Raw genomic sequence first — 72,089 nt, 5'->3', positions numbered from 1 at the left:
AATTTGATATACATTGTGATAGCAAACCACAAGCCAATTAAGTGAATTTCAGTATCAACTTTTGATTTTCCTATCATTATGAACAATTTAAAATCCTTAACAAATGAAGCCAAGACATTACTGTTTTATTTTATTTTCATTTATCTTTTAGTAGTATTATAACCTATGAACCAATAACCCCAAATAAATATTAGGACTCCTACAAAATCCCGCATTCAAATGCATGTTCTATTCATTCTATCTCCTTGCTTTTCTTTTTTATGGACTACTTTATATCTATGTGTAATTCTGAAAAATATGTTAGATTTAAGAGTAAATATTATTACGTTTATAAAACAATCTTTTGGATAGTATTTTTTTTAATTTCAGCATATTGTGGGGATACAAATGTTTAGGTTATGTCTGTTGCCTTCCCCCCTGGAGTCAGAGCTTCAAGCTTGTCCATCCCCCAGACAGTGTGCACCACACCCATAAGATGTGAATATACCCATCCCCTCCTCCCCACTCCCATCTGCCCAATGCCCGACAAATGTTATTCCCATATGTACTCTTAGGTGTTGATCAGGGAAACCAATTTGCTGGTGAGAACGTGTGGTGCTTATTTTTCCATTCTTGGGATACTTTACTTAGTAGAATGAGTTCCAGCTCTATCCAGGAAAATACAAACTACCATCGTTTCTTATAGCTGACTAGTACTCCATGGTATACATGCAACCTCTGTGGAAAGCAATATGGAGATACCTTAAAAAAGGGGTCCTCAAACTTTTTAAACAGGGGGCCAGTTCACTGTCCCTCAGACCGTTGGAGCACCAAACTATAGTTTAAAAAAATCTATGAACAAATTCCTATGCACACTGCACATATCTTATTTTGAAGTAAAAAAACAAACAGGGCAAAAACACCCGCATGTAGCCTGCAGGCCGTAGTTTGAGGATGCCCGCCTTAAAGAGATACAAGTAGATCTACCATTTGATTCAGCAATCCCATTACTGGGCATCTACCCAAAAGAACAAAAGACATTCTATAAAAAAGATATCTACACTCAAATGTTTGTAGCAGCACAATTCACAATTGCAAAGATGTGGAAACAACCCAAGTGCCCATCCATACACGAGTGGATTAATGGAGACTTATTTTTAAATTTAATCTTACATGATAAAGCTTCCTTCCTCCATGTTGTTGTATGCCACTATAGTTATTTTCTTTGTCTGTTTAAAACATCCTATTGTGTGAATGTGCCACAGTGTACATACCCACTCTCTTTGACTATACGCTTCTCTAGTTTTTTTCTATTGTGAATAATACTGCCGTGTAGAGCCTTTTACATGTCTCCTATTGAACATGTGCAAGAGTTTTCCTTATACATATTCCTAGAAACTGAAGTGCTTGGTCATAAGGTAAATGAATGATCAACTTTAGCAGTTAATGCCAAACAGTTTCCCAAAATGATTGTGCCAATTTGCATTCCCATATACCTGTGAATCCACATCCTTTTCAATGCTCATTATTATCATATTTCATTTTTATTTTACAGGATTTTGTTACAATTAAATGAGTATAAAATTAAACCTCAGATTAATCTTATAAAACATTTTCCTAATCACCAAGGTTGAATATCTAGCTTCATATGTTTATTGGGAATATATATTTCCTCATCTTTGAAGATCTATCCACAATTTCTAACATAGGACAGGTGCCTCTGAATTTATGTTTTCTACATAGATTAACCATCAAGTTTGTATTGATTTTTTTCCAGTCAAATTTATTTCAGCCTAAGTGTCACAATGCCATATGAAATTTTGTGGAATACATAACATATACATTTACAATACTTACATCACTAGAATAGTCATTTTAAAAGAACTGAATATTTTATCTAGTAAATGACATAATATTCAGTGTTATATAGATAATTCTCAATGTTTGAATAATGCATATAAAACTTTGTGTACCTCCAGACCTCACTGTGATATGAGTTTATTTACCTCATTAATATATGTAGCTAACAATCATACTTTAGAATAACATATCTGTTCAGTATTTATAAAACTAAGGACCAATTTTTTATATTTATTTTAGTATTAGAGTGATACAAAATAGAATTCTCAAATATTTACTCCATTACCATTTATTTTAGATTATAAATAACATATAAATCCAGATTAGTGAAGCAATTAGAAAAGTGGATTTATAAACATTCATATGTAATTTCTCTGTTATATAACAGCCCATTGCATATGTGTACCACAGTGCACATATCCACCATTCTGTGACTGTACATTTGCACTTATACATACAATTATGTTATTTCTATATATGTTTCTTACCATGATTAAGCAACTTGAGCTCTCGATGTTATAGTTTGGGGGGTGTTTGCTGTATTATGAAATGAATACCGTGATACCTAGAATTGATCACAGTATTTTTTTACCATGCATACCCCATTGATAAATACAAGTATCTATTTTATACTACACTTAATTTATTTTACATTATATTTAATATATTTGTTCATTTATCTGTTAGAGACATGTATTTATATATCACCAAACTAATATTCATCTATATGTTAAGGGCTGAAATATTCGGATAGGAAACAATTTCACAATGTTCTCAGTGCTTACAGTGTAATGAGTAAAATTTTTCAAATATAATTTTTAAAGGGCACAATTTTTACCCTTTATTTTTAATATAATAAAGGATAAAATGTTTAGATTATGACTCCTATATAAATATAACAGGAATACAGTTTATAAAATTCATTTCATGTAGAACATAGAGCTTAAAACCAACTCAAAAATCATTTCAGAAGCTTGGGGATTTATAGGAGTATCAGATTTCTGAGTAAGCAGCAACATTAATTACTATAAAACAGGGTAAGAAAACATAAATCCCTGGGATTTTCTATTTTACTCAGCCTAGATTATTTGTTTTTATACTAGTCAATAATCTATAAATTATGTATCCTACAAAGTTGTAAAATAGCCTAGCTAAGAGAAGGTCAAGTCTAGGCTTACACTGACTACACATGCAGTAATGTTTTTTGCCTATATTAAAATTTCAGATAAATTTTCCAATAGTATTCATAAGTGAAAAGGTAATTATAGGCAAGAACAACACAATTAATGTGACTATGAGTACAGGCTACATTTATTAGGATCTCTTAAATCATAAAAGTCACAGTTACTGCTAGGACTAAGCTAGTGATTGGTTATTAAATGACAAAGTGTTGTACAATAGGATTGAGAATCCTGGCATTAGGAGTAGATGGAAGGAAAAGTCTTGTGTCAGGGAAGGCAACAAAGGGAGGTGATAACTAATTACTTCCATGAGAGAAACTATATGAGTCATAATAATAATAATGCAAAAACGCCTCAGTAGATCTCTCTACTTTATTAGGTACAGAAATAAAGTTAAATGATATTGTTTACATGGGCCCCAGTGGTCATCTTAGGATTCAATGCCCCTGGATTTCTCTTTTCTTATTCTGAAAACATCATCTATTTACCTATCAAATTTAATAGGCACTATGAAAATGTACCTGTTTTATGTGATACAATGTTCTATCCCTTTCCTGAGATTACCTTAAGGTAGAGAGGCCATCTGTAAATTAAGCACTGCTGACTGAATCAACAGATATGTATCAATAAAATTTTGAACTGTGATATTTAATTCCAGTAACTTCATAAATGCCATTCAAAGACTCCTCGCAGAGTGCATGAGGATTTGTTTCATGTCCAGCAAAAGAGTAATGAGTTAGAAAATTTTGAGGTCATTGATGTCCATGAGCAAAAGGCCTCAATGGCTTTGCATCCAATCACCAGTGCCTATTGTTTTTCTGCTTAAATATTCCTTGAAACAATTGTCTTCATTCCTAAGATTTTATAAAACTATGATCATCTTTGGACTGCACTTCTCCCTCAGTGTAGGTCTTAGAACTCCGGCTTGCGGTCTGATCATCTTCAAATCTCAAACCCTCCTACGTGCCACCACTAGACTCTTGTCATAGAAATAAGAGTCTGACACACACACAGACACAGAGAAACAGAGAGAGAGGATCAGTGAACCAGAGAGATTAGGCAGTTAACATGTTTGAGGTATTTAGCCTTACTCAAAAGGTTAGCTGTTCTATAGAAGATGGGGCAAAACACCTTTACTACTGTGAAAGGAAGAACAGAGATTGATATAAATGTGTACAATATTAATATGAATGATATAAACCAGTTAATGGCATCACAACTGAAGATTTTACTTTTGAGCTGAAAATTTTACTGCTTATTTCAAATATTAATTTCTCCTTTACATCATTATTTGTGTAGTCGTTTTAAGTATTGGTATTTCTAGCAAAACACGTGGCAAGAAACACATTAAGAAAATAGTAGATCTCTGTCTGGAATATAACATTGCATGAATATTTTCTGTTAAAAACTTCTGAAAGTGAAATGTTGACTAATATCCTAAGTTTTCTAGGCTTGCTATAGACTTCTGGGTATTGGAAACATCTGGCTCTTTAATGCCATTTGAAATAAAATACAGATGGATGAAAAAATTGTTACCTAGAAGTTGTGAAATTTTCCTAAAACAAAAGGGCAAATACAAGTGCCTCCTGATAAGCTCACCTGCCTCCATTCAAGGCGTTTCCTTAACTGTTCTATTGTTATCTAACTCTGGCATTTGTCCAGCCTGTTACAGCTGTATTTGCAAAATCACCTCTGGGTGTGCAGACTGGCTTCTTTCCAAGACCTCGTAATCGATTATCCTTTCTATTTAATGTTAAGTATGGCTTGTAGGTACCACTGATGGAACTATTCAAAAAGTCAGATGTGACTTTGGTAACAGATTAAACATTATCTTTAATTAATGAATCTGTGAATAGAAAAGAAAATTCAAAGCTACAAGATCCTCATATCCTAGACACAGGCACCTTGACATTTGCATTCAAATTCTTTCATTTTGTCTTTTACAGATTAATGCCTTCCTTTTATCTTTTAAATTAAGCAATGTATAATGTTCATTAAAAAAATCATATCACTGTGAAAGACATGTTTAAAACTATACTGTAGAATTTTGTGTAGACATTGACATTTATTGAAGTGGACCCAAACCAGTTCACATAATCTATATGTTTTGGGTCCTCATTTAAAGCTCTCGACAACTTGTAATACTTTATTTAATTTTCTTCATATTTATGTAAGTTATAATTACCACTGGGAATTCCTCTTCAAGACACACTGTTTTAAAATTTCAAAATATTATGGAGTCACTAATGTTTTGGTTACATGGATTGCTTTTGTACTGCTTGAGTTTTAAAAGTGTGCCCATCACCCAGATAGTGTACATTGTACCAGTGAGGTGTGATTCACTCATCCCCTCCCTCCTGCTTGATTTCTGTTGAGTTTTATTTCCATCTGTTTTTATTTCCATTTGAGTTTTATTTACATTCAGCACTAAATGCTGACTGGTTATTTCCGATTTAATAGTGAGTACATGTGGTTTGTTTTACCATTTTTGTGATACTTAAGAGAATGATCTCCAGTTCCATCCAGATTGTTACAAAACGTTTTCATTAATTTTTTTATGGCTGAGCATTATATCACATTTTATTAATCTACTCATGAATTGATGGGCAAATAAGGCACACATGTGTTTTAACTTTTTTCCAAATTTATAGGCTTTGGTTTTTTGATTGCTGATAACTCAAAGCATTTCAGCTGATATACTCCTACGTTAAATAGATCTTTATTTCATGATTAACTAATGTATAGATTAACATGTATGAAAATATATATTTGTATATATAACATTACTATTTTGTTTAAATTATGCACCTATCTATATATACATATAACTAAATATACACATATTTATATTTATGTAAAATATATGACATTTTTATTTCCTTAAAAAATAACCATCCTCACATAAATTTAATACATACCAAAATATTTTATATTATATTATTTATAAGGATAATATTTCCAGGATATAAATATTTCAAATTGGCTATATACATAATTTGTTTTTACTTATAATCTTTAACTCTAATACATAATTTGATAGTATATTCTTGACAGGGCAATTAATCTTTTTAATTACTTACCTAATTTGCTGTTTTAACCTGTTGCAAATGTTCACAGCGTATAGTTTTCAGAATAACTGGAAAAATAAATGTGAAAGTAACTAGATAAAATCATCATTAATGATAGGAAAGAAGCCTGAAAGACGAGTAGGCTAATACTCACTTTAAAGTTAACTCTTCTACCTTAAAGTAGTGATGATGCAGAGGGTGCAGCTGCATGGGGTAGGACAAGTCATATCCAATTCATATTTTGTATGTCTGGTTAATGATATTCTTTGTATGTAAAATATTGCTCTCCTCTGCCATTAACATTAATTGGATAATAATATAGGAATTAACTCAGAAAATGCAAATACCCCAAATCATTATTTTTATTTTAAATAGTAAATACATTTTTGAACTTCCTTTACATATTAAATATTGTGTTTAGTGATATATATATATTTATACATATATGAGCAATAGTCATTCATAAAAATTAGAAAATGTAGAAAAATATTAAAAAGTAAAGGAATATAATTTTGACAGGCACAGTAGCCCCATTATCAATAATACTTAGGAGAGTCTTGCACAGTAGATATTTTGTATTATTCCTGTATAACATGAAATGACAAAGGCTCCAGATTCGAGGTTAAGTAAATTGCCCACATCATAGAATGATGATGTAGTGTAAGTTCAGATTGACTTTAGATTTTTTATTTGCATTATAAAAGTTCTTTCTAAACTTAGAAATTTCAAAGAGCATTCTTGTTTTATTATTATCATCATTATTTTTTTTAAAAGCATAACTTATTTGTAAGAGGTAGGATTGTGTAGTAGACAAGAACACATTCTCTCAAGGCCCAAATTTGAATCTTGGCCCTTTGTTGTTCTTGCTTACTTTAAACAAGTTAGTTAACTTGTGTCTCCATTTTTGATCATCTTTAACAGTACCTACCTCACAGCATTCTTTGAAAAGTAAAGTGTGAAGACTTCTGAAGTGTTCAGAACACGGTCTAGCATACACATAATCAATCAGAGTTAGCTACCAGCATGGTCGCTGCCATGAAATCATCGCCACAGTATTATTATCACTATGACACGGGCACGAAGTAACAGCATTCAAATAAGAAAAAGAAAAAGTATCTGCAAAATTATTAGCTTTTATCATTATAGACAATAAATATTAAAGCCAAAGAAAACAAAATTACTGTGAGAAAAAAAGATTATTTCTTCCCATTAGAAGACTATTGAAAGCTGTATAGTGATACACTCTCATTTTCTAAGTAGCTATTGATTTTTTGAAATGTAGAAAGATTACAAAATAGTATAACTTTATGCTACAATATTGTGTTTGTTTTCTTGGAGATGTACATTTTACAATGTACACTCTTCTGGGGCTGCATCTTCAAAGACTTTTTTTGTTAAATATATAATTTTAATCTTTCTGAAAAAAAGCTTCAGGTGTGTGTATTTGCACGTATTGTACTGTTCTGTTCTGCTTTTGGTAGAAAAAGGGCGGGAGGAACCCCAGACAAGTTTTTTTCTTTGATAGTAATGTTTATATAGTATTCCAGTTTAATATCATTAAGTGAAGAGAAACAGCAACACAGTTGTTTTTGAAATGTGTCTTTAAAAAAATACAAATATATACATTATTCCCATCTTTGCATTCTTAAAGACATTAATGTTTACATTAGCTTTGTAATATATCTAAGAATCCTCTTGCAAATAAGTTAATTTAACTTAGTATCTCCTAACCTTAATTGCAGGCACAGTGGAAACCTTGCCATACGGATTGGTTATACAGGAATGTCTTCTCACCTGTTCCATTTTGGGTCCTCAACGTCTTCATTTCGCTGGCCACCCTCATCTATGACAATGAATGTGCTCTGGCTCTCTTCTAAATCCTACCACAAACAAAATCAGAAGTATAATGAAAGGAGGAAATAGGTGCTTCAAGAAACACAGGGATTCTGTGGTTCATCAAGCGTTCTTTTGTCTAAGAATACAAATTTTTAAAGGATATCTTTATAGACAAGAGAATAGATAACAACACCCAATCCTATCAAAATATAGTTTCCCCTAAACCATTTCCTACCTTCATATTTACTAGAAATGTTTTTTCTCTCTCTCTCCCTCCTCCACCATATATATATATATATATATATATATATATATACACACACACACACATAGGTATAATAGATATATTAATATATAAATATATTACATAGAAATATATTTTATGTTCATAAAGTAATGACTATTTACTCAGTAGGAGAGAGCAAGACATATGTATTTCCCGCTGTTAGTGCTCATAACTGTTACTCCTCATGATTTAGCTCTATTTTGAAGAGAGGTGGTTGTAAAAGTAAAATTTAATTTAAAGTCATTTCCAAACTATGAGTAAATTGAATCACTTTTGTGAACAATGTCAAAGCAAAAGGGCATATATGACAAACTTTTAAATGAATTTATTATTTATAGTATTATTATGTTTCTTACTCAAATTCCTGGGAGGGGATGTAATCTTAAAAGCCTTAAATGATCAGCTTTATTATATGTAAATTATGGAACATAAATAGGGGTATTTAATAACATAAATATAATCACATCATCTATATGAATATGCAATGAACATTTTTTTTATAGACAGAGTCTCATTGTGTTGCCTGGGCTAGAGTGCCATGGCGTCGGCCTAGCTCACAGCAACCTCAAACTCCTGAGCTCCCGCGATCCTCCTGCCTCAGTCACCCGAGTAGCTGGGATTACAGGTAATGCCACTATGCCTGGCTAATTTTTCTATATATTTTTAGTTGGCCAATTAATTTCTTTCTATTTTTAGTAGAGACGGGGTCTTGCTCTTGCTCAGGCTGGTTTTGAACTCCTGACCTTGAGTGATCCGCCCACCTTGGCCTCCCAGACTTCTAGGATTATAGGCATGAGCCACCACGCCCCACCTACAATGAACATTTTAGGTACAGTTTCATTAGTCTCAGTCTTTTTGTTTGAATGAAATAATGCTACTAAGAATTAGCTAGCTACTCAATTCTTTTTATTTACTTGCTGGTATCTAAATCCTTAATTGTCAATAAAATGACTGGACTAGTACTATGTGTCTATACTATTATATTTTAGGTGTTCAAAGTACACAATAATTATTTACATTTACATTGCATCAATTTGAGTTTGGGAGAGATTGTGTTGTACAGAGACTGCAGAACACTAAAAGGTATCATTCCTTATAGTTTTTATGCAACATATTTTATTTAATATTGACTTTGGACCACATAATCTACTAACCTAGCTATGTCAAATAAGGCTGAGGGTTAATATATCTGTTATGAAATAATATAAAGATGTTCTATGGACAATGGCTTGTACCATTGAGGTTATTTATAGTTTATTTGATAGGAAGTCCAAAGTTAATAATTTTGTGCTGGTGGCTCAACAATTTCTCCAATGACCCCAAAAGAAGGAAGAAACCTTCTTTTAGCATACTTGCTTTTGTCCTCCTGAGTAAGTGTCATGTCAGATTTATAAAATGGATGACACATTTCTAAGAATCATGCCTGCTTTCAGGTCAAGAACAGAAAGGAAAAGATAGCAGCAGTAAGCTCTCTTTTTACATCAGTTCTTTTTATTAGAGAAGAAAAAAGTGTGCTATACTTCTAAAGTATAACTCTACTCATGTCTCAGTGGCTACAACTGAGTCACCTGACTGAACCCAGCTATAAGGAAAGATGGTAAAGCGAGTATCTATTGAAAATGAGTAGAATATTTATTTTGGTTAGATATGAGCATGAAAATATGAAATTAAACAAATTTACCCTTAGTAAGAAGATAGGTGTTGGGCTACTGTTGGTTTAAAGATATGTTCTGCTATATTAGCTAATTCTGTCCTAAACCAAAAGTATTTTACATATTTCCTTCATTCATTTGATATCTCGCTAATGAATATGAACTATCTACTTTATCATATATGAATGGTGATGTACTACATGTTGAAAATATAAAGTTGAATTCAGGAGAGTAGATGAGAGTGCCCAGAGAAGTGTACAGAGTAAGGAGAGAAGAGAACTAAATTAGAACACAGAGAACTAACAACATGTAAGAAGCAGAACTAGGAAACTCATTCATCATCCCTGTTGGCTATAAGATTACTAAAATATGGCAGAAAGCATGCTCTTGGGTAATCATACTATCTCTTGTCAGAGTGAAATTGAATGAACAAGATAAATTGACATATTGTGTGACCAAATGACAGTGATTAAGTACTGATCATCCACTGAAAGCCTTAATCCAATTACTTACTGTATGCAGGGTAGAGTAACCTTTTGAATGAGAGTATCTGAAGTAGCATGGCCTACATTTAAAATCTTTCTTTTTGTAGAACTAGACAGAGATGAAGGAAAGGTTTCAATACTTAAAAAAAAATAGAGCATTCTTTCTGTCAGATGTAAAATAAACTGCCATCTAGAGGAGTTAAGATTCCATAATTTTAAAAGTCTTACTCTAAATTAATTACATGTTCTTATTCTGGTCAACCAGAGATCAGTCACTTAAATGTACAGATTATCTGCCTGATCTTTCCTGAGGAAGAAGAAATTATACTTATTTTTGCCATGTCTTCTCTCTTCTTTTAAACTAATATTTATTATTCCAGGCATTGTGCTAGGTCCTGGGGATGACAGATGGATAATTAGTATTCTTGATATTTGTGATTACTACCCAGCTAAAGAGACATAAATGGTGCATAGATAAATTAAAATGCAATGTGGCCAACTTTATAGTACAGATATATAGCCATGTTTTATTGCAAACATAAACTCCTTGAGAGTAGAGATCAATGTATTCACCATTGCAGACTGAGTAATAAACACAATGTCTGTATATGCACTTAATTTAACAAAGTAGTCACCCTCTTCCCATAGATATGGAAGGGTAATATTGACAGGGAGGAATATGTAACAGAAAAAGTGGCTTGAAAAAAAGGCAAACATGTTTTATGTCTCTCTAAAACATCTTGTATCCTTTTGGAGAACTAGAACCTGCATCCCTGCCTCAGACCAGTGGTCCAGAGGGACAGGGGAGTGTCCTTTGTACCACAGAATAAGGTATTAATTCAGGCAGAGGTCATGAGGTTATTTTAGCTAAAGATGGGACTATGGGATTAATTAGAACCTTTAAAATCTCTGTACTTCTGCTCAGAAGTAGGATGCTGGTACTTTGAGATGGAAGTCTACCAGCCTCCTCATTTGTCAGCAAATTAATAAACTTCTTTTTCCTTCTCATCAAACCACTTGTCCTCATTCTTCTGACCCAGCCTTGGAGACAAGTGCCAAAGTTTCAGTAACAGACTTTGGTGTTCCTGGATGGGCTGTGGCATTGGCTTCGGTAACATTAATATTAGCAATACTTTTATATTCCATCTTGTTCAAACAAGTGTTTGATTAAGTTTAGAAAGGTATGTATAGCAATACAGCAGGAAAAAAGTGGGCCAATAAGAGAGTGGAAAAAAAAGATATAAAACGAAGGTAAGAATAAGGCAGCTTTGAGTATTTTGATGATGTTTGACTCCATAAGCAAACACAGTATTATTATATGGGGGATTACCCTACCACTTAGGAAGTAATGGTCGACAAAGCACTTGCAGAAATAATAGATTTTTTTTCAGGTGGAGAAGTCATAAAAGAATTTAAATCAGAAAGAATTTCACTGATGTTTCACCAGGTCTAGATAGGTATAGTGGAATGCATTGTCAAAGGATGAGAATAAGGAGATATATTAGAACCAGATGCTTTAGAAAGGCACCGTACACTTGGTAAAATAATTGGACATTGTCATGAGCCGAATTATGTCTCTCCAAAATTCATATGTTGAATCCTGACCCCCGATAATTCAGAATGTGAATGTAGTTGGAGATAGAAGTTGTCATAAATTTGTTTAATATACTTGCTGCCTCAGCATCCATTTTTAGACCCACCATAAAATATTTGAAACTCAGTTGTCTGCTGTCAACTTTGGCCTTGTTAAAACGTCCCCTCCCTGTTTCATTTCTTGCAATATGTATGGTTTTGTGTTTCTTATCCCACAGACCCCAAACTCAACACACCCCCCAGCTGCAGGCCACAATAAAATATAATGATTAACGCGAGAGTCATGTAAATAAGTTCCTCCTTTAGAAAGTGCGTTCTTTAAACTAGCGAATCCACAGCCCCCATAGGAAAGCCTGAAGGATAATACCCATGGATCTTAATAAAGGCAAAGTCCCACAGGTCCTTTCTCTCTGTCTCTGTCTCTGTCTCTGTCTCTCTCTCTCTCTCTCTCTCAACTTCTCTTTCTCTCCTCACACTCTAATTGAGCTCCCTGATGCCTCCAGACTTCCCATCAGCCCCCTCATGGGCACCTTTCTTCTTTCTGGGATCTGTAAGTAATCCATCTCTTCTGATTAATATTTTTGGTTTTACCTCCTGATTGGGTGTCACCTGACCAATACAATCAAACCTAAATCCCCAGCTTCCCCGTCAGCTCTCTTATAGCCACTACAGACATGAGGCTTATCGACATCTTTTACACAGAGATCACAAGACCAAATTAGAGAAAAATCACAACAGAGATTATTAAGGTAAAATGAGGGCAAATGGATAGACCCTAATCCAAGATGACTGGTGACCTCATAAGAAGAGATTAGAACACAGGGAACACACAGACCCCAGGGTGACCATGGGAGAACACGGTCAGAAGGCAGTCACCTATGGTCCAATGAGAGAAATTTCAGAATAAATAAAGCCTGATAACACTTTATTCTTGTACTTCTAACACTCAGGACTGTGAGAAAATAAATTTCTGGTGTTTGAGCTGTCTAGTATGTGGTATTTTGTTATGCAGTTCTAGCCAATTAATATAATTCCCAAAACAATGGAGCTACTAGCAGACACAATTTTATGAACATAACTACAGAGACAATATGGGATACGAGCTAGAGTAAAGAGAAATTGAGAAGAGTGGCTGGATTCTGAAGTAAAAAGGAAATGCTGTCCCAAACTCACAATGAGAGTGGGAAGGAAATATCCAGTGATATTTGTGAGGTGTAAGTGATTGGCTGGAGAGTTTGGTATAGTGTGGGTTCTGCTAATCCACAGATTCTTCATAGATTCTAAATTGCAAAACTGAATTGAAGGCATTAATGGAGATCAGAAATGATTAGGTTTAAATGCTTTATTTTTTTAATTTAGAAGTAGGTTTACTTTTGAATATGTGCGTGAGAAGTGGTAGGGAATGTGGTAATGAGTTTGGTTTTAGATATATTGAGCTTGTGGAGTCTTTCATAAATTTTCTTGAATTTCTTTAATTGAACATAAAATCAAAGTCTTGACCTTGGAAAATTGTTCTAATTAACACTCTGCTAAAGAAAATGACTCTTGAGATGAAAGATGAATAATCTATTAATATAATTTGGGGGCTAACCCTATATAGTTTATGGAGAAAATTTACAAATCTTTTACTCCTCAAAAATGTCTATCTTCTAGTATTTTCAACTTGAATTTTTCAGTTTGACCTTCTTATTCCATTCTCCAGTAATAATAAAAAATTGGCACAATTATCCCTCCAAAAGTCACTTAAAACACATGGGTCATCTATGAGCAGACTACGAACAGATGGCTAATTCTCTCATAATCAATTGCATGGTCAGTTCTGCTATTTTGAACCTTATTACATAGGAAAGGATCATATAGAGCAATGGTGTTCTCAGGGTTTGTATATAGAAAAAAAATGAAAGAAAGAAAACATTTCCAACAAAACTTTGGCTGGCTTGCACCAACACCACCAAGCAGTGTTTGGCTTGACGTGAAGGAAGAACTCAGAAAAGGCTTTTTAAATTACTGTAGTATCCTGTTGACCTTGAACCCAAAACACTTAGGCAAAAGAATATGGTTGACTCCCTGGACAGACAATTTTCTCAGTCTCTAAGGAAGAGCAAGGCTAGTTTTGTAAACATAATTATTTTATATCCCTGGTAGAAATACAACAGGATCAGAAATGCATTCTTGTTTAATCCCACTTTGAAATATTAGTGGCCTTAATACAAAAGTTATTCCAAGGTCAGTCCCAAAAGAAGACTTTGTGAAGTAAACAGTTTCCAGATCCTCCTTTCCTAACATTTCACAATGTTGGCATTACTCTTAGGAAACAATATCTTAGAAGGAAATTCTGGCACGTCCCTCAAAATAATGCTTTATTGTTTCCTGTGTGCTAAGAGAAAACAATTCATTCATCATAATTTAAAATATATACGGAATGGGAAAAAAAAAGTATTGCAAATCTCATTGGTAAATGTGCAGTGTACAAAGGGAACAAGGTAGTTTTATTTTATAAATCTGGCAGGAGCAAGTGTAATTCAAGAAATGTTCTATGGGAGCTGAGAACAGAGGAAAGATAATTAAATTTGGAGATTCAGTGAGAGGTGATAGAACCTAGGACATAATTAAGAGTTTTAAAATACTTTATTTTTGTTTGATGTTGACTTTTATGTACCTGCAAGCTCTCCTGAAAATTATTTTTAAAATATGGGCCTTTTGTGATAAACATGGCAATATCACAGAAAAAAGGAGTTAAAATGAGGTGAAGTTCTCTTTGTTTTGCTTTGTTTTTTGTCAGTTTTTATTTATCAAAAAAATTTAAGAAATTAGAGTTCAGAAACTGAAGACTATCTAAAGGAATTAACCTCTACGACAAGCTTTTTCATTTATCTCGAGATTTGTAGGAGACGAGCCTAGCGGTTAGGCTAGCCATGAAAAGACACACTGCACCACAAGTGCAGATCCTAAAAGAAAATAAGGGAGCAAGAGCTAATGAGAGCAAAGCAGCAGGCCTAATGAGAAATGCAATATCTTTCCTGAGCACTCCTTTTTGCTCTGGCTTTATTTTAATAGAAAACTGTGGGTAAGTCTAAACCTGTTTATGGGAACCAGACACCTTTGTTTGAAGAGTCTAATGAAATAAAAAACAGGGAAAGAAGATAGAAAAAAAGATCTGAAAGGGGTAGCATTAGAGAATGTATTTGGAAGCACAGAATTTTGGGAGAGTAGTTTAGAAAAATGATTTGCAAAATTGAATCAAAACACTTTAATTACTGCCATATTATGATCTTGACTTAATTTTTCCTGAGTAAATGAACAATTATATGATTTTGCATAGTCTATTTTTCTCACAGAAATGGTAATAAGGCTTCTTTCACATATATTTTTCATTACCAACAGTGCAAAGCCAAGCCAGAGGTATGGCTGAAAAGTATGTATGTGAACAATATTTCTAAATATAGATGGCCCTAATGATACCACCAAGGAATCTTGCTGTCAACGTGTGCTGGGGCTTTAAAAACTGCTGCAAAATACGATGTTTGTATGATAAATTTAAACTGATACCAAAAATATTATCTGTATAAAGTTATAGTAATAACAATTAAAATATAATCTGCATGGTATTATATGAACTGTAACAACTGGTGGAATATTTTGTGTAATTTGATAATAATTTTTCTAAATCCAGGAAGAGAATGCTCTCATTTAGGAAGAAAGGGATGTGAACCACAGTTTACAGCTTACTGTTTCACCATTTAATGTAAAATGTCCAAAAACATTGTGAAAATGTTTCAGAGAGTTCATTCACAATAATTGCCTAGCCATGAATTTAAAATAAAGTTCTAATTTCATAACATAAGATTATACTTATTGTTGGGTCATTTCAGAAACTTACTTAAAATTTTATTCTGCATTATTCAAGAAAAAATATTGAATCTATTGTTAGAATTCTGGGAGACTATCTAGATCAGAATATAAACATAAATTTTCAGATTATTGTAAATTTGGACAGGTTAACAATGTGAAGAAGGCAAAAATAAACAACTGCACCAAAATAAGTTAGAAATGTGGAAAGGTTATAAGAACTCAGAGTCAGCTTGTAAAATTTCAAACCACATAAGCTATCTAGGGAAAAATAACCTGGCACATTCAAGGGGCAGGTAAAACTTGTGTTCAGTGCCAAAAAAGACCCAGGGGTGTTAATAAAAAGCAAATTGTATACAGGCATGAATGCAATGTTGCAACAGAAGCTGTTTTTTGATCCTTAGAAGTGGAATTCATGTTCAGGAACATGGATGTGATAATTTTTCCTTTACTCACAATTAAAAAAATATACCACTCTCAAACATTCACTATATTTTCAGTTTTTCAGTTAAAAGTTATAATAAAACAGTTATAGAATCTAATAGTTAAATTAGAAGTTATTATATGTATTGACAAAACATTTACAAGGGCAATGTAGAAAATCTGATCATATTTGGTTAGGATAGGTTATAGCCATCTTTTGATTTCTGAAGCTCAATTTTGGGAAAATTAAATGTCATACAATAAGGAATAGCTTTACATGTAGCGAATTAAAAGAAACTTGAGCCTACAAAAGAAAATAAAACAGGTACAGCCATGCATCACTTAACAACAAGGATATATTCTGAGAAATGTGTCCTTAGGTGATTCCATCACTGTGCAAACCATAGAGTGTCTTTACACAAACCTACATAGTATAGGCTACTATAATCCAAGGCTATATGTATAGTTTATTTCTGCTAGGCCGCAAACCTGCACAGCATGTTACTGTATTGAATATTCTAGGCATTGTAACACAATAGTATTTATATATAGGAATAGATTTAAACACAGAAAAGATAGAGTAAAAATATTGCATAAACAATAAGATAGTACATTTGTCTATAGATCATTTACTAGGAATGGTGCTTGCAGAACTGGAATTTGTTCTGGGTGTCAGTAAGTGGTAAGTGAACGAGTAAATGTGAAGGCCTATGGGATCACTATACACTATTGTAGACTTTATAAGCACTGTACACTTTGGCTACACTAAAAGCATAAAAAATATATATTTTTCTTTTTTCAGTAAGAAAGGGCATACCTCTAACCCTTCTTAGGGAGAGGAGGCAAAGATATAAAATGTAACCAAAATGTCAAAAAAAAAAAAAAAAGCTTTTATTGGGTGGGGGCAGATGGGAGGGGGGAGGAGGGGATGGGTGTGTACTTACAGGATGTGTGCCATGCACCACCTGCAGGATGGACACGCTTGAAGCTCTGACACGGCGGGGGGAGGGGGGGTGGCAAGGGCAATTATGTAACCTTAACAATACTTGTACCCCCATAATATGATGAAATAAAAAGGTAAAAAAGAAATTAATCTTAACTTTATATAACTGTTCATTACTTAAATTTTAAAATTGACTCTTGTAATAGTACTTAGCTTAAAACACAAACATATTGTAAAGCTTATAAAATTATTTTCTCTTTCCATCATTATTCTGTAAGCTTTTTTCTATTTTTAATTTTTTTTTTTTTTACTTTTTAAATCTTTTTGTTAAAATCTAAGACGCAAGCACATGCATTAGCCTAACCTACACAGGGTCAGGATGATCAATATCACTGTCTTCCACCTCCACATCTTATCCCACTAGAAGATCTTCAGGGGCAATAACAGGAAGCTGTCATCTCCTGTGATAACAATCCCTTCTTCTGGAATTCCTCCTGAAGGACCTGCCTGAGGCTGTTTTACATTTTTTTTAATTAATAGAAGAATTATACTGTAAAATAGCCATAAAAAGTACAGTACAGCAAATACATAAACCAGTAATATAGTCATTTATTGTCATTATCAAGTATTATGTACTGTACATAATTATATGTGCTGTACTTTTACTCAAGTAGTACAATAGGTTTGTTTACACTAGCATCACCATAAATACAGGAGTAATGCATTGTGCTAGGATGTCACTAGGCTGTGGGAATTTTCTAGCTTTATTATAGTCCTATAGGACCACCATTGATTAAATATGCGGTCTGTTATTGATTGAAATATCATTATCCAGGGCATGACTGTAATTAAAATTTGCTGAATTAAAGACCAGGTTCTTAAAGGATGTAGAATAAAACTTTAATATAATTTTACAGAAGATATTTATAGTATTTCTACATTTGCACAGTAGAAAAGTCAAATTTTTCCCCCTAGGTCATTACTAAATGTGATTTCATAGAGTTCTTTTTTCTGAGTTCCATAAGGAAAGCAGAATTTCTAATTATTTTAGAATCATCCAAAAAGTGGTTTTGAAGATTAGGTTTTTTTCTGTTTCTTTAGAAGGTCAGATAGGAAATTTATTCATAGTTCTGTTTTATACTTTAATCTTTGATGGTATGACACACTCCATATTCCTGGAAATTCCCACGAATTTAGTTAGAAGAGGTAGGAGGTATTTTCTACGTGGAATGACAAAATATTCTGGACAAGTTCAGACACTCCACATAAGCTATTAATTCTTTGATGTTCAAAAACCCTAACAATATTCAAACTTCTAGAAAGTATAACACCTAGAGTTTTATTCACTGACACTTTATAAAATAAGGAAAACTAGATAGATGATAAGATGTAAATACATATTTCTCCTGGCTAAGAATATGAAAAGGAGGTAGAATCACATAATAAATTAACATACCAGGATCTTGCTTTCAAGTAAAATTCAGCATCAGAATCAAATATCACTCTGGAGTTATATAAACTTTAGGTAGGCCACAAACCAGATTATAGCCTCGAGGTAAGATTACGTAAAAATTACTGAATCTCTGAGGGCAGAAGCCTGTAAATTACATTAAAATTTAAGATTTCTGAAGTACTTTCTGGGTCACTGCTGTGGCCATTTGGGCTTTGGGTGAAGAAAACATCCGGTTTAGATTTCCTTGAAGTTTATTCACTGAAATAACCTCAAAGCCCATAAATGTCGCAGTTCACAGAACATTGCATGGAACCAAAGACGGAGGCTAAACAACTCCTTTCTGAACCCTTCATCATTCCTTAATCATCATTCATATTTTCTTGATCTATGTACTCTACCATTTTTAAAAGAGATAATTTTTATAAATTAATTTCAATGGCCTTTTCATCACTTTAAACTGCTTTCCAAAAAAAAAAAAAAAAATTACATTGTGTAAGGCACCATGATTTTAGAACTACAAAGTCCTGGCCGGGCGCGGTGGCTCACGCCTATGATCCTAGCACTCTGGGAGGCTGAGGCGGGAGGACTGCTCAAGGTCAGGAATTCAAAACCAGCCTGAGCAAGAGCAAGACCCGGTCTCTACTATAAATAGAAAGAAATTAATTGGCCAACATAAAAAATTAGCCAGGCGTAGTGGCACATGCCTGTAGTCCCAGCTACTTGGGAGGCTGAGGCAGGAGGATCGTTTGAGTCCAGGAGGTTGCTGTGAGCTAGGCTGATGCCACAGCACTCTAGCCCACCCAGGCAACAAAGTGAGACTCTGTCTCAAAAAAAAAATTAGGACTACAAAGTCCTGTGAATACCACTTATCTGATTTGATGGTGTGGACCTCAAGAAAAGATATATATGTCCTTTAAGTTACTATGTATTTTCTTTTTCAGTCAATGACAGGAATTGTTTCAACTAGATATTTTCTAGTTTCAATTTTAATAATAGTATTAGAAAGGTTTTATTTATTATTTCAAAATATTGTGGGGGTATGAACACTTCGGTAACATATATTCCCTTTGCCCCACCCGAGTCAGAGCTGCAAGCATGCCCATCCCCCAGAAAGTGCACACTGCACCCATTAGGTGTGAATTTACCCATCCCCTCCCACCTGCCTGACACCCGATGAATTTTACTGTTACTTCCATATGCACAGAAGTGTTGGTCAATTAGTGCCAATTTAATGGTGAGTACATGTGGTGTTTTTCCATTCTTGTGACACTTCACTTCAAAGAATGGCCTCCAGCTCCATCCAGGATAATATCTGGGACTGGGAAAATTGGAAAATTAGCCACGCGTAGAAGATTGAAACAAGATTTTCACCTCTCACCTCTCACAAAAATCAACTCACTATGCATAACAAACTGAAGCCTAAGGTATAAAACCTTGAGAATTTTAGAAGGAAACATTGGAAAAACTCTTATAGGCAAAGAATTTTTAATAAAGAAGACCCCAAAAGTTTTTCTTTTTCTTTTTGTTCTTATTGCTTATTTGTTTCTGTTTGTTTGTATTGTTTTATGGTAAACTATGTAAACTACTATTGTATATAAACTAACATTGTAGATAATGGGAAAAAAATAGAGTATGTGTATTATAGTAGTAAAGAACCAGGAAAGCTCTTTAGACAGACCTGCACTTTAGCTTCTGGTATCTAGGAAGCTGGCTATTGGAATTAGGGACACAGTCTGAGTAACCAATTAACTATAGGGAAGCATTAGGGCAAAGATCACCCTTACTCCTCCCAATAACTCATTTTGGTAAAAATTATGTTGTGAAGAGCCAATTGTGAGTTCTTTAAGATCAGAGATTAACTTTTATTCACTTTTTAAATCCCTAACCTCAAAAGCCAAATCTAATGCTTGATAGATGGTAGGGACTCAAAATGAATTTAATCAGTTTGGGAAATTGTACTCATTGAAATTTATTAACTATTTTTTTTATTACAGCTTTTAACTACATCTTTTTTTTTTTCAAAATCAGCTACATATCACTGCCAATTTAAATAAAGTCAAATTGATTAAAGAACTATTGTGAATATTGCTTTGGAATACACACATTTATCAAATATGAAATTCTTAACTGACTTGATAGTGAAACTGGTATACACTAACATTCAAAAACCAATTAAGGGATATTTATTTTTTTTTACTTTATTACATGAATGTTTTTCATTAAGAATATTGAACATTGTAGTTACAGAACATCTCACTGGACATTGAAATAATTTACCAAATATGTAGAAACAATGATGTTATATAAGCTAAGGATGGTGAATTTGATCTGTGATATATATTTTTCTGATTTCCTGAAATAGTTTACTGAAATAGATTTGTTTATTTGTATTGTTGGAGGATTTTTAATATTAACAATAACAAATTACTATGTAGTGAAAGTGAACTTCTTTCCTCTTTTACTGCAATCAGACATACCTGGTTTCTTTATTCATGACATTTCAATATTAATTAGCATTGAACATATACCCATGTATAAATGTTGATAAATGAATAAAATTCGTGAATCAGAGAAAAATGTAAGGTTCTGGTGCTAGTACAATTTGTCATGGTCAGTAGTTTTGCAGCTTACTGCCTACCAAAAGTTAGTGATCACACATATCCAGTGTTTTCTCTGTTCTTTTCATTGGGCTCATGTGGAGGTAAATTTTCCCAGAAGAGATGCATTTTCCTAATCCATAAAAGGTATGGATAGGCAGGATTGGGCTTGAGATTCTGGAGACCCCTAGATTTTGTTTTTAAGGAAAAGCCAGTTCTTTATTAAGTGATATCTGCTTCTACCCTATTCTCTTTTCCTCCCCATGTGATTGTTTTTCAGGGAAAGTTTTTATCCCAGTTTGAATTAGGTAATATAGTGAAATTATTTTTTCTCCGCTTCATGTTAAGTTACTTTAAGTGGAGAAATTCTAAGTGCGTTCTGCAAGTATTTGTCTCCGTGATTGTATGCAATATTTGCTTTCGTGAAAATAGGATAACTAAGCATAAACAATTGTTTCTTTCATCACTTTAAAATATATGCCTCCTGAATTTCCATATGTCTCTGTTGAGGATTACATAGCAGTCAAATCAGTAGATGAACAATGCTAATTTTTAATGTTCTCTGTAAAACTCTGAATACCTCAATTAAGTTTTCTCCTTACATTAAGTATTCCTACTGGAGAAAACTTCCCAAGGCACTTAGAGTATTCATTAATTTGTGATTCTTCTCAGGTGTCCTTTCAGTCTCTGCCACATTGTCCATAAATGAAAATTCCTGGTATTGGAATTGGACTTCGAGGCACAGATGAAAATAGATCAGTAATAACCCTGATCTTTTCTTCATTTTCTCTCCATTTCACATTTTGTAGAGAACAAGTTTACTGATTGTGGTTTCTCATTGTTTTTTACGTAAAAAGCCAAAACAATATTGTACTGCATTGCTCTTCATTGAACTTATTTATAGCAACTAAAAAAGACTCCTCTTTAAATAACCTTTGCTGCCAACTGGTACGGAATGAGATGATGTATAAGAACTTCAACATAGGTAACTGAATACTATGAATAATACATTATTCTGAATAATGATTTAGCATGATATGTACAGTTACAGTGGCAAGAAAATGTGCATATTTTGTATAGTAAGTTTACCAAAACATGAAATTGCAATAAGGTTGCTAAAAAGACAGTAAAATAGTTTTTCAATACATAATACAGCATAAATGACTTAATTGGCATAAATTACTACAGACTACAAAATGAAAGTCTTTATTCACACCTATTGAAAGGAGTTTTCTTGTGATTCACATGCTAGAAATACAGTAACAGTTATATACAAGCCATCCTTACTGTGTTCATATAGGCATAGCAACTCAATATCATTTCTACTATAAATACATTTTTTCTTAGAATACCAGCATGTTTTTTCCTGACACTCACATGTACAATTGGTTCTATATAAAAATTTGCTTACAAATGGCACATGATTTATAATGTTGAGAATCAAATATATTCTAGGCAACGTGGTCAGATACTTTCTGCACAGCATCTGTTTCTAAAGAATAAAAGCAATCTAGGTGCAAAGTTTTGTGCCATTCTACATTTTTTACTAATTTGGGATGAGTTTAAGTTCATACTGAAGTATTAGTGTGTCCTTCATTGCTTTCATTGACAGTTAAAGGAACCAAGTGGTCAATTGGATCTAAGGATTGATATTGACCATTGTTATGTTAATCAGGCAGTAGTTAAGTTATAGAGAAATGACTTTTTAAATTTAAAAAAACCTGGCATGGAATTCTTGCTTTATATCTGATGAGCTCTGTCATCCATTAAGAATAAATTAACTTTGGTGAACCTAATTTTCTTGAGATGAATTTTGTTCTAAGCATAAAATGTGGTAATTCAGGAACTTTCTACAGGAATCACAGGCAACTGTGCATGTGAAGCTTTCCATCTAGGAAAGTCTCATTGTTTATTGAGAAACTGGATTAAAAAGCATAAATCAACAGCAATATTTTCTATTTTTTTTAATTCTTCATTTTCCTTTTAATCCAGATCAGTTAAATCATCCTTCCCTGCTTTGATGAATATTTGGGTGGATCCATAGCTCTTTTGGTCACTTCCAAATACTAATATACAGTTTAACACTCCAGATAATTAGTTGTCCATATATACTACTTATTTATACAACATATAAAATAAATATGCTACTTTCTTTTATAATTTAAAGAAACTGGCTCAGGCCCTACCCTCATCCCCAACCATAAAAGTCAAAAATTCCTACTGTCGTTGTTCTCTCTAGGAATAAGATGAAAGTTATTACACCTCTGTTTTTTTCCTTAATTCATTTTATCTCACTTCAGAGAAAATGGAGACCACATGCCTCACTTCAGCTGCTTTCTGACCTCATTCCTGGGGATCATCAAAGAAAGTTCCAGAATTTCATATTACTTTATAGCATTTTTTTCTACCTTAAAGTAGCAAACCTCATTACCCAGGTCATATACAGATAAATTTCTTTGCATTATATAAGCAATTACATGACTAGAGTTCTCTAAATATGATATCTTATTTTTATAATTGAGGTTTCTAATCATTTCTTATGTTAAAAAACCTCATTTCTTATACTTTCAAATTGTCACCGAAACTCTCAATCTTACCTATGCACGATATAACTGGCATTTCTTGGGAAACTTTATAATTCAAAAGAACAACACCTTCCATAAGAAAATTTCACTGAAAATGCCCAGGTAAGCAAGCTGAGTTTTTGATATGCTAGTGAAACTTAAAAAATTGTTCCATTCTCTCTTTCTAAGAAGGAAATTGATTTACACAATTGTATCACTTCTTTCTTTTTTTCACCAAATATGATGCTAACTGCCTGGAATGCCTAATTATCTCTTTTATACTTCATTCTTGCTTTATAATTAAAGCAATTAAATGGGCTTCACATGTACTCGCCATCAAATTTGTATTGACTGATTAACACTATGGTGCTCAAATGGGGTGGTGTTCATCAGGGATTTGGGGGTTGGGGAGTAGACCCACATTTGAGGAATGTGGTGAGCATTGTGGAGGGGAAGGGCATACCTCTAACCCTTGATAGGGAGAGGCTACATAAAATGTAACCAAAATGTCCCTATTTTCATATTTTCTTGAAATAAAAATAAATAAATGAAGCATATTATTCTTCCCCCACCAGGAATGTGGTGAGCATTGTGGAGGGGAAAGGCATACCTCTAACCCTTGATAGGGAGAGGCTACATAAAATGTAACCAAAATGTCCCTATTTTCATATTTTCTTTTCTTTCTTTTTTTTTTGAGACAGAGTCTCGCTTTGTTGCCCAGGCTAGAGTGAGTGCTGTGGCGTCAGCCTAGCTCACAGCAACCTCAAACTCCTGGGCTCAAGCGATCCTCCTGCCTCAGCCTCCCGAGTAGCTGGGACTACAGGCATGCGCCACCATGCCCGGCTAATTTTTTCTATATATATTAGTTGGCCAATTAATTTGTTTCTATTTATAGTAGAGACAGGGTCTTGCTCTTGCTCAGGCTGGTTTCGAACTCCTGACCTCGAGCAATCCGCCCGCCTCGGCCTCCCAGAGTGCTAGGATTACAGGCGTGAGCCACTGCATCCGGCCCATATTTTCTTGAAATAAAAATAAATAAATAAAACATATTATTCTTCCCCCACCAGCATGCTTGATCCTTTTGTATACTAAAATGCTATCCACACTCACTTTCCAGTTCTATTGACTAGCTTCATAGATGTTTGAAGAACAATATTGTATTTTCCATGAACAAGGATTCTGGTTTCAACTTGCCTGAATTAAACTTCTGCTTCTACTTCTAAACCAGCTGAATAAATTTGAGCAAGTTACTTTACTTTTCTGTCTCATTTTTACTGCTTAAGCCAGCAAGTTAAATGGGAATGTGTTAGGAATCACCATTTGTCTTTATAGTGGCATGAATCTCTGCAATCCCCATGATATTCTAGAGAACAGACACTACGGTGTTCTTCAAAAAAGTTCTGTCTACAACTTGCCTACTCAATATATTTTAAGTGCCTTGGAGAATGGGTATACGCTGAGCCCTCCTATGGTTATGATTAGTGGTTGCTGATTAGGTTGCTCAAAATAGATTAATTCCACTGTTGTCAATCCTTCAGTATTGAAACCTCTTTCTCTATAGTATGCAAGAGAAAGTCCAACAGTTTGACTTTAGGTCATCATTGAGTCCACCCTTCGTTTAGTTAACCTAGACTATTAACATCACTCCTAGCAGATCAACCCAACACATGAAATGTCAAAACCCAGATAAGTGCACCTGCGTCAATGAAATTGTCCAAACTGGACCCTATATTTTGTTTCCCTTTGTCTAACTCCCACTCTCTCACATGTGCTTCATGTGCTTTTTTTTTTTTTGCCTTTTCTTCCACTTTATTTCATATTCCCACCACAATAATGACTCCTTTAATTTAAACTAAAAATGATAGAAGGTTCCTGAAAAGGTGGCAGCAAAAGAAAGAAGGTGTCAAAGACTGCGGGACAGGTAGAGTGGGGAATCAGCGAATCGTCTTGACTGGGCTCTTGAAGTTGCTGGCGGCTTGGAGCTGCAGCTGGTAGGCCATTGGATGGATCTTGAAACCGTAGAGCCTGGGCACAAACTGGTTGGCAGGTCGCTTGGGTCGGTACTCGGGATGCACCATGAAGAGCATGTGAGGGAAACCAGTGCCGAAGTAGGCGCCATCTGTGTGGTGGTGCCTCGATGACTTGGGTGTGTACACATCCATGCACTTGGGGCAGTAGAGCTTCACCATGGCCTCGCCAGGGATGTCCAAAAGGCCGATGGGGAGCATTGGCTGGTTCTCACAGTACACACGCGGACAGTAGCCAAAGTCTCCTTGCTGGTACTTTTCCAACATCTGGGCGATTCCACGGTTGGTGAGGATGTAGCGGGCATGGATCAATCCATAAAGCATCTCGGCTGCCTGCTCAATCAGGTCACTCTGGTTGGGGTTGTCTTCAAGCTCTTCATCAGGCTCCAGGTCCAAGATCATGTCTAAAGCTTGTCGATAGTGAGGCACCTGCTCGTTGAGTCCAGTGAGATTAAATTTGTCCTGGATGTAGTCTTCATCCACTTCACAGAAGAATTCTTGCTAAAGGTGATTGGAACATATAGTGTATAAGCTGTTGTATTCTTGTATTTATCCTTCAGGGTTACATGACTCTTGTTACCTGACATGGAATGGAAGTGCTTAATAAGACAGTTGTTTCCCTACTCCAAGTTTCTTATGTAGAAATGATGGTTCTGTGATAGGTGGGTGTGTTGCTGCCCTCACAACGTGAAGGCAGGAGGCCAAAACTGTGGAGATGACTTTTGTCAGACTCATCTACATTTGCTCAAAGACTCCACTTGCTGTCTCAAGATACCATTTTCATGGCACAAGGATTGACAAGCATTTTCTTTAAAGATCAAATTGAGAAATATTTTACATATTATGGGTCACATGGTCTTTGCTGAAACAACTAAATTTTGTCGGCAATGCCATTGTAGCATAAGAGCAGCCATAAATATCATGCAAAGCAATGTTGTGACATTGCTTTATTTATAAAAAGCGGATGATAGCCTGAAAGCCATAGTTTGCCAACCTCATCTTATCATAAAAGATTTGGCAGGATTTAGCTTTTGACTGGAACTGCAACTCTTCTATCCATACAGTTAAGACACTGCCTTAGTCCTTAGCTACACCTGCCTGGTCACTATAGGTTAATAGAAACTCCTTCAAAGCTGCCTTGAAAGCATTCTGGTGTTCCACAGAGCTTGCAATTTGTATCTACATAAATTTTAAGTTGTCTTTTCTCCATATGTGCTCTTTGGGAATGTCAGAAGAGTCCAAGCCTTTGTGTTTATCCTTGTAACCATGGCATCTAATTGTCACAGCAATTTGAATTTTTATCACCTTGCCCTCCTCCTGCATTTTATTCTGTGTTATACCAGGGATGTTTGAATAATCATGATGTAACTATATGCCAAGAATAACATGTGTCACATTTCTTCCAGACATAAGATTAACCCTGTGCTGCTTGAATATATGAAAAAAACAAACAAGATCTCTATTTTGACAGCTTGCTGCAGAGAGCCACTTCTGGCACTAAATGACTATCAGTTAGGGTCATAGCAGATAGCAAACAATAAAAACAAACTGAGACCATTTGAAGTTGGTTTAATAAAGGAAGTATCCCCAAAGGTGTGGGCAGTATGTAGGGAAAAGGTAGTGTCCTCATTAGCAAATGTCTTATCTCATTTAAGATGCATTGATTTGTACTCAGTTCAGTTTCAGAAGTCAGCCTGCTTTTTGCTGATACTCATGAAATCTTAGAGCTATATCATGAAAATTTCCTATACAGTAATCATAGACTATTTAATAGATTGGTAGAAATAGTTGTCAAATTAGAAACATTGCTATTAATATTTTATGGAATTTATTCCTGAAATCATTATATAAAGTTAGAATAAATTCTAACATAATTTGCACATACTGGATTTGCTCAAAACTGCATTGGTAATTAATGTATTTTTGTGAGAAGTAGGGAGGAAGAGAAATATTTTACATAGACAAACCACTATCTTTTTGTAATTAGACTAAGAAAAATATAAATTACGGAAAAATTTGGAAAATGTATATAGTCTGAGTTATATATAACAACTTTAACAAGTTAGAGATACTTTAGTTGAAGTATTCTAATTAAAATACTGAAAGTTGAAAATTTGCTTAAAGTTACATGTGTATTTAGTGGCAGATCCTAAGCCTGAGCACGGGTAGTCTAACACAATACACCCAGAGTCTTAGGGAACATGCTATTATTAGAATGACTACTATTAATACATGCCTTCCAGGTCTTGCTTATATAAAAGAATGCTTATAGTTATATAAAAAGGGCTTACTCTCAAAAACTATGGGTCCATTCTCTTTGAGATACTTTATTTTGGTCTTGGATTACACATATTTTTCTGCCTAAATTGAATCTTAAATTAATCTTCAAAGTGGCCAATTGCCATTTTTACTTTTTAACCAAACCTTTTTCTGAAATCCAAGAAGGTTTTTTTGTATATAGTACTTATTCCTCATACCCAGAATTATTTTCCTTATATTAAATCAGATATTTTCATGCTATTTCTTTTGGCTTGGCCACCAATAGAACTGTCCACATACTATTTGTCCACCTCCATCTAATATAATTTAACATTGGTAATTACTAACTCTAGATTCTCTTTGTCAAAATGAAAAGAAATAAAAATGCACAGAAAAGAAGTTATTACAAACTAGGCATCCAAGTTATTATCAAGGTCAGTAAGAATGGATAAGAAAAGCTATAACAACTAAAAGAGCAAACTTCATATGTAGGAGGGACCCACACCTCCAGTTACAAAATTGAATTTGCTCGATAATGTGTTAAGTACAGCTGATTTAACCAATGGTTTGGATATGATCTGTTCTTCATATGTTTAAATATTTGAAGAGTACAAGAAGTAATACTATAATATATAATTATTAACATTCTTCTTAAAATTGAGTATCTTTTAGAAGTATTTTTATGGTAATGCCTTTCTTACCTTGTGAAAGAATTTTATTCTCCCTTTATCTCTTTACTCTTTTTCTTACATGAGTGTTTGATTTTTCCTTCATTTTTCTACTATTTAGATTTAACAAATTTGAGGCAGGGGCACATACTTATTTCTTCCTACTGTAGTTATTTGTACGCATCTCTCATCTCACTTTTAGAAGCACCCTGCTTTTTTAAATATATATATATATTTCCTATATACATCTAGCTCAATGAGTCTCATTTGTAGGGTCAGAACAGACCCTGAATTTTGTGGATGAATATTAGTAGCAACATAATAGCTTTTTCTCCAGGAAGACACACTATGCAATCACATATAATCAAGTATTTCTCTTTAGCTGGACTTGAGAAACTAAATAAAGCAATCATATAAAATGTTCAATGGCTATAAGCACTTACCCTTTGGCAAGAAGTTGTTATGTTTTCTATACACTTTAATTTGCAAAATGGTATTAGAAGATTTTAATTTTACATCTTAATTATTGAACAAAAAAATCAAAATGAAACGCAAAAAAGTTTAGTACTTATTTTATACAGAAACAAATGAGACTTATGGCTAAATGCCATTTTTTCCCTTAGACGCTGTCCTATAAAAACTGGCAAGACTTAAAATGTCATATATATAAAATAACATTTTTAAGAATTTGCTCAAGTCAATCTGCTTATGGTTTGATAAATCCTAATTGTGTTTTTCTCTCAGATTCACATAAGGTAAAAAATTCCCTCATTTTATGCTTCTCTGGTATTTCCTATACCCTTTTATTTATATCATTCCCATGAGGCTTTGATTTTGAGCAAAAATGTAGAAGAATATAAAGTTTAGTAAAACAAGCAAAAAAGATTTTAAAACCTCATTGTACTTATGCAATTAAAACAAAATAGTTTGACAAAGTATTTAGAATGGCAAATGATAATAATATGAATATAAATAGGGCACTAAACTAGTAAATAAGACTGAGGGTGTCACAGATAGTTTCTGAGGAGACTCCAGTTGATTATGAGGAGTAAGTTGAATTTAGATGCACAAAGACAGACAAGGTGTTCTAGACAGCACCGTGCATGCCCAGAGACATCATAATATGTTCAGAAAGCAAATCATCCCTGGTATCTTGATTAGAAGAGCTGTGATAGAAACTCTAGTTGTCTATCAAATATTAATTTTCTTTCTCTATGTCTCTATTAATGCTCTCTTCTTTCTTAATCACTAGAATATTTACTTTTATTTAAATTTAAGTAAGGCCACAAAATTAAGGTATGGCCAAGGATGTGGGAACAGAGATCAGTTTTCATGCCATGTGGAAGAATCCTTAAGGAGGGGCATAGCTTCCTTTGCCCCTTCCTCAATCTTGCTGCCTGCCTGGGACACAGGTAGTTAAATTCTGTGTGTATGAAATAAACCATATATTCTCTGCAAATATGTTTTTCATTTTTTTCCAAGCAGATAAACATAATTTTAACTAATACAACTGAAGATAAAGAGAGTAGAAAGAACCGTTAAGCAAAAATCATACGATGAAGATCCTTATAAGGCGAAGATTTGAAGTACATTTTCTAAATAGTACGGTATCACTAAGTGCTTTTAAACAAGAGAATATTATGAATGGATTTGAATTTTATAAATATTATGCAATAATATGTGGAATGCCTTAGAATATGACCATACTGGAAACAGGAAAACCAATTTAAAAGTTAGTGAAATAATAAAAACATATCCAAGAAGACCACAGGTCTTTACTTGAGTGAAAAGCATTATACACTAAGTTGGGAAATGAAGGGGAAGGGAAAAGATTAGAAAACTTAATGAGTACAGCTTTAGGTATTTTGACAGTATATCCAAGAACATCTATACAGCACTTCCTGATCCAAGAAAAAAATTCTGTGTAACTAGTAGTCAATGACCTTTGTATGCAAAGATATCAATAAAATCATTAAAAATCTGACATATTTTCTATAATGGCAAGCTAAATCCTTCTCTGCAAACCAAAGAACCATGGATGATAGTTTAAATAAATACATAAAATAAATTAAGCAAAAAGCAGACACCACCTATCTTACTAATATAGGTGCACTTAGAGCTAAAATCCCTACTGCTTCATTTAACTGAGTAATTATAAAGAAGGAATCATTATAAAGTGGATATAGGAGATATTGAATCATTTTCCTGCTTTACCTATAGTTCTGTCTGGTGGCTAAAGTAACTTATAAGAAAACAAGAAGTGCTCTTTTATGAAATCATTCTTAAACTCTTTATAACCTTCAGAGATTGTGTGGAAGAATCTGAAAAGAATATTAAATATGAAAAGATTCCTGTGGTAGCATAGATTAATCCAATAATAAACTTTTAAGCTAATGACTTAGAGTACAATTTAATAATTTAGTAAATGACTCAATTCCTATTCCTACAGACCTTTAAGATATAAATTTCAATTCAGTATTTCTCCTGCACACTAAAAGTTAAATGCATATGCAATTCAATGTTAATTTCTTATTCTAAAAGACTTTGCAATAGACCAATTCACTTATCTTCCTCTTCTCTGCCATTATTTCAATTGAATAAATACAATACATTCCCTGTTTTGATTGAATAAGTGAGACAGAATATGCCTTTGAAATTCTTGCATTCATCAATAAGAATGAGTGTTCTTAGAACAGACAAAAGAGAATAAATGCATTTATTTCTAAATTAACAGGTATATATTCTGGTTTTTTATAAAGACAAGGATGGGGGCTGATTAGTTACACAATAATTATTTCTAAAGTGTAAGTATTCTAGTTAATTATTTAAATTTGTGTTTGAAATTTATTTTGAAATGTGAAATGTGGTCACTGCTATCATATTTCAATGATTATAAAATTTTCTATGTAGGAATTTTAAAATATGTTCTCATATTAATCAAATAGGGTATCAAGCCACTAAAATAAGGATATAAAGCTAGCATATTTAATGTCAGGAAAACATGTTCACAATTTTTAATATGCATAGAAAGTGCATATATAACAAAATGTCAGAATCAAATGTACAAAAATACAAAACATTTAATGCATATGTGCTTAAATTTAAGTGTTTTCTGCAAGAAAGTCAAAATCTGGACAGTTTTGTTACCTAATTTTAATACTGTACTTTCTTTTACGAAAATATGTCACTAACAGTGATACAAACTAAAGGAACAAAGAAAATAAAAATCAAACACAATAGATTTTTAATTTTTCTTTTTTTTATTCAGTCCCCAACGGGACTGTTGAAAATTGCCAATGCCGACTATATTGTTAGTTGTCATGGCAAGGTGCTGGGAAAAGTTTTCAATTAGCAATAATCGTGCCTCAGATAAACCGCATTGGCTATGATACTGCCACTGTACAAAGCTAATTTTTAAAACTTATACCAACAAAACAAAACAAAACCACTCAAAGCTCTGCTTCCATAAAATTCCTGAAAGAAATTTCCTCAGATAAAATCTATTTTACAGCAAAATCAGGATTAAAAGATACAAGTTTTATTATTCTAGAACAAACCATGGGAACTTTGCAATAATATTATATAACACTTAAAAGTAACTTTCTACAATTTCAATATAGTTCAGTTGATTTCTTAAATATTCAGAGGCATTCTCATATAAGCCAACACAGTTCAACTAAAGTTAATTTCAATAAAATGATAACTCATATCTGCATTGAAGTAATTGGTAGTTAGTTTAATCCTGGAGTATCTCTCTCATGGAATCCAGTTGTGTCTTTCAGGTTTGTTTCTTTGTTTATCTGTTTGGAATGAAGTATACAATTGGAGTGCAGAGAGGAGTCATGGTGATAAAGCATCCTCTGCTTAAGGACTATATTTTGGGCCAGGCACAGTGGCTGGTTTGTAATCCCAGCACTCTGGGAGGAAGAGGTGGGAGGATTGGTTGAGCTCAGGAGTTCAAGACCAGCCTGAGCAAGAGTGAGACCTGTCTCTCCTAAAATTAGGAAAGTTAGTGGGGCTGGTGACACATGCCTGTAGTCCCAGCTACTGGGGAGGCTGAGGCAGGAGGATTGCTTGAGCCCAGGAGTTTGGGGTTGCTGCGAGCTATGATGTTGTCACTGCACTCTGCAGGGGAGATGGAATGAGAGTCTGTCTCTCTGTCATGAAAGAAAGAGAAAGAAAGAGAGAGGGGGGAGGGGAGGGGAGGCGAGGGGAGGAGAGAAAAGAAAAAAGAAAGAAAAGAAAAGAAAAGAAAAGGAAAAGAAAAGAAAAGAAAAGAAAAGAAAAGAAAAGAAAAGAAAAGAAAAGAAAAGAAAAGAAAAGAAAAGCCACTATATTTTGGTTATCTACTGCTGCATAACAGAATATTGAAAACTTAGCGTCTTAAAACAACAATGTGTTATTACCTCTCAGAGTTCCGTGGGCTGCAGCGTGTAACTGCGTGGTTCTTGCTGGGGTCTGCCAAGCAGTGATGACCAGTTGCTGGATAGGACTGCTGTCACGAGAAGCCGTGAAGCCTGGACTCTGCTGGAAGCCCAAGGAAGCTCACTCATTTGGCTGATGCCGGTTTTCCAATGACTGCTCAGCTGGGGTTGTCGCCTAGAGAAACTGCATAGCGGCCTGAGTGTCTCAGAACATGATGGTTGTGCACCAGGACTGAGAATTCAAGTGATACAGGCAGAAACTACCAGCGTTCTACGACCCGGCTTCAGAAGTGTTGCGCCGTCATCTGCACTGCGTTCTCCTAGTTGGAGTGACAGCCCTGCTTCAAAGTGAGAAAGGATTACACAAGGGTGGGAAAACAGGGGTGGATAACTGGGGAAAAGGCAAGAGGACAGGTGGCATTTCTGGAGAATAGCCTACACAGTCAGAATACTCATAAGCCATTTGAAAGTTTCATTGTTTGACCACTTAAAAAGGATACTGCTCTCAATAAGACTAATGCTCAAAACTGAATGAATCTACAAACTTGACTGTCTCCTCAAAACTCTTTCAGCACCGCCTAGTTTCCCTAGTGATATTGCTTCCTGACCATTTCTATTTTCATTTCTATTTTCTTCCCATCTTATTCTTTTTTCTTTTTCTTTTTTTCTTTGAGACAGGGTTTGCTCTGTCTTCCTAGCTAGTGTTCAGTGGCATCCTCATATCTCATTGCAACATTAAACTCTGGGGCTCAAACCATCCTCCTGCCTCAGCCTCTTGAGTCTTGGGACTACAGGTGCACACCACCCTGCCTGGCCATTTTTTCTATTTTTTATAGAGATAGGGGATCTCACTCTTGTTCAGGCTGATCTGGAACTCCTGTCCTCAACAGATCCTTCTGCTTTGGATTCCCTGAGTGCTGGGATTACAGGCGTGAGCCACTGTGCCTGGCTTCTATCTTCATTTTTAGTTAACTGATGTTTTAATAATCAAATGATACAAGAAAAAGTAAAGCATCTAGCATGATTCATAAGAGATAATTAGGATTTGATTTGGTTTGATTTTTAAGTGAAGCAAATTTTGAAACTATAGCATACTGGATTTAAGCATTCAAATTGTTCTACTATAATTTTCTATTCTATTCAAGTATACTACTTAATTATCTCCATTATTTTTCAAGATTGATCATTCCTCCTTCTTGATACTCTCCTTTGTCTGCTCATTTACTCCCTTCTTGGTTTACCTTCCAAACTCTGGTCACCCCTTCCCATTACATATTTCTTGCTCTTCTTCTTATATACATTCCTTAAATATAAATATGCTGTGATTCTTTATTAGTGACAAATAATGGTTGGAGGAAATACCTATGAAATAGGAGGAGACAAGAGACATCAGGTAAGCTAGCATAATATAAGGAAATAAATCAGTACGTGCAAGAGAGACATATACTCACACTTGGAGGGAGAGAGACACATTGGCAAAGACATCAGCAAAAAAAACAAGGAATGGATTTTATTCTTTCATAAACAAAAAGAAAGTGAAGACACCCAAGAACTCAGTAGAAATTATAACATATAGAGTTAAACATTTTAGTTTCCTTGGCAACAAATCACCACCTTATGCAAGTAGGATCACAGTGATAAAAACATAGGTAAATAAAGTAAATAGAAAGTAAGAGCCATACTAGGTTTTAGTTTTTCCCTGGGGAGAGGCCATAGAGAAATTGGGGAGCATTTTGTGCTAAAGGTCATGTAGGATGAGTGTGACTATTAAGGAATAAACTCAAAACTGATTATTAAAGAAAGTGAAAGATCCCTACCCCTCCCACCTTCTCAGGTACAGCTTCTTCTTCATTCTGAGTCAGTTCTAATAAATAAGTCATGTGGTTGTATATATCCATGTTACCTTGGCTAACTTGATAGACAACGACACTTGGAAAGAAAGCCTAGAATTCAAGGACAGAAAATAGAAAAAAATGGATCCTCCTCTCCTGGTGCTCTATATTGGGGTTTTGAACAATTTAGACAATTGTATTTATGTTTCTCTTTTCTCATTGTGCTCACCTTGGAGGTCTGTGCTCTCTGCAGAATGTAGTGTAGATAGGGTGACAGAGATTTGCTCAGCATACAGCAGGAAGTGTGAGTGAGCATCTTGGGACTCTGGTAAATTGGAGACTCAGCTAGACTGAAAAATAATGTCCAGAATGAACAACTAGCTAGGAATTTCTGGAAGACCTCATGACTTTCTAAAATTTTAGGGCAATACACATTCGATTCTTTAATAGAGGCACTTAAAAAATGGAGTGGGTAAGATTTTCATGTCCCCATAAAATGGTCTTTGGAGATAGATAGTCCAAAAGATGACGTAGAAAAAGTTACTCTGGAGGTAGAAGACAAGATAACCCCAGAAACCTACCACTGGGGAGAAAAGGATCCTTGTAAAATGTCTGGCTCTAACAATGGCTAGAAGAGAAAGTTAGACACACAAAGATCCCCAGGACAAGAGGATCCCTCTGTGAGATTTGGCTGATGTGAAGACTGAGTAGTATGCAAAAACAGGGGTTTAAGGAAAGTAAATTTCACCTTCACTAGAAGATAATGTATAAAGCCAAATGTCAGAATCTCTGACAGGTTGTTAGGATCCCGCCTCCTATACTTGTGGCCAACTATTGTTGACCGAGGAGGGACATAAAAGGGCGGCTGGGGAAATGTTCTCTTTTATGACGGACTCTGCCTTCATGAAAAACAGGAATAAATCTCTGAAAGTTGTCAGCAATAAAGGGACTGCACAAAAAAAATAAATAAATGCCAAAGATGAAGATGTGGAAAAGATGACAGAGGAGTTAAGAAAAATTCTATTGTTATTGACTTTTCTCGAGAAAGCTAAAGAAAAGAATGATTCCAAGTTAGTGTTTTACTATGAGAATACTATTTTAAGATGTGTTTAATAAATATTTAATCTTATGTAAAAGAGAGTTAGCTTTAGACATTGATTTTTGTAACAGCAGTATAAATCATTTCGGTTAAAATTAGTATTGAAACATTAAGGAGTTTTCTTAAGTAACAATATAGTATTTCCAACAGATAATGGTAATTTCCTTTAAACATTTTGTCTTGAAACAGATATGTTTAATCATGCCTGGTCTAATCATGCCTGGAAGTGTTGTACAATATTGGTACAAATATGTGAAAATATAAAGAGCTGTGTATTTCCACATTTCCAGAGCCATTCTTAATCCCCAGGTATTAGAATTGAAATGGACATCCAGAATGTTAAATTAAAAAATGTTTTTTCTCCTAGGAGATAATGTCCCTTCCTGTGATATAAATGGAAAAGGTTGACAGTTTTCCTCTTAGCTTTCTAAATCTTGCAGAAAAACAAACTGTACACTTAATTTTATATAAACACACACACAAATGTATTTACTCTAGTGCATGCTCATTCACACACGTATGTCTGGATAACTTTGGTATCTTCTCTCTGCCTATAGTTTCCGTGGTTTCTGAGCTTAGATTTGAAGCAGGCAGGATGCTGGAGCAGTATTTACAACATTCCCTTGAGCAAAATGTGGGAAAATGGTCAAGATGGAAAAGTGTATCTTCAATATTAAATAAAAACAGTTACCAGAAAGACATTTTATTTATATTGTAAGGAAAGATACCAAAGTTCAGTCTAAAAGTATCAGAAGCTTTGGTACCGAGGGCTCGGGAAAGGAGCTGCTGTGGTAAAGGCCACTGGGCTGTCCATGCACAGTCAGGCTTTGAACCCTGTCCTCAGCGGGGCCGCCCAGGACCACACCGAGATGAAAGCAACGACAGTGAAGACGAGGAAACAAATTAGGCATACCTGAGTGAAATTGAGTTGTGCACTCTGTAGTCAAGAAGAAGTGGAAGTCACAAAAAAGGGCAGAGGAAGGAGGAGGTCAGATGAAAAATTTCTCAGAATGCAGATCCGCCCACAACGGTGGTGGCTGAGTGCTTCCCAGGAGACTGATGATGTGAAGGGCATCCTGGCATCTCATTCTGGGAGAGTGGCAGAACGGACACGGTAACAGCTGAAGCTGTTGAATTCTTGGGGATCATTTAGTTGCAGGAGAGATACTTTAAACAAGTTTCATGAATCAAGAATTATTTAATGATCCAAGTCTGGGGAAAAAGCATATTTGGTTACATAATATAATGGAAATGACATACTGACTATTATAAAGACTTGAATAGATCCCAAGTGTTGTATAAATGTAAGATATTCTTTTTAGTCTGGCTACTAAAGTAAGAGATATATTCAGATTTCAAAACCCTGGTTGTTTATCCCCCTTTATTTTTTCTCATCAAAAGTATTAAGAATTTAGGAAGGCCGGGCGTGGTGGCTCACGCCTGTAATCCTAGCACTTTGGGAGGCCGAGGCGGGCGGATTGCTCAAGGTCAGGAGTTCGAAACCAGCCTGAGCGAGACCCCGTCTCTACCAAAAATAGAAATAAATTAATTGACCAACTAAAAAAAATATATATACAAAAAATTAGCCAGGCATGGTGGCGCATGCCTGTAGTCCCAGCTACTCGGGAGGCTGAGGCAGGAGGATCGCTGAGCCCCGGAGATTGAGGTTGCTGTGAGCCAGGCTGACGCCATGGCACTCACTCTAGCCTGGACAACAAAGTGAGACTCTGTCTCAAAAAAAAAAAAAAGAATTTAGGAAGACAGTAAGTATTGACTATGTTTGTAAAAATTATGATCATAATCTGATTTTTTTCAGGTAACTTAAAAAGTTTGTATGTATAGTTGGTGACACTATGGAAATTCTAGGCCAAATATCAGAAATTTTAAGAATGATAGAACCAATGTAAAAATTATGATATTTGATTAAGGGTACATTTAAATGGCCTTCTACTTCAACATCAGTATACTGAGTATTCAATGACCTACTTAAACTCTCATGATGATAAACTCAGAATGAGGCTGTGCTTTAGACAACTAAGATTAAAACTAAGAAAAGCTTCAGTGGGTAGGGTTACCCATCAGCTGATAAACAAAGAATCATGCTTCCCAACTGCTGCTGTTGAGAAATGTATGAAAAGAAAAAGCCCAAATAGCAACATAAAAAAGAAAGCAAAATAAAAACACTTAAAAGCAGGACATATTTCTTTATTCCTATATTTAGGCATACATTTTGGTCTTAAATCTGAGAGTAAATATATTAATTTGCAGCACGAATAATAGGAAACTTCGATTGTAAGGGGTGATATGTCTATTTAGGTGCATTTCTAAAGCTTTGTTTTATTATAATCATTGCTTAAAATCCCTTTACAGAACATTTCTAATGAAGTGATCCATGTTACATACACTAAATGGAGGGACAATGGCATGCTAACACACACGCACATGCACATACACACACACATACAAATTGCATATCCTATTTGTTGGATTGAAATGATCATTTCCTGCTGATTCTTTCAGAATCAGGAATAAGGTAATTTATAGTTTTGACTGATTCTCCCTTTAAAATTGTTTTTGAAAAGTTAAGAAATTTGAAAGGCATGAAAGATGTCAGAACCCAAAGTGAGAACTTAATTGTAGCTGAAAGAATTTTAGTGATCTTAGAATGTACTTTGAGCATGTAATTGCAACCACTTTAAATGGTGCAGCAAGGCAAAAGCCCGTAAGATTTTTGAAATGCCATTTTAGTCTTTTTTTTTTTTTTACAACCTTTCCTCAGAGACTAGTAAGTTTATATAGCTTATCCAATGATGCTGGATTTATAAAAACAGTTTTCTTATGATCTCAAGAATAAATATATTTACTGACACCGTGGGAGATACCAGGTTGTTCATATTTAAACAATTGATTATTTTTTGATATACAAAATGGATCATAGATCCATTGGAACTTAACTTTAATAACAAAAATAGCATCCTTTTTCTTGGACATAGAGATTTCTAGAAATAATATGAGTTTATAGTGAATCAAAATTAAAGCTATATTTTAGTTGGCTTATTTTTGCTATATTTTTTTACATAGAATAACAACACATCAAAGAAAAGCCTGTCTATTTCCAGATTTAATGTGAAGTGCTATATGAATCATAGATGAAGTAGACTATATTAGCTTACAACAAACATATAACTTACTGTAATTTATTTAAGAATAAAACACAAAATGAAGCCTCACTTTTATAAATATAGTATATCTTTCAGTATCATCATTCATCAAAACATATTTACAATCTTTTTTGTTATTTGAATATAAATAGTCATTCTGAGTGTTTCCTTCTTGTGCTTTCAGAATTATAAACTTTATTCATCTTGGGTTTCACTGGAAAAAAAAAGTGTAAACATTTTTTCCTGTGTAATACATATGGAGTAAATAATTCACTTTATAAATGAAATGGGCTACTTCTTCATTGAGCACTAAATAGGTGGGTAAGATTATATGGAAGAATGATGATTTAGAGATGTTATGCAAAGTTTAGAAGTAAGGAATGAAAGGGGAGGTAAGTATAACTTCCTTATCTATTGTTTTTCAAATTGCAAAGAAAAAAAAACAACTGTGAAGGAGTTTTGTTCCCTCATACCTGCTGATCTGCCTTGACTGTGATTAATAATGTTAATAATAATATATAATTATAGAACATTAACTATGTGAGACACTGTACTAAGCACTTTACATATATTAATTCACTTAATCCTGGCAACAACCCTATGTCATGTTATCTCCAAATTATAGATCAAGAATCTAAATATAGAGAATTACATAATGGACCAAGTTAGAATGGAGATCGTGATTGCAAAAATGAACAAACAAAAACATCAATTGGGCATTAAACCTTCATAAATATAGAATGAATTTGGTCCCTGGACAAGTAAGAAGGATATTTCCCTTGTGGTCACTCGAAAAAGCTGATGAAGTCATTTTATAAAATAACATAAACAAGGAAAGTGCATCGGATGCCTTCTGGGGAGGAGTTTGTCTTAGCATTTACCACAACCTGCTGAGAATTATTCTATTATAAAACTTGGGGCAAGCTATTAATAATTCCACTAAGACTCATATTGCTGGTATTTTGACTCATATCACAATATGTAAGCACTTGTGTTATCCATCCTCAACTATATTCTAAGCTTCTTACAACTTTTACTTCCTTTGTCCTAGTCCATCTATCAGGTTTCAGTCTGAAATGTTAGTTCTTAGCGTGCTCATGGCCAAATAATGACCAGATGCACCAAAGCAAGGCAAGCACGAAAATGACGTTTATTGAGGAGAGAGAGCTAAGAGTATAGAGCAAGAGCAAGATATAGGTTTATAGGGCGAGATACATATGCTACGGAGGATGACCAGACCTATTGTTGCAGCAAAGGGAGAGCAAAAGGAAGGGCAAAAGGGCGTGGTTAAGGTCTGTGTCTTGTTTTATAGTGTCTGAATTGGGGACCTACCTGTGGCTCAGACATCACCATGGAACCACTTAGATTGGACAGTTGGGAGTTGCATGACCTGATTCTCACTATGCATGCGGGTTGTTCTAGGTCAATTTCTGGACTCCATGGTACCTATGCGCTTGGACCATGGGCTACAGTCCTCTGCATTCTTTTGTAGCTGGTGTGCTAGTTATGATTGGCAGATTCATAGAGTAGTCACTCTTCCGACAGGTATGGCAGTTGCTTGGGAGAGAATTAGGTGGTGTAGGACCAAGATGGTGGCTGGGGCTCACCCTTGTCCTCATTCCCAGGTGGAACAATTGCACCAAGGCAAGGCCCCCACTTTCATCCTAGGAGACCTGGAATCCCTCACTATCTATCTAACACATCCACTCCCTGTTCTCAATCTTCTCAAAAGTTCTACTGTGCAGTTCTAGAAGCCCATCATATGGTTGAAACATAAATTCTACTTTGCATGATACAAAGTAGTCACATCTTGCAACCAATTGGTTATCATACTGCTGAAGCAAAATTTGCACAGGACAAAATTAAATAGATGATGAAGACATTATTCAAGATTATTACAACAGGGGAGAAGCCCACACTTATTCTAAACTCAATTCCACTGACACAAAAAGCAGGGATATTTTAAGGGATGAGATGAGCTAGTGGGAAAGTACTGAACGAGTAAGATGTGCAACATTTGGGGGGATGGACATGCTTGAAGCTCTTACTCGAGGGGGTAGGGGGACATGGGCAATATATGTAACCTTAACACTTATACCCCCATAATATGCTAAGATAAAAAAAAATAAATAAAAAAAATTTAAAAAGTACTGAAATATGTCAGGAGGGAGGTTGATCAATTAGATACATTAAGCACATGGAATTACTCCCGAGTTTCCAAATGTTTCTGTGATTAGGCCATTTATGTGCTAATTTGTACCTGTGGAAGTTAACTTCCTACTCTCCCATGAATACTGAGAGGTAGAAGTACTATCTTCCTTGGAAGTTGAATTTCAAAGAGATAGATTCCAGGTTCTTGAGAAAGATAATACAAGGTTGTACAACTGGTAAAGGGACTTTTTTATTAATATAAAGATTTACATCCCAAAGGGGAAGAAGACAAATATTTATTAATGGTTCAGATCTTTTCTCTCACCCCAAAAAAGTGCAATATTAACAATTTTCTAAATATTTTTCATTATTTATTTATTTGCATTTTATTTTATTTCAGTAAGAACACTGAACATGAGAACCAGCCTTTTAACAATATTTTTAACTGCAGAAGCAGGATTGATGACTATAGGTACAATGTTATACAGCAGATCTCTAGAGTTTACTCATACTTACTTTTTAATTACCTTACTAATTATGGTGGTTTCATATACTCATTAGCATAAAGGACAACATTAATCTTAATGAAAGTAAATCAAACCTTTAGGAAGACATATATATGTATATATGTGTACATTTGTCTTTGGATAACTTTTTGATAGATCCAATTATTCAATTATTTTAGCCCACAATGTGGCTGATAGGAAGCCTATATTAGTAGTGGAGAGGCCATTTCTGCTATTTTCATACAAGTTGATTATATATATATATATATGTATATGTATATACACATGTCGTTTTAGTATTAGCTTCATCAGAGCTGCTGGACTTGACTGTGGAGTCAGTGAACTGCCCAACTCTGGGAGACACAAATTTTCCTAGAGTCTGAGCTGTATGTAATGACCTTGGCTTAACAGCCTTAAATGGGCTTGGTGTGTGCACTTATATTTTCCAAACTGTGTGCTGAGAGGACCTAGAATCAATGACAACTTAGTAGCACAACAAATATACCCAACACCCAAATCTTGGTTTCTAACACTATTCTTAAATAAAGGAGCCATAGATCCTTAGAAAAATGGCTGATTCTAACACTGGCACAAGGAATATACAAGATGAATCTGGAGAACCTTATAATGTCCGACAGTAAGGAAGTGCTCCAAACAACAGCAACCCTTATTAATGGAGTATGTCAAAGGAGGCCACTGAAAGAGCTCTTAATGACCAAAATTGGAATAATTTGAACAACAAAATAAAGAAAGAAGTGTTGGATTAAACCAAAGGCATAAAATAAATATTCATGTGTCCATACTAATATAAAGTATTGAATATAACAGTAATTTGGTAAAAATAGAAAAATCTCCCAAGGAAAAAGAATTCCAAACAATTGATGTAAATACATCTGCATTAAGGAGATGGAACAAAACTCTCCTTGAAGCTAAACACACCCTTCTAGCTTCTGGATCAGCATCCAGGGAACAATGGTTCCACCATCTAACAGACACTGAGCGATACCATCTAAGACTCAAAAGAAAACCAACTCAAGGGAGGAGCGATTTGCTGAAATAGCAGGCTTATATCCTCTCACATCTGTAGCAAAAACTGTCTCACAAAATGCCAACAGCTTCCCTGTAACAGAGACGCACAGTTGAATCTAGAAGCTAGTATATGAACAACCAATTGGATAAAGGCCAGACCCCACAGCCAAGCCAAAATAAGATGGTGTCTTTCCTGTCCTGTTCACAGAGGCAGATTGGGCTATTTGCCATTTGCTAGGACTCAGACTTCATTGACTACCTTGATTTCCTGGGCAGTTAAATGAAAAAAGGATGTTATCTGGGGACAGGTATTATCACTACCATATAACCAAATTTGTATTTTGACTTCAAATTGCAGTTTACCTAGGTAAAGCACTCACATTGACAGTGCTAAAAGTCAGTTTTAAGGAAATTTCAAAGCAGAGATTGAAGAGATGAAATGAAGTGTTTTTAACATTATATCACAAGTGTAACACCAGTGAGATTGGAAACACAATGGGTAGTAGTAGATCTTATTTCAAATCTGATTTAGCTCGGGGGAGGGGGCATAAATAAAGATTTTCTAGTTTATGCTGACAAACTCAGAGTTGAAAATTTCTTGGGTTATCTTAAAAATGCATCAATAATCTATATTCACTACCCAAAATGAATATTTACCAATGTTATTCTAAATATAAAATTACCTTAAATTTCAAGCAGTAACATACAAAACCTAATTACCAAGTGTGGTCCCATTGTTCTCACATGATCCTTTTCTTTTTCTTTTTTGGGGGGAGGGGACCAGAGTTTATTTGATATAATATTTGTGTGGATTTATATCTTGCAATTTCTATCTCTCGCTTCTATTTATTTTCTATCTATCACTGTCCCTCAAGTTCTTCACATTTAATATGGAATATGACTTTTGTTTCCTCTGAAAAACGAGCGAGCAGTGAGCAACAAATATCAGGTAATACAGGCAAAATACCATATAATCTTTCCTGCCCACTCTATAATACAATGGGATGCTAGAGATGTAGCAACTCTGTTCTAACTCATGTCTAGTTTTGAATGCCCACCCACTTGTGGGCTGAATAATTACAATGGGGTTTGAAAGAATTGGGGACATATTTTAATCAAGATGTAGCTGCATGCTGACAACCAACAAGGTAAAGAAAAACAATAAAGACCATATTAGCAAAGAATGCTGTATATGTCCAAGCTTACTACCTTCCAATCTTAGTGTTTCTTTGGTCCTTCAAATTTCTAATAATGTGCTCCTCCTAAGTGACCATAAGTGGCAGGAAGTAGGGAATGCTTTAACCGGTATTTTTCACTACTATATTAAAAAATGCTTTTGTTAAAACCAGCTTTCTGACTCCATACCCCTGCTTTCCGAGCATTGCAATGATATGAAAACGTAAGTGATCAATTTTTTATTAGAGCGTTTCCAATAGATTATGGTGTCTTAGCATATGAATTTCTTCCTTAACGAATGAGTCTTTTCATCAATAAGGAGGATGCTAATTCATACCATATTTCTCCCTAATCCCAAGCGGCATGTGCTAGGACTAAAGTGCTTATTGATTTAAATTTCATTGCCTGTTTACTACAAAAGAGAAAATAGTCTTGGCATTGTTTTTGAAATATTGATGAAACAGAATAATGTAAGCATGAAAAAAGTAACATTACTGAAACACTGTAGTAAAATCTAATGTATCCTTAATAAAAAAGATAAATTAGAGAGTATGACCATATGGTTTCTACACACCTGTGCTCATCAGCATGTGCAGATAAGGGGAAATGTCAGTACTTCATAGCAATTATTTTATAGAGATGGAAAAGTTTAGCCTGCATATATCAGGGAGAATGCTACTGTTTAAAATGTCTCTTATTTAGGATTGGAAAAACATCTCTTTGGAATAGCCTTCTCTCAGGAAACATTTTCTTTTTCTTTCAGGAAAAAACAATTTTAGGTTTAGAAAGCAATTCTCCTTTGCAAACGCTCTATGTTATACAATTTTTAATACTGGATATATAGAAAATGTAACAGGGGTATCTAAAATGTAAATTAAAAAAATTCTGTAAATGAAAAAAAATTCATATATATGAGGCACAAATACTGGCTCCAGATTAATTCCAAGTTACAGTCACCATGGCGGTTTCAGTTGGTCCCGCCTCACACTAACATGGAGCGCTCAGGATGTCAATTTCAGCTGTCTTTCTTAACTTTTCTTCCTCTTTTATTTCCTTATTACTATAATTTTGTCAATTTTAATTTAAGAGCTTGAAGAGAGTCAATCTTCATTATAATTTAGAAGCTCCAAAAAACCAAATCTAGTCTTTAATTCAAAGGAACCAGCCAGGTGTAGGAACTTTCCTTTTCAAACCTGGGATAGTCTACGTGAGGGCAATCAAACATGTCAGCTGGAAATCTCGCCTCACCCTCTCACGACTGCTGAACAGATGGGTTTACGTGTGCAGTCCCTGAAGCTTCCTGACCAGGTAATCAAGTTTAGCTGTTAAGAAACCAGTGTCCATGTCTGAGCATGTCTGTGTGCTTTTCTTCAAGAAGCCAACAAAGCTTTTGAAATTCACCCAAGTGTTTGCAGCATTAACATCTCCAGTTCACACATTACAGTAGTTTCCCCTTGCTGAGTAACAAACTACCACACATTTAACAGTTTAAAGCTACACAAATTCATTACGTTAAGAATATAAATAGAAATATATATAAATATATATATACATATAAATATAAATATAAATAAATGGCTAAGAATTTAACATTTAAACCAGATTTTCTGCTGAGATTCTTACCAGGCTAAAATCAAGGTGTTTGGTGACACCTCAAAGACCCACTGCCAACCTCCTTCAGGTACCTGGTACTTCCCCCTCTGTGAGCAGACCTTTCTGCTTTTAATGGGCTTGTGTGATTATGTCAGGTCCACCAGTTAAGCTCCCTATCTTGAAGTCAGCTGTGCCATAAAACTAGCACGAGAGTAAAAGCCATCATATTCATCATCTCAGGGATGATACAAAGCACATATAAGAGAGGTGGAGAATCTTGAGACATGTCTTAGAATTTTGCCTTCAACACATGTATGTGGATCGATGATCTTTGTGAATTGGAGTTTAATTTTAATCCATTTGTATCATGTCAGTCTGTAGAAGAGCAAAAGGAATGCAAAAAAAGAGAGAGAAGAAACAAAAATTACTTATGGACTTGATGAAGAAAGTAGTCCTGTAAACCCAGTGCTATACACCGGCACTTCTCACTCCACATGCACGTGTGCACATGTATGTGCAAACACCTTTGGGAGATATTAACATTTTAAAAATTATTTTTGTCCAGTTTTATATTAATGTGAATTCTCCATGCATATCAGCATAATAATATAAAAACAAAATAAAATAGATTTAGCATTTATCTATAATTTTCATTGAAAAATTATAATTTAACTACTTTTGCTAAATGAGAAGTTATCTTTGTTATCAGGGAATTATCTCATAGTATTAATTATTTTTTCTTTGGACTTCAGATCCAATTCTATTGCATTTAGACTATAACCTAGGCCAAGTTTCATACCCTCTCAAAGACTGGCTTTACTCATCTATATATCTGGGACAATCAAATTATATTGAGATAGCAACAAAATAATGCATATAAATCATTTAACACAATGCTTATATGGTATGCAGAATTCTAAGATCGTCCCTATGACCCTATGCAATCTTGTGTGATCCCATGTCCTTGAGTGTGGAGGACCTGTTGATATGATATCTCTTCCTCGATTATGTTAAATTATATTATCCTGGATTGAGCTTAAGTCCATTATCCAAAGTGAGATGACACAAGACCAGAACAATGGGCTCCACATGTACTTGCCATCAAATTGGTACTGACTGATTAACACTATGGTACTCAAAGGGTGGTGGTGTTCACCAGGGATTCGGGGGTTTCAGGGGGGTAGTCTCACATCTGAGGGATATGGTGAGCATTGTGGAGGGGAAGGGCATATCTTTAACCCTTGCTAGGGAGAGGCAAAGATATAAAATGTAACCAAAATGTTAAGAGAAAAACAAACATTTGTCGAGTGGGGGGGCAGGTGGGAGGGGGGAGGAAGGGATGGGTATATACATACATGGTGGGTGTGATGCGTTCTGTCTGGGGGATGGACATGCTTGAAGCTCTGACATGAGGGGGGAGGGGAGACAAGGGCGATGTATGTAACCTTAACGATTGTACAGCCAATAATATGCTGAAATTAAAAAAAAATTATGGCAAAGAGATTTTCCAGATGTATAATTGTAAAGGTACATAATACTTTAATTCATGCACCTGAATCTGATCAGTTGAGTTAATCATGGAAAGTATCTTCATGGGCCTGACCAAATCAGGTGAAACATTAAAGTCAGGAAGGTCCTTCAAGTGTCAGAGATATTCAAACCGTAAGAGAGTCTATGGGAGAAACCATGAGGTAAGGAACTCTTAGTTGCCTCTAGAGATGAGAATGGGCCAGCAAACAGCTTCAGTTCCACAACTGCAACGAACTGAACTCCACCAACAATGCTGTGAGTTTGAAAGAGGACCCCAGCCTACAGAAAGACACAACCTGGCCGACACCTGGACCTCATCCTTCAAGACCATGAGCATAGAACCCAGTGACACATGCCTGGACTTTTGACCTTCGGAACTGTCAGTTAACACACAGATATTCTTTCAAGCTACTAAGTGTGTAGTAATCTGTTATGTGGCAATAGAAAATTAAAATTAAGATGACTATTTAGCTCATATCATGCAGATAATAAACAAATATTATTATTACTCTTGTCTCCCAAATTATTAGCAATGGTATTTAAGTAGAAGTGGCTCAAAATTTTTAGAAAATATTACATTTTTAATATCTCATTCAAAATCATTCTAAAGTATGCCTGCCACACATTTTGTATTTTACTTACAGAACAGAATAATAATCAAAATTTTCACAAGGTATGAAATTTCATAATTCAGGATGACAGTTTTTGATTTTAATTAGCTTCACAGACTTTTTAGATGGAGAGCACCAGTAATTTTCAGAATATGTTATGAAATTGTTCAAGAAGGAGGAAGAGGAGGAGGAGCAAAGGAGTGGGAGAGGAGGAAGAGGAGAATAGGAGAAGGAGGAGAAGCTGCCACTGCGGCTGCTATAGCAGTGGTCACCTCTGGGGAAAGCGGAGATAAACTGAGATATAGCGTCTATTGAAAAAACACAAAGTAAAGGAATTGGACTTAAATGGCTTAAAAAGTAACTCTATAATATGATCTTTGGAAACTCCTATCAGTAGGCGGTTTAAAATCCTTCAACGTTTCCCCATAAAAAACTCCTGGAGTTTCTAATATCTACTTTTGGCTGTCTTTCTGTCTTCAGCTATTAGTTCCTTCTACAACACCTCTGGTGTAACAAAAGCCTCCTCTTGACTACCTAAAAAACTATTTTTTTTCTCTTAAATACTTGTGTTCCTCTAAAGCCTCTTTCTCTACCTTAAATGCATTATAAGCACCTATTTAATAATAAGAAAACTCCAACTCAAATGTTATATTTTTGAAGCTCTCTACAGCTCCTAGAGCCTGAATTACTATTATACTAATATTATTACTATTAATATTTGAATTTTAGAGCTCACCATAATGAATCATAATTATTTGTTACTTTGTGCAACCTTTTTAACTATTTACCTCTTCACTTTTATTGCTTAGCATAGTACTTGACACATAAAGTCTGCAGTAATCTTTACTTAATTCATAATTAAGGTTGAGACAGTTTACCATACCTGTTAAATCTCCATGGCATGCCATGCTGTGTAGATTCTACAAAGAAACTTTCTAAAAGAAGTTGATAGATAAGCATAAGCAAATGTTCTCCTACCTAAAACCACATCCTCCCCAAGAGACAGGCAATATACATTGTATTATGAGATTTTCCCTTTGCCCAGTCTTAGTACAATACTAGTTTTGTCATCTTCATAGAAGCAGGGAAGTTATGTATTTTTAATTTAGATAGGAGCACAAATTATCTTATTTTTTTAATACTATGAATTTAAAGTTTATCTGAGTTGTTTTTTGTTTTTTATTTCATAGCAGTCTGTTGCAATTTAAAGTGCATGGAAAGAAGAGGAACTGCACCGGGAAAGGCCCAGAATGTCATCATCCCATGGCTAATTGAGGCTCCAGTCATGTCAAAGCCCTGTGCTATCTATAAAAGGTTATAGCAATAAGAAATAACAAGTACCCGAAACTAGTCATCATTAACACCTAACATTTAGATAGTACTTTTATAAATTACACATGAGGTTGCCATTGTAAAAGAAACTCAGAAATAATGGGAAGATATTTGAGTTTTTGTCCGAACCCAGCCTCTGTTGCTTTGAGCCTTAAGAAAAGCTACAGGATTTTGACAGTATTTTCCAGCTGGAAAATTGTGTGACTCTAAAATTTCTACATCTAGGTATCTTCTAGTGTCACTGGGGATCTTCACAAACAGCAAATGCATACTTCGGATTTCAGATTTTTTTTCTTCTTTCAGTTTCTTCTAGGTCAGTATCTTCTGGTCCCTCGTTCTATCAGGTTTTGTCCTTCCTAATTCATCAATCTTGAATTCCGTCTTTAGATGGACTAGTCACCCCTTCCCTGTGAGGACGGCATTGCCTCTGCCAAGAATGCAGTCTCTACTCTGGAACGACCCTCACTCCTTCTTCTTGGAGTACAAGAGTTTCTCTTCTGCAAGTCAGTCAGGCAAGAGATGGTTACATTGATTGATATAGACCACTCTGGCGGAGGTACCCCTGTTTTTAATTAGGAGGAGTTAAGAACTTCACTCAGTGTATTGGTATTACATTTAATGCCCGTCTATACATTTGTCCAGGTTAAGTCTTCCTACTTTACATTTGGAACTTCCAGGCTTCCAAACTATCAAAATAGGCATGGAAATAAAGATAGACAAATAACTGAGAAGTATCTATATTTAAAATTTTAGAAAATTTGTCCAAGACCATTTCTGTTACTGGAGCCAGTTCCCAGAAAATGAACTAGATTCTTTTTTTTTTTTTTGAGACAGAGTCTCGCTTTGTTGCCCAGGCTAGACTGAGTGCCATGGCGTCAGCCTAGCTCACAGCAACCTCAAACTCCTGGGCTCAAGCAATCCTGCTGCTTCAGTCTCCCAAGTAGCTGGGACTACAGGCATGCACCACCATGCCCAGCTAATTTTTTCTATATATATATTAGTTGGCCAATTAATTTATTTCTATTGATAGTAGAGACAGGGTCTTGCTCTTGCTCAGGCTGGTTTCGAACTCCTGACCTCAAAAAATCCGCCTGCCTCGGCCTCCCAGAGTGCTAGGATTACAGGCATGAGCCCCCGCGCCTGGACATGAACTAGATTCTTAATTTTGAGGTAGAAAAGAGATTTCTCAGTGAAGGCAATTTGCTGCAAGCTATTTATATTACAGCCAATTGCCTTCTATATTAAACAAGTTATTTATATTAACTTGTTTCGTTCAGTTAATGGAATAGCAATTGTTTGATAATCTATATATTTATATAAGAAAGATTGTTTTGTTTAATTCTCTGTATATAATAGGTGCCTAACTAATGTTTCTCATAAGTTATGTACAAATCATCAGCAAGAGGAACACACCTAGTAAATATGGTATGTATTAGCCTTTACAACTGTGTCTTAAATCCTACTGTTTGAGCAGATAATTGATTTGTGCCTAATTTACACATTTTAAAAGAACAATTAGTTGCTCTGAGCTATCAATTCACTGAAGCTTAGTTTTATGGAGAAAAAGTTTTTGGTTTTTCTTTTTTTTTTTTTTTTCATTTTCGCCATGATTTTATTTCAATTATTATTATTAAATAGTTATTAAAGGGTAATTTTCAAGACTTCTGTTATATTTTTCATATAGTGGTTTACTAGATAAAAGGAAATAGGCTAGTAAAAAAAAGATTCACCCTGACATACATAAAAGATTTGGGGGTTCAACCTGGTTCACTTTACAGATTAGCAAATTGAGACCTCGTAAGTCAAAGAGATTCATCCAATGTAAACACAATTATGAAACAATGTGATATAAGACAGGATTCTATCAGCCAACTCCCATCCCAGTGTTTCTTCTATACTTTGTTCTCCTTTATTATTATTATTATTTTATTATTTTGGAGTATTATGGGGGTACAAGTGGTTTTTCCAACAGTCTGTATAAACGAGAGTTTGTAAACAAAAGATACATTTAATGTCATAGTTCATACCACATTATTCCACTAACCCCACACATAGTAGAATGGAATCTGTTTAACTATTCAAAAAAATAGAATAATGCAGTGATCTTTTAGGTCAAGTTTTGAGCATTCAACAATAATGAAATTTTATTGCTATATATCTTTAATCCTTTTTACCAAGTCTTACATTGATCCTTCAAAATAGGTAAGCAGAATAAATTTCTATAATTATAGATACTTAAAAATACTAAAAATTTTAGAAATGGAAGTTTAGGAAACTATTAGAAGAGTTACATAGTTTATGTGTTTCAGTAGATAGTCATCTAGCTAGTATTCAGGAAAAAAAAGGAACCTTGGTTCTTTTATAATAATATAGTAATTAGAAGTCCACAGTGAGAGCAATTGGATATTTGAGAAATAATTTAGTCAATTTAGATAAATCTGACAGGTGTCAACTTCCATATGATTACAACTGTAGTTAAGAATATAGTGTTAAAAGAAAAGCTTGAGATGAATTAAATTTAAAAGAGTTTAATTGAGCAAAGAACGATTTAAGAATCAGGGAGCCCCCACAAACCAGAATAGGTTCAAAGTGACTGTGGGGCTATCACATGGTTGGATAGTATTTATGGATGGGAAGAAGAAAGTGACATATAGAAATGGAAGTGAGGTGACAAAGTGACAATAGAGTTGGATTGGTTCCAGCTCTGCTTTATTTGAACATGGTTTGAACAGTTGGCTGCCTATGATTGGCTAAAATTCAGCTGCTGTGATTGGCTGAGACTAAGCTTTTGTTACAAGAGTAGGACACAGTCTGTTTACACATCCAATTAGATTACAGTTCATACTATGCATGGAGAAATATTTAGGCTAAACTGTTCCTGTTGAAGAGAGGCCATTTGACATTCTATGGAGGACTGCATGGAAACATTTAAATTTTTAGAGAGAAAGCAGTGTGCCCAAGAGGCTGTTATTATGACTATCAGGAGGATGATACCAAGACTTTGAAGTATGCTCCTTTTGGTCCCCGTGAATCAAACCAATTAATATCAAATAGATAAAAGAATGAGCCAGATGAAGAATCTACTCATTTTAACCAAACAGCCTGTTTGTTTATCCTCTACAACTGAGTCTTTATAATACCTGATATAACCATCCATGTGCAACAAGAAGTGTCAATAACTGCACAGATTCTTTGCTTGCTCATCCAGTAGGTAATCTAGAGAATTCTATTATCTAGAACAAATTTAGCAAGAGAATTTTAAAAAGTCTGCTGTGCATCCACAGTTTGAGCTGTATACAGTATTATAAGGGATACATTTCTAATCATTGCCTCATTTATATTTAACTCAAATCATGGAAAAGGGGGCTAAAAGAATATGCTGATGAAGAAGGATGAAAGCCTCTGGAAATGTTCTTTTTAATCTGTAATATAGTTTAAGAGGAGGATATCAATGTACTGATTCTGGCCATGGAGTAACAAAGGTGCCATAATTCCTAGCCCCACTTTGGACATTCATCTTCTATCCATCAATGTGTAAGGCTGCCCATGTCTAAGATTGGCTGTGAAATCCTCCACAAATAAAAGTATACCCCATGGGTGCACACAAAGCCCTTATTCCAGTTCTACAGTTCATAGAAGACTAAACAAGTTAAAAAAATAAGAGACGTAGGAGTTTCATGATGGCATAGAATTCTTGATCCATGAATTTGGGAAAGCTGTCCACATGTACGATACTGTCCGCTTCTGGGGAGAAACTTTCCAGATTAGCTTTACTTTAAGGTTTCAGTGTGTGTATGGTTCTAAGAGTCTGCAGGCACCCTTCTGAGTTGCAAGATTATGGGCCCATGGTTGAAAGTCCCAAAGTTTTGCTGCAGTGTGGATGCTGACAAGGGAAATCTTTTTTCTGGTTTTCAAAAGATTCAATCTCTTGGTTCTAGATCATGAAGGGTTTGATTGTCCTCAGTCGGTGGATTATGAAAAGCTTCCTTTTTGTCAAATATAAGCTTCCTTTTTGTCAAAAGCTTCCTATATGTCAAATATACTTTGACATAATGATTTAAACCCTTGCAGAATTTAGACTATTTCATAAGCGGTTAACTTATGTTTTACATTGGAAGTGGACCTGATTGTAATCAATCTGCAATACCCTTGACCAAGGCAATCCGTTGATTCAGTTAGCTTTGCCTGATGATATTGTATCTGTAATACCTTATTTAACTATAGTTCAACTTGTGGAGTGTACAAAGTACCACTACCACAAGATATTTCTCTATCACTAGATAATGTCCCATGAAGAAATCATATTTCCTAATAACCTCTTAGCTAATGGTTTAGCACCAGCCTTGTCACATGGAAAAGTTTCTATTAATATATAACCAGAAAACATGCATTGAAAATGGCAATTGAATGAAATCCCCCCATAAAAGTTCAAATGGTCCATCAGGTAGCAGAAATGTATCTGAGGTTTTAATTGTCATCCTAGGATTATGAGTTTGACAAACCAAGCATAAGTCATAAATCATTTTAGTAATTTAGAACAGTCTCTCACTCTCTCTCTCTCTCTATATATATATATACATATATATATAATATACATTTATAATTCTTTTATCTCTTTTATGATGAGCCAAGAAATGCAGAGCCTTTAAAATAATGTAAGCTTTTAGGACTCAGGAAGCACTAGGCAGCTATGCAGGCTCTCTGTGAGTCTATGCTTGACATTGGATTTATATCCTCTTAAATACCAATTCAGGTGCATAGGACTGTTTAGGAAATGGGTTATCATAGGTAATTTGACTTGGACCATGGAGTTCATTCAAATTGCATATCTTAACAATTCAGTACTGGCTAATTTAGTATGAAACTCTAGCAAAGTTTTATTTCTTTTTTTCAATATTCAATTAATTCTTGTCCTGCTTGGGTTAGCCGTTTTATAAACCAGTCAGTTCCTTCATTAGAGTTCTGGTAATTCTTACCTAGTCCAAATGATATGATGCTAAAGTCATCAGAAATCTTTATTCAAGAGTGATTTCTAAGATCCTGTCCATCCTTGCCATGAACCTCCTTGAAGACAACATATAAGAATTATAATTGCTTGCAAAGAGCTTTCAAAGAAAGCATCAGTATTAAGCTATTAACTATGGATAAAACTTAAGATAGCTATGGTTAAAGATTCAATCAACTAGTAAATTATTTTGACCTATGATAATTTAACATAATAAACATAATTATGACTGATAACACATACCAAAACATACCAATCTTAGGAATATCATACAATTTTGGAACATATACAAATCACATAGGGATAAAAACATAACTCAAAGAACATTGAACATCATTTTTCCCATATAATTTAACATATCAAATAAGCTCATTTGTTATCTCTGTTTTGGATTCTTCAGGGGCCCTCTGTAAAATCCCAAAGTTAGTTTGAGGTCAAAAAGACTGAGTTTTGAATTTGAAATTTGATTTTTGGAAAGCCTGTCAAATATATCAAATATTTAAAGTATTTAATCAAAATAGGATCACTGGTCACTATAAAATAATAGTCATTAATTTAGCCAAAGTGATAATTAAAGGGTTTGAAAAAGCAAATAGCTTTACTCTTTGATAAAGAAAAGAATCAGTTCTAAAAGAACTAATAAAGATAGGATAAGATGGAATCTCTCTCTCCATCTCCCTCTTCTCTCTTTATTTTATTTTTTGTACTTTACTCAAAATATAAACAAAAATCTTTTACTGTCTCTAATTCATACTACATGAAAATCCTGTTCAAAAAAGAAAACCAAGTTTTACTTTTGTATTAGTGTATTATTATCCATACCAAAGTTAATTTTAATAAAATCTTATAAACAAACATGTCCAATATTAGTCAGGTTTTGACCACACAAAATACCCAAAAACCTTTAATAATCTCTTAAAGTTATTTTTCTATTCTCTTTTCCGCATTGCTATATTCATTTTTTTTATCTATCTCTTTTTAATTTCTTCAATTTGAAACACCTTTAAATAGCTTCTATACTAGGCAAAATTATTCTCTTCTCAAGACACACATTATTATGCTTTTACAACTTTCCTTATGAAAACCATGTCTTTCTTTTATTTATACTTTCTGGGCAGAGTCATTTCTCTTATTTCTAGTAGTTTTAATTACATATATTAACTACCATTTTAATTCTTAGTAACTATAATTTCCAGTAAAAAATAACCTAAGAAGTGAGTAATTTTGAACTTTTTTATATCAGTAGAGATGAAAAAAAATTCATAATTTTTAGGAAAATATATTTCCTCAATATTTTTGTTTATTTCTGTTTAACAGATCTGTATATAATTAGCTTTTACATACTATATAAAAATAAGATACCAAATATATAAATATAAACATAGGTTTAGTAAGTAGGTTTAAATATTTTAATGTACTTATTAGTAATGACTCAGACATTTTATCATTATCTATTACTCAATGTAATATAACATGACTTTAAAATTTTAAGTTCCTAAAAAAACACCTTTAAACTATGATATAGGTACTCTGCCTAATGTTTTCACCAATTGTCCTGGGTCCCAAGTACCCACACGGTACCCAGGATGCTATGAAGGGCAGGACCCATCTAGGAACCTGAATTTACACACCAGGTGTAGAGCTCAGAACAAAGGATAGTGTGTAAAGAGCATTCCTGGAGGGTGTGACCCCTCCCAGCATGGCCAGGGAGCAAAGTTTGGCCAAGGAGAATAAGGCCACCTTGGGCTGGGCTCTGCCTGCCAGCTGGCAGCATGGGTGCTGAGGACACGTACATGTCTCCAGGCCTTGCCATGGACACTTGCCCAGGCCCCTGAATTCAGAGGCTCAAAACAAAAGACTTTCAGCTCACAGTAAGATATGTCCAGGCTTTGAGAGAGCACATAAGCCATTTTTTTGTTTTGTTTTGTTTTGTTTTTGAGGCAGAGTCTCACTTTGTTGCCCAGGCTAGAGTGAGTGCCGTTGTGTCAGCCTAGCTCACAGCAACCTCAGTCTCCGGGGCTCAGCGATCCTACTGCCTCAGCCTCCCGAGTAGCTGGGACTACAGGCATGTGCCACCATGCCCAGCTAATTTTTTGTATATATATTTTTAGTTGGTCAATTAATTTATTTCTATTTTTGGTAGAGACGGGGTCTCGCTCAGGCTGGTTTCGAACTCCTGACCTTGAGCAATCCGCCCGCCTCGGCCTCCCAAAGTGCTAGGATTACAGGAGTGAGCTACCATAAGCCGTTTTTATAAGCAGTTTTAACTTACGAAAAATCAAGCAAGTGTGAACTAAAATAAAATCTTAAGCCCCACCAGCTGGTTGAATAGACTCCCACTTATCCAAAGGTCCCCCAGAAATTGTATTAGTATATTTTTGTAAAAAAGTAAAGTTTGATCCTACCTTCACACTATACCTACACAAAATTATATTCCAGAAGGATCATCGCGGTACAGCTTCCAGAAGGTATCACAGGAAAATATCTTCATGACATTGGTTAAACAAAAATTACTTAAACTTGGCCGGGCGCTGTGGCTCACGCCTGTAATCCTAGCTCTTGGGAGGCCGAGGCGGGCGGATTGCTCAAGGTCAGGAGTTCAAAACCAGCCTGAGCAAGAGCGAGACCCCGTCTCTACTATAAATAGAAAGAAATTAATTGGCCAACTGATATATATATAAAAAATTAGCCGGGCATGGTGGCGCATGCCTGTAGTCCCAGCTACCCGGGAGGCTGAGGCAGAAGGATCACTCGAGCCCAGGAGTTTGAGGTTGCTGTGAGCTAGGCTGACGCCACGGCACTCACTCTAGCCTGGGCAACAAAGCGAGACTCTGTCTCAAAAAAAAATAAAAAATAAAAAATAAAAAAAAATAAAAAAAAAAAATTACTTAAACTTGATATAAAAGCACTAATTATAACATAGTCCCCTGTATTTCATTAAAGACATCATTAAGAGAATTAAAAGTAGGCTACACTGTAAGATGATCATTTCAATATATATGTTTGACTAGTGATTCATACATGAACCCCTATGTACAATATATAAAAAGGCAATCCGATGCAATTTGACCGATGCATTCAATAGGCAATAAAGGAAAAAAAATATCTAATTACAATAAGTACATGAAAAGGCTGTCACTAGGGAAGAGTAAGCTAAAATGTCAGAAAGTTATAACAAACTTATTCAATGAGCCTACCGGATAACTAAAATGAAAAGACTGACAATAGCAAATACTACCAAGGGGGTGAAGCAGCTGGAATTCTCATACATGGCTAGTGGGAAAATCACTTTGGTGTCCTTTTTGATATATACTAGAGCTGAACCTAAGGTCCCATGACTCAGAATTCTCACTCCTAGGTATATAACCAGTAGAAATGTACACATATGTTCACCAAAGGCTCTTTGGGACATATGTATTGAAAATTAGTACATACATTTCTCACATGAATAAAAAGTTAATAGAGACCGGGTGTGGTGGCTAATGCCTGTAATCCTTCTGGGAGGCCAAGGTGGGAGGATTGCTTGAGCTCAGGAGTTCGAGACCAGCCTGAGCAAGAGTGAGACCCCGTCTCTACTAAAAATTGAAAGAAATTAGCCAAACAACTAAAAATAGAAAAAAAAATTAGCCAGGCATGGTGGCGCATGCCTGTAGTCCCAGCTACTCTGGAGGCTGAGGCAGGAGGATCACTTGCGCCCAGGAGTTGGAGGTTGCTGTGAGCTAGGCTGATGCCATGGCACTCTAGCCCAGGCAACACAGTGAGACTCTGTCTCAAAAAAAAAAAAATAGTTTTAAAAAAAGTTAATAGAAAGATAGTCATACTAAAAACCTGTAAACAACTCAAGGGTATGTCAATCAAAAGTAGAAGAAATACATATGTCATGGAATATTGACACAATGGTAACCTTACAGAAAAGAAAAATAACTACTATTATACACAACAGCATAAATAAGTTTGGCAGACAAATTGTTGCGCAGGCTGGACCAAAGGTAATGAATTCTCTCGCTTGCTCACAGTCAGTTCCAGGTTGAATTCCCGTTCTGCTATTTCCCCCCTTCTCACTACTGCACTTAGCTAGTCTTTAAAATAAAGAGATAAATTGCTGGGCAAATAAAATCAGACACAAAACACTATATACCATATAACACATCTACATAATGTTAAAACAGGCAAAATAACCCATGAAGATAGTGGTCAAAACTGTTTGTTTTGGAGACTTCTGGATGTTGGTAATGTAGCATATCTTGATCCAAATGGTGATTACATTTATAAGCTTACATTTTTAAAAAAGTATTTTACTTAAAATTGGCATATATGAATTGTATATATTATGGGGTATAGTGTAATGTTTCAATGCATGTACACTTTGTATTACGATTGAATCAGGGTAAATAGCATATCTATCACCTCAAAAATTTATCATTTCTTTATGGTGATGACATACAAAATCTTCTCTTTTTGCTATCTTAAAATACACATTATCATCTGCTATAGTCATTTCACTATGTACTACAACACCAGAACTTATTCTTCCTGTCTGTCTCAAACTTTGTACCCATTGGCTAACCTCTCCACATTTTCCTTCCCCCTTCCCTTTCTAACCTCTGATAACCACTATTCTACTCTCTCCTTCTAAATTTAATTTTAATGATACCATGCATTATTTGTCTTCCTGTGCCTGGCTTATTTCACTTAATATTAATATAATGTCCTCCAGGTTCATCTCTGTTGCTGCAAATGACATGATTTCATTCTGTTTTATGGATGAATAGTATTGAATTGTATGTATGTATGTGTATGTATGTGTCCCACATTTTCTTTATCTATTCATCTATAGATTGGCACTTATGTTAATTCATATTTTGGCTATTGTGAGTAGTGCTACAATAGCTATGAGACTGTAGATATCTCTTCAACATACTGATTTTGGATATATACACAATAATGAAATTGATGGATCATATGGTAGTTTATACCACAGAAAAACAAAGATCATAAGAGACTATTACAAACAACAATACACCAACAAAATAGAAAACCTAGACACAATGTATAAATGCCTATATGCATACAACTTACCAAGTTTGAATCATAAAGAAATAGAAAACTTGAACACACCAATAATGAGAAACAAGATTGAAATAGTAATTTAAAAAAATCTCCCATTGAAGAAAAGCCAAGGATCTGATGGCTTCATTGCTGAATTCTAACAAACATTTAAGTAAGAATTAATACCATTTTTACTAAAACTATTCCAAAAAACTGAAGAGGAGGGAATACTTCCAAACTCATTCCAAAAGGCCAGCATTATGCTGATATCAAAACCAGACGAGGACACACACACAAGAAAACTATGGACCCATATCTCTGATGAACATAGATGTAAAAGTTCTCAACAAAATACCATCAAATAAAATTCAATGCCACATGATCAAGTGAGATTATTCCTAAGAATGAAAGAGTAGTTCAACAGACTCAAATAAATAAATCTGACACCTTATATTAATAGAATCAAAAATAAAAAGAGTGATTTATTCAATAGATTTGAAAAAGCATTTGATAAAATTCAACAGCCTTTTATGATAAAAACTCTCAGCAAACTGAGTACAGAAAAAACATAGCGCAATAAAGGACGCAAAATATAACAAACCCAAAATAATGCAAAATATAACAAACCCACAGTCAACATCATACTCAACCAGGGAAAAGTTATACGCTTTTCCTCCAAGATCTGAACAAGACAAGAGTGCCCACTTTTATCCCTTTTGTTCAACATAGTACTGAGAGTTCTAGCCAGAGCAATTCAGAAAAAGAAAGAAATAAAGGGCATTGAAATCAGAAAGGACAAAATCAAATTGTCCCTGTTTGGAGAGGATATGATTATATATATAGAAAATCTTAAGGCTTCCACCAAAGAACTCTTAGAACTAATAAATAAGTTTAGTAAAGTTGCAAATAGAATAATCAACATACAAAAATCAGTAGCATTCCTATACACCCATAGTAAATTTATATATTAATATTCATTTTTAGTATTTGTCCTCAAAATAGGTAACCTGTAATATATACTTATAAAAATAATTTTATATACTTTAAAATATGCATTTATATTTATCCTATTATATATTTTAAGTGATATGTAATACATAGAACTATACAGTTTTAAAAACATTTTATAGTCTACAGAACCAAAAGGAAATTATGTTAATAAGAACAGTGAATAAAACTGTATGGCTCCCCTCCAAAAATAATAAAATATGTCACAAAAAACATTCTAATATAGACATGTATTTGAATATCACTCTTCCAACTCTTGAAGGCAATATTAATCAAGGTGATGAGGAGCTCCAAAATTTATGATCAGATGCGTAGAGCCCTTTTTCTCTAGATCACTGGTTTAAATGTTCCTCATATGCCAATAAAGAAAGTTCATTAACTTCCAATAGCTGTTTGGTGTTTTGTGTAAAATAAGATGGTGGCCTCAGCTGACACCATAAAAAGTCATGTTTATAATTTAAATTACAAGAATAACTTTCCAGCCTATCTCCTCAGAGGCCAAAGATGAAAAGGACACTAAGGTAGCAGAACTCTCCTGCTCTTAAATTTGGTCTTCTGTACCTGATGTGTTATCTAATGTAGCAAAATTTATCCTGGAAAATTGGTGGTCATTTAAATAATTAATTATATCTGTGCTTTCATTTTTATTTCAGTCAGAAGGTAATCTTTTCTTTTTTCAGGATCATTTTGTTAATATAAGACAATAATGAAGAAGAGAAAAATATGACTCTATATGCCATTATATACCAAATCCTCAGCAGTTGTCTGGAGTACCAGTTATCTTTCCTACTTTATGTCTCCATGTGGAAGAACCTACATCAGAAAAACAGGATCGCTTTTATTTCTTCTGAATCCTTCCTTGGGAGGGAAGACTAATTTGTCAAATTCAAGAATGAGGCTCAGAAACTTCTGTGCCCACACCTTATGCACTGGGGGCTAGCAAGGAATATACAATCTTGTTCTGTCTCTCCAAACTGTGGTAAGTTTGGCATGGCAGGCGCTGCCATTGGGAGGAAGATTTGAGAGAGAAATTCAGTGGAAGGGCAAAAGAACCCACTTGGCTGCCCCTAAGCCACATTCTCCATATATCTTTAGGACTAGTCAAGATCAGGAATGGAGAAGCTTTTCATGTTGGAAGGCCACATTAATTTAGCTGCAATCAAATAAGGCCAAATTCAAGAAACTTCATTTAGATATACTTAAAAATTTATAACATTTCGTGAAAATTTACTATGTACTTAATAATAATTTAAAAAATGAAAACTATTAATTTTAAAGTTAAACATTTTAATGACGGCTGTGTCTGCTTTTTGTTGGAATACATGCAGGTCTGCAGTTTTAGCTGATCCTCTAGATGGGTATCAGTCATTTGTGAACTTACAGACATCTTGATTTGGTTAGGTAGGAGAACATAGATTTGCAGCAATAAGTGGTTGAGAAGCAAAAAAGTATTTTTCAGGCATGTTGCCAAAGGTGTAGGTATTCTCCTGCATTTTCTCATATTTCAATTGGATCTTTCTTAGCAGCAAACACTGACTTTAAAATGTCATCTACTGAGAGCTCAATCAAGATAAACAAAATTGAAAGCCCTCTTGCCAGATTGACAAGAACTCAAAAGGAAAGGACTCTAATAAACTCAATTAGAAATGAAAAAAGAGAGGTCACATAGACACCATGGAAATACAAAACATTATCTTTGAATACTATAAAAACCTATATGCCCCAAAACTACATAATGTGGAGGAAATGGACAAATTCCTAGAAACATAACAGCCTCCCTAAGTTCAACCAGGAGGAAATAGAATTCCTGAAGAGACCAATATCAAGCACAGAAATTGGAGCAGGAATTAAAAACCTCCCAAAAAGGAAAAGTCCCATACCAGATGACTACACTTCTGAGTTTTACCAAACATACAAAGAAGAACTCATAACTATACTACAAAAAGTATTTCACAACATTGAGAAACATGGCATCCTCCCTAACTCATTCTGTGAAGCCAGTTTCATCTATAGTTCTTTAGGTGCTTTGGTGATATCATCTGGGTGAGGCTGAAATACTAATTTACATGTGATGTCATGATTCTCAAAGTCAGTGAACCTTTCATTTTATTCTCCAATGAATAGATCTATAACAGCTGTGTGTTCTATAAATGCTTCTCATATATCATCCTGTTCATTAATACTATTTGCCAACTTAGAAAAATGTTCATCTGAAATTTCCTTTTGAAGAAGTGCTTTGAAATAAGGTGGCTTTTTTCGAAATGCTTTGATTTTTTGCCATCTATCATATATAGACTTAGTTTTGCCTTGCAAAGGAATATTCAAGTAGTTTTGATTTGACATGATATCACATAGAAAACTGCATTCCTATAAATATCATCTTTCAATAATTCACATTACTGATTCTGTTCTTCATAAAATTTAACTATGTGTTCTCACAGACATAAAATTTTGGCTAATACCTGTTCCTGTCATAACCAATGCACTTTAGAATGATACATCAAATCCACAGTGAATACCTCATTGTTCAAATTTAGCATGTTATGAAACTGACAAAGCCATGTTGCATTTGCAGGAATATAGTAAACAATAATAACAACTTGTTGCAAAGGGTCACTTAAAACAATAGCTTTAACACAGATATTTTTCTGATGTAAAATACAGTGAAAAGAAATGAGCACATCTGGATCTGTTAATACTTATTTTATCTGTGCAATAAACCCTTCATGTTTTCCTGTCATGGAAGGTGCACCATCTGTACATACACTCACTACATTTACCAAATTCAGTGCAACTTCATGACATTTATCTTGAAAGTTGTTGAAGATATCTATTCCTGGTGTTCTGTTCACAACAATGCACAAAGTGAGTAACTTTTCCTATCAAAAGAAATCTTCTGTTATGACCTGAATGAAGTATAAAACCTGAGTCAGTAGTATCAGTTGATTCATCCAAAGTGATCTAATAATATAGAAGTATTACATTTGAATGTAATACTTTACTTTTGAAGTATTACATGAAGTTGTTCTGTTAAGTTGAAGGCTAATTCATACTGCTGATCAGTTATGGTTCTCCTTGAAAGAGGCAGTTGTTTATACTTTGAAATATTATCAGGTTCTAAGCATCCTTCAACTTCCACAATGCATTCTTTCACAATTTCTACATCACTGAATGGCTTTCCTCCCCCCTCCCCCAGTATATAAAGCTACTTAGTAGGTTGTTTCAGTGGCATTATTTTTAGGTATTATTGCTGCTTAAAAAATTGTCTTTGCTTTTGCTTTTTGTCTTTTAATTTTACAGTACAATCTCTATGCCATTCCCTTTAATTTAAAATATTTGTGGCCCTTATGAGAGTTATAATGCTGATGAGCATTGAATTTCTTTACAGTTGATATTGCAGTATCATAAAGCAAGCAAATCATTTTATCTTTAGCAGAAACAAAATACTATTGCCATTCCCAATCCTCATTAAAAAATCTGTTGTCTTCCTTCGGCATTTTCTTGGTGTTTTTTTACATGACGGGCTGTTAAGCAGACAGAATTAAAAAATATTTTTTAGCAGCGCAACTAGTCACAAATTTCACTTCAAAGAGAAACAGAGTGCACTATTGTCAAAAGCTAATAACAGACTGGCGCACTCAACCCCCATAAACTCTCACCAACCAGCCTGTGTGGTAGTGGTGCCATCAGGTGCCAGAAGTTATATCTTAATCATGAGTGTAGCAGCTGCCAATTTAGCCCTTATGGCTTACTAATGTTCTAATTGTGCTGGTCATTCTGGGAGGATTATTTTGTTGAAACTCATTTTATTCTTTGGCATTTTCAATACATTCATTTTAAAAATAAAAATATAAAAGATGAACAAAAAATGTATTAACAAAAATAAAATAATTTGTTCTATAAAATTTGGATTCAGCCAAAAGGCTGTAATTCAGGACATAGAATGACACATGTGGCCTTAAGGACACAGGTCCCCACCTGTGGTCAAGGTGATATTTTGATCTCCATTTGCCTGACTTCTATATGTTTCTCTCAATTGTTTCTATTTGATTGAGTAGACAAAGGGTGTTCATTTGGAGCACCTAAACCCAAAATGTCATGGAATATTGTAATTTATTGACTTAATTGTTCTTATCCTGACATGGGGAGAAGTGCTAGTTTGCAAGGCATTTGAGGATTTAGCCTCAATGGGACTATATGGATCAAATTAAAGGCATTACAATCCCAGAGTGAGCATTAATTACCTGTTTTAAATTTTCCACTGCAACATCAAAGACCACCTGGAAATTGTGCAGTTCAGGCCAATCTGTGTACCTCCAGGATATGAATAGTCATATTAAGAACCACCATTTCTCTCTTTGTGATGGTAAAGGCACTGAGTAGAAGATGCCTTAGGCTGAGTTTGACCCTGAAAGTTTACCTCTATCTTCCTTTGCATACACTGTAGGAGAAATTAGCTTCAGTAAGTTCAAATATACTATGAGGGAGATTAATAGAATTAAACAAATCTTTTCATAGGTGTCAAATGGAATAAATTAAATGGCTGAATTACTGAAAAACTGACGTTTTAAAAGGTCATAGCCTGTTGTTTTTTATTTCCCTCTAAAGTTAGTTTTTCCCAATTCTAATGAAATTTATAAAAATTCTTTTTAAAATTCCACACGTCCTGAAATAGTTTATTTATAAAATCAAGCACTATTTCAAGAGTATTTTTGCATGGAAATGATTATAAAGTAGCCACTCTTCTTGTATTTTATAAAACTCTTAACTTCTGCTATTTAAATTACCTAGCTAATTAGGTCTCTAATGAAAAATGTGTAAACACATTCATTTTTAACTTTAAAAATAATTTCTAACACTCCTGGGTGCTTTTAAAAATACAGCTAATAAAAAGATTGCTTAAGCTTTGTGAGGATAATGCAGTTAATCAGAGATCTCTAAAGAAATTCTCTGGATAGAAACTCTGAACTGTGCAAGCTAATGTGAATTGTAATCCCAATGCATTTGAATAGAGAATTCAGTTCTTTGACTTAAAAGTAGGTAAGTGGTACTTGTATCATTACATTAGTCACATTAATCATAATGTTTTCATACAGAGAAATATAGTTAAGCACAGCAGCTGGTTAAATCGTTAGGGATAATGACTTGCATAGCATTCTAGGAATGTGAAATAGTTTTTCTATTAAAAAATTAAGGTGAATTCTGTTTATCAGCCACGTTCCTCAGAGAAAGCCTGGGAAACAAATATTCACAACGAATTGTCCCTGCTTCTCCTTCCCTTGCCCCAATACAGCACCATGCCATTTAGAAAGACACTAGATTATCCTTCTTTCAAGCCAATAATTTATAATAGCCCAGCACACAGGTGTCTTCACTTTAACATACAAGCTACTAATTGGAAAAAAATCTATATGGCTATCACATTTTACCCAGATATTCTGACTGCAGTAGAAATAATTATTTTGAAGTTCTAGAATTTTTATGTTGGGAATAATTGGAGGTGTGAAAAGCTTAATGAAGAAAATTAACTTACGAGACAAAGGTATTCAAAACTTTGGAGATTCCCTAAACTCTTAGAAGAGTGGATGAGTGCTTTAATCTATGTTTTAACTTTAACCTAACCACAGGATTTGCTGAGAAACACCAGAACTGAGCTCAGAAAGATGCAGGAACCCAGAGAGGCTTGGCATGAAAACTATAGAAAAGTAAAACACATGTATTTTTAAAACTCTGCAGGACACTAATATCCCTACCAATGGCAGGCAAAGCCAATATTCCTGGAAAAAAACTGCTGCATCAATGACAACACCACCTCAATTAGTAATCTAAATGCTTCCTGTACATCAGCAATCTTCTCCCAATGATCAGAGTCTGAGTGGGAGTAACAGATTTGCTCATCCTTTGTCGGGATCACTCCAATATTCATCAAATGTGAGGCTCTCCCCAAACAGAAAGGAAGTCTGAAGGCTCAGAAATCAAAAACAACTTCCATATCAATGATCATAAGTCTACTTTAAATATTAAGATCTTGCATGAACACTTTGTGATTAGAAACTGAATTTTGAATTATTTCAATAGGCCTAGAGTATCAGATTATATCTGAATAAGCAGAAGAGGAGATTGTCAATTCAGATATCAAATGAATAGGTAGATTCTAGGAAAAGGTAAGGAGTCCAGAGTGTCAGTTTGTGACAAGCCAGAAATAGAAGAAGAAAAGGCAATTAAAGAATATTTTCCCTCATTTGCATTGATCTCACCACTAGTTTCTCTCTAAACAACAACAGTAAAACACTCCAGGCTGAATCTGCTCTACTGAGAAATGGGGTAGTATCAGTAAACTACCTGGCTCATTGTGCCTGCACAGCTAAAGGGTTAAACACAGGGTATGAACTAGAGTAGCCTAAAAGTGAGTTTTCTCTGTGTTTAGTAGAGCTGTGAATATATGTTATATGATGTGGCAGCTTAACTATGCTAATACTCCAATTCATCTCTTATCCCTCCAATGTCTTGGAATCTCAAAATGATCTCATATTGTGGCTTGGCCATGTGACTGACTTTACCTTAGTGAGATGTTAGCAAACTTAATGCAAACAAAGTACTTTTATGTTTCTGTTTGTTGTCTTGCTTCTCTGCCTTCACCACTCACCCAGGGTAGCCTATTGATTTATATCATTCCATAAATCAATGTGAAAGAAAATTCCAAGTGCTGAATTATGCTTCAGGCAATTATGAATCTAAACACTCAAAACTATCACCAACACACTCTCTCCCTTTCATGCTTTCCTCTTTGTTGAGTTAAGTCACAGGCATGCTTTCCCTATATGGTAGCAAAGATCTTCATAGTAGCACTAGAAAAACATTAAATGTATAACAGCACATTAAATGTACAACACCCCAAAAATGAGTTTCACATTATGTTTAATAAATTCCCCCAAAGGATTCTGATTGCCTTTCTATTTCTCATTTTTGCTTCTACTTTAGACAATGAAAAAGAATAGATAGTGGAAAAAAGGTCTGCTATACTGGAATTACAAGGAATATGTTAAAAAAAAGAATCTTAATCAGTTCCAAGGAATGGAGCACTCACCCAAAAAGCCCTTCCATTAAACCTGATATGAATTCTGAAGTTCCTCTTTTGAAAAATAATTTGGTAGCCACCAGATTACATTTGAAGGAAAAAAACTACCCTTAATTACATTCATGTCATCCATTCAACCAAAAAGTATTTTTCAAATGCTTATCGCATGCTAGATACTTACAAATCCCAAGGACATAGAGTGATAAAGTAAATAAAACTGCTGCCTGATGGCATTCAAACTTGATAGATTAATCTGACTTTACCACCTCTTCTACTTTCCATAAAATTTCAGATCAGTCATTTGGTATTGCATTTAATAGTTATTCTCTCAATCTTTAGGGGGCCTATATGTCTTTGATTATATTATCCTCTCTATCCTGAAGTCTCTGTCTCTCTCACCACATTATCTGTTGAAATATATAACTTTTGCTATATAACATGAACTTTAAACTCTCCCTGTCTTCTTGCAAGAAACATACCTTTTTCTTCCTCATGAGTTGAATGAATTGTGGTTCAGCTGGATTTGGTACTACACCCACAGTTGGGTCCAAGACTGCCTCATTTGTCTCATACGGTGACTTAATGGGCATGCTTCTCTCCTGGTGATAGCAGAAGTCCAAGAGGCCAGACACAATCACACCGGTTTATATAATGTCTGCTGGCATTCCACTGACAACAAAAACAAAAATCCATATAACCAAGCCCCACATTATTGGGGTAGGCTTATATACACCATGCACTCCAGAGGGAGATACTGCCAAAGTCATATGTTAAAGCATGTGGATATACAATACCATTCTAGGAAAGAGTGATAAATTGAAAGAAATAACCAAGTCCACAATGAAATTCAATATAGTCTTCAAGACTTAGCTAAAATACAAACTTCCTCTTGAAAGCATGTCCTAGCCTCCAATCAGAAAATTTCCCCTGTCTCCAAAGCACTTGGAAACTTGATCAATGCTGGATCCTTTTGAAATCCAATTAATTAATATTATAATTAATTGCTTACAAGTTGTACCTTTAGAGAAGGATGGGACCTTATTCATTTTCTCCCTACCATAATGCCTAGAAGATTTTTTTTTACCTGCATCATGTACATAACTATACCATAGTAGTCAGTAAAACATTGTAATCAAAAGCTCCTAATATGGAAACAGGCTTTGTGACTGCAGATCCAAGATCCACTGCCAGTAGCTGGGTATCCTTGAACAAGAATAGCACCTATCCCTAGCATGTTAAGATATGTAAAGCACTGAAAGTGCTGCCTAGCACATAGGAAGGGCACAGTAATATATATTTATTATTGTTATACTGACCTAACAAATGATCTCTAAGTTCTGGTCAGCTCTAAAATCTTGAATTAGTTGAGTTTCTATAAACGCAATCAAAAGATTGCCTCTCATCTATGAATTTCTGTTCATTGATGTATTCCATGAAAACTGAATATCAGATATCATACACTCATGAGGAAATATTATTATAAAATTACTTGGAAGATACAAAAGCTTATGTAATTGTTTTTGTAAACACTTTTCCCTCTTCCCACTGCTCTTTGCACTCTGAGACACACAGATACAAAGAAGAATGTGTTAAAGTGCCTAAGAACGGATCTTTGATAGAGAGGCTAAGTCTGAATCAGATCAAAAAATGTCACATTTAAGGTGAAACATCTTACTGTAAACTCCTAGGAGACAAAGTCTTTTTTATTGCCTTGTCTTATATGCAGATGCTCAATTTCCCTTTATGGAAATAATTAGAGATCAGTATAAACATTTTAGACTTTTGAAGAACTATACAAGTGCAAGACAAACTTATGGATACATTGCATATATAAACTGATAATAATTCCCAAGAGTAACTATTTGGAGAGTTTATATCAAAATCAATTTTTAAAACTAAAATGCATCCGTTGTAAAATTGAGAAAAATATTTACCTTAGAATTTTCTTAAGTGCATCATTTTAATTTTTATGTAAATATCATTATTTTATTTCTGTAAGAATGATACAAAATTTGCTTTCTTGATAAACAAAACTCATTATTTAGGCAGTTTTGAAGTAACATACACAAGTGACTATAAATGAGATGTTGTTTCAGATACAAAACTTGTTTTCCACATTTTCTGTATCTAGTCTAAAAATATAATCTGTTCTGAAACCTTCCAAAGTCAATATGCTAAATGACTTTCTTTGTTCTTTCATTTACATTCTAGCTAGGAAGTCTTTTCAGTAAACTTGCTATAACTGCAATTTTAGGTGTAAAATATTAATGCAACTGAAAATGAAACACATATTGTTTATTAATAAACTTACATGTGTAGGCAATATTTGCATAACATGATTTAAAATCAAGAACTGTCATCTAATTGGTATTCTTAATGAACAATAAAAATAGTCCAGGAGTCAAACAAAAGGGAGGTTTTTTAGAGAGTTGGGTGGATAGAAAAGCTATGTAAAAATGCACATAAAATCTTAAGATCCTTCAATAATGTAAAGTTGACTTTTATAATGCATATAAATCCGCATAGATTAGCCATAAGTGAGTGAGTTTGTGTTTCTGTGTGGGGTATGTATATGTCACACTCAGTATGCCCAAACCTATGGTTTCTTAAATTTCTTTCATGCTTTTGTCTTTTTTTTTTTTTTTTTTTTGCAGTATTGCTCTTTATTTCTCCAAAAGCTTGAGATTTGGCTGATAGTGGTGAAATGATTCGAAAATCCTAAACATAGCGACTAGAAAGAAGAGACAATAACACAATCTCTGAAAACAGAGCAGAGTTTGGTTCAACTCCTTGGCAATAAATCCCAGTAACTGAGATAGAGAAGATGAGAAGGTGAGTAGCTGGTTCAACTACCTGGGTAATTAATCTACCAGGTAATGCGTCCAGATCAGAGATATCAGGATTTACTCATAGGTGATGACATTAAAATATAACAGTGAACAATTCTGAGTTTTTACTGTGTAGTTAAAAACTGAGCATCCCTGTATTATATCATTTAATCAATACAACAAAACTATTATGGACTGAATGTGTTTCCCAAAATTCATATATTGAAGATCTAATCCTCAATGTGACTTTAGTTGGAGAGTTGGAGAGATAGGACCTTTGAGGAGGCAATTTAGGTTAAATAGGTCATAAAGGTGGGGTCCTACCCCAGTAGGACTTGTGTCCCATAAGTAGAGGAAGAGAACCAGGAGCACGTGTACACAGGGAAGGCTAAGCATAGATATGTAGTGAGAAGACAGCTACCTGCAAGCCAGGAAGAGAGGCCTCACCAGAACCAACCCTGCTGCCAACTTGATCTTGAACTTCCAGTGTCCAGAAATGTGAAAAAATAAGTTTCTGTTGTTTCAGCCACCAGTCTATGGTATTCTATTACGGCAGACCGAGCTGACTAACACAAACACCATTGACATAATATTGTTACAGACATTTTTCCATCAGGAAAACTGAGCCTCTGGGAAGTAAAGTAGTTTTGTTAACAATTATTCAGAACACAACAAGGCATATTTTGAACCCTGGTTGTTTTATTCATATACTCATGATTTTATTTTCTTTACAACTCAGGCTCTCTGATATAGGTAGATATGTTCAGTGGCATATTTTCATTTTATCAACTATAATATAAAAAGGTTACTGTATGCTCTCAAATAAAGATTTCTTCTCATTACATAAAAATTAAGCAAATGAAAAAGTAAACTCAACCTTCATTGGTGGCCTTAAATGGTAAGCTTTGTTCAGTCACCTATGTAATACTGTAACTTGACAACCCAGCGAGACCTGTACTGAACCAGCTGGTGAATGCTGGTAACACAAATTACAAAAAGGGGATCCCAAATTCACAGTTTCTAAGTGTTTACATAAAATAGCTTTAAAAAGCTCTTAATATTTTATCAAATAACTTATTCAATTTGAAATATTTGAATTTCAATGAGTCATAATTTATTCCATTTATGTTCTGCGTGGGCTCATATTAAACAAGAGTAATTAAGCGTTTCAGAAGATGTGGGAATATGAGCCCTTGAGAAAACTATGGCAAATGAAAGTGCCTTGCAGCAAATACATCTTATTTGTTCAATTCAGGATTCATAAAATGGAGCAGTTTATCAATGAAGAAATTTATCAATAATGTGAAATCATTAAGTGAAAGGAATGGGCACACATACTAGGAAAGGTTTTTTACATGGTTATTTTCTATTCTTCATTTCTAATCTTCAGTTTTTTCTTTTAATAAAACCAGCCAAGTAGATTTAGAAATGTCTAGAAAAATGTAAGAAATATTCCATTATTTTGCTAAAATGCTTGTGCATGGTAATTTTAAAATACTTCAAACTGACAAAGAATCCATTATTATTAACATACAGTATTTTCTACTCATGTGACTTCACAGAAACAAATGTCAGGCAATCCCACATGGGTCGCTTGATGCTAAAGGCACCATTTCTCTATCGTAGACATTTATACACTCTCCTTCCTTAAGATCATGGGATTCAGACTGTTTTCTTTTTCAGATTTTATATCACTCAGTTTACTTCTTTGAGTGTTCTCTTTCCGCCAAATTGGCAGCGAGTCACTGTCTCTACCCCTTCTCCTTTTTAGGAGTTTAATATTATGTACAACAGAGAATTAGAAAATGACAGCCATATAATAAACATTAGAAAATTAAAAGAGTTTCCTAAACTGTCCTCATATTTTTGATTTAAAAGACCTTTGTTTTTGTTGCTACCTCACTTCGTTAAATGACAAAGAAGCCCACTGCCCACCACTTTTCTTTTTAAAGTT

At 34.6% G+C, this 72,089-nt stretch overlaps 1 protein-coding gene and 1 non-coding gene across 2 annotated transcripts; both read right to left on the bottom strand.

Moving 5' to 3' along the window:
• Nucleotides 1-25,550: 25,550 nt before the first annotated feature.
• Nucleotides 25,551-36,989, bottom strand: LOC105872882 (casein kinase II subunit beta-like). The gene is made up of 3 exons (XM_076000458.1): nt 36,843-36,989; nt 34,974-35,090; nt 25,551-26,297 (listed from the first exon to the last, which is right to left on the bottom strand). The coding sequence occupies exons 1-3, from the start codon at nt 36,987-36,989 to the stop codon at nt 25,704-25,706; spliced, it is 858 nt and encodes a 285-aa protein (XP_075856573.1). The 3' UTR covers nt 25,551-25,703.
• On the bottom strand, nt 31,992-32,132 carry LOC142870244 (U4 spliceosomal RNA). The gene has a single exon (XR_012918681.1). It is a non-coding gene; the product is annotated as a U4 spliceosomal RNA (small nuclear RNA).
• Nucleotides 36,990-72,089: the final 35,100 nt, after the last annotated feature.

This window comes from Microcebus murinus, chromosome 3 (genome assembly GCF_040939455.1).
Source record: "Microcebus murinus isolate Inina chromosome 3, M.murinus_Inina_mat1.0, whole genome shotgun sequence".
In the NCBI taxonomy this organism is placed as follows: domain Eukaryota; kingdom Metazoa; phylum Chordata; class Mammalia; order Primates; family Cheirogaleidae; genus Microcebus; species Microcebus murinus.
This window is presented reverse-complemented; position numbering and strand designations above follow the sequence as displayed.

Excerpts from the sequence above, each read along its gene's own strand:
- LOC105872882 (XM_076000458.1), bottom strand. The coding sequence starts at position 36,989 with ATGCCTAATTTGTTTCCTCGTCTTCACTGTCGTTGCTTTCATCTCGGT. Across the intron at positions 35,091-36,842 it reads GCTCCTTTCCCGAGCCCTCG|GCTTTCTTTCCAAGTGTCGT; the intron begins GTACCAAAGCTT and ends CTTGAATTCTAG. Across the intron at positions 26,298-34,973 it reads AAGAAGCTGTACCTGAGAAG|CAAGAATTCTTCTGTGAAGT; the intron begins GTGGGAGGGGTA and ends AATCACCTTTAG.